The sequence below is a fragment of the Corvus hawaiiensis genome, chromosome 6 (assembly GCF_020740725.1).
Source record: "Corvus hawaiiensis isolate bCorHaw1 chromosome 6, bCorHaw1.pri.cur, whole genome shotgun sequence".
NCBI lineage: Eukaryota > Metazoa > Chordata > Aves > Passeriformes > Corvidae > Corvus > Corvus hawaiiensis.
Genome location: NC_063218.1, coordinates 23758497 through 23828951, shown reverse-complemented (window position 1 = coordinate 23828951; position 70455 = coordinate 23758497). Strand labels below are relative to the sequence as shown.

The following is a 70455-nucleotide window of genomic DNA, read 5'->3' as shown; positions in this document are numbered from 1 at the left end:
ACTTCAATGGGTTAAGATCATTAAGCAAAGCTTTGAGAAAGCCACTGGAAGTGACTATGAAGGCAAGCTAAAGCATGAGTAAGGTAGCACACCACTTAACAGCAGCATTGTTTAACCATCAATGGCCACATTCAGCACAGGAACTACAGACTCACCAAGGCCTGGTTGTTATCACTAAAGCGGGTAAACAGTTGATTGGTGGTATCAAATAATGCCTTACAAATGAGCTCAAACCACTCTCTGCGTGGACCTCCCCAGTCCAGAGCTACAAAATAAAACAAGCTTGGTCATCCATGGGTCATCAGTTCAAGAGTTTCATGCATGCTGCCCAGTATTACTCAATGCAAGAGTTCATCACAATGAACAGCTCTGTAGCAACGTGGCAGTAGACAGGGACTGCAGAACTATAGGTTTTTCTCCCAAACCTAGTCCTAGTTGGTTTTTTGATTTGTTTGGGATTTTTTTAGGGCTAGAGGGGCAGGGTTTACATAAGGCTTCAGGTCCCTATATGAAGTAGGTATAGAATAGCACCAGCAGGATAAATCACTAACATCTGTGAGAAAATCAGTGGGCTGGAAAGCCACAAAAGGATGGACGTACTACAAGAAACCAGAATTTCAGACTAAAACTACTCCACTATCCTTCCTTTTGCTTCCTCTGCATATATATTCACAGAATAACTCACCTTCTTCATCCTGAAAAATCACTTCAAAGTTTTTGCTCCAGTCAGAAACAGAAAAATTTCGTGTTGCTTTAAAAGACTGAAAAATAGAAAAAGAACACAGCAGCAACCATTACTGCTTGGCATCCGATAACCAATATGCAGTCCTGTACATGTGAACAGGCAAACGCAAAACCGCAATAGTCTAGCACTCTAAAGTATAAAAGTGAAAATTACAAATACCTATGGTCTAATTCTTATTTGTCCAAAGCCACAGAAGCCAATTCCTCATTTTCTGTTATGAGAAACATTATCCACACAAAATACACCTCCATCCTAAAACCAGTGTGAGGTCTTAGCACAGAAATATCACTCTCAAGGCTGCAGTACAGTATTGTTTAAAGTATTAAAATGCCTGTGGGAAGGAGCAATTTCTGTAAAGCACTTTCAGCCCACGAATTAGATTTAAAATAGGAATGTTTCAAAGAGCACTACAAAATAGCTTGAAGAGAATTACTAAGTTCATACTTACAGCAAGTCACGATGCAAAAAAGTAACAAAATACCCCAAGTGTCTAAAATTTCCTGTGCCCTGATTCTGGACTCCAATTAGAGAAATTTAAGAAGCTACATGGCAGTCTTCAGTCACACAGGTAGTTTTGGCTTAGTTTAACCTCAAGTCGGTTAGAGCATCACGCTACTCACACCTCTGGACTAAACACATTGGTCACATTCATTGTGCCTATCAACCTTGGTCACTAGAGCTTATATTTATTATTATTATGGCACTGGATTTGTCTTACTAGACTGTAACACCAATGCTCAAGACAGCACAGGAATTTCCAAAATAATAGGAAAAATTAGTAATGGAAATACTGTTTAGAAATGAAGTAATTTTTCCAAGCTATTAACTGAAACATAGTCTCATAAACACTGCAAGCTGGTACATGCAGAAAATATTCCAAAACACAGATTTATTGCATGTAAATTAAGGGAAATCCTAGCTACTCCTGTTTTCCTCAGAAACGTTCTTTCCATCTTTGTAACATTACTGTTGTGAGATACACATGGAAACAATAAGTCAGGATAACTGCCTCCCCAGCATACACAGCATTTAGAATGTAATTTAAGAACTGTATTATATGAATGACTAAGCTCTGTTTTGGAAACACAACCGTTCAGGTCAGAAATGATGAAGATTTTACCAAAGGACTCTACAGAATATTTTCTCATCACTCTGAACCACTACTAGTAGCCTGTTGATGCAAGAGTTTCATGCATGCAGCTCAGGAACATCTGACTTGACATCTTATCTTGCTAAATGGCTCTGTGCCAGAAAACCAGTAGATAAAGACTCGGGAGCTCTATGTTCTGCTCCCAAATCTAGTCCAGGTAGACAGTCTCTCTCCAGGTCTCAAGTTCCAATGTGAAGTAGGGACTGCATCAGAAGACCTCCTGCTTTTACAGGCTATGAATCCATTTACAGAATCACAGAATCATTCAAGCTGAAAAAGACCTCTAGGATCATCAATTCTAAACTTTGACTGATCCCTACCTTGTCAACTAGACCATGGCACTAAATGCTACATCCAGGCGTTTCTTGAACACTTCCAAGGATGGTGACTCCACAACCTCCCTGAGCAGTCCTTTCCAATGTTTAACTTCTTCCATGAAGAAATTGCTCACCATGTTCAATGTGAACCTTCTCTGATGCAGCTCGATTTAATTTACCCTAGACATCTCTCAGGACTTAACCTACTCTGTGATAAGCTCTTTAAAAAGTTGAAGTTGCCTTAACTATTTAAGAAATTGATCAGACCTTGCTGCTCTAGGGAAGGAATACATCATTCCACATAACAACACACCAGAACACAGAGGAGCTAGTTAGTTTGATTTTTTTTTCTTTTTCCCATCTCAAGCTGCCTGCTGGCATCTGCCTTGAAACAGAGGGACTAACCATTTTTAGCATGGCTGCCCTAGCACATTCCAGTTTGGATTTCTTTAGGCACTGAGCGGAATAAAAAGGATGGAGGAAGCACTGGGCTTAAGTAAAATGACTCAGACACTCACCGACTCCAGCAGACAGTGACGGCTGACCTTCAGTGTGACCTTTGAATGAGGTCTTTTCATATGCACCTGACGTAGCTCTCGCTGAAAGAAGTTCACTTTGTCTTGGAAGGTTTCAGAGCCTCCTGAGAAGAGTGACAATTTGGGTGAGGCCTGAGCTGTCAGCACCTCACACATATACAGAGCATTCCTAAGATTAACTGCACAGATCAGCTTTACAGCCCAAAAGTGCATTTACTACAGCAAGGTTTGGAGACAGAACTCTCAAGGTAGTTTTGCAATTAGTCTTGCTGGTATTCATACTCACAGGTGCACTTTCAAAGAGCCTGACAGAGAAGCCAAGCTGAAAAGGAACAGCTGCTGTGATGAAGTACATTCACTGGAAGCACCAACAGGAATAGAGCATGATACTCCAGGAACCAAAGTTCTCATCAGAAGTTATTCAGTGCTGGCAATCTTTATTCCCCAGGGAAACTAGCAGGCTCAAGCGCTAACTTCCTGACTACTGTACCCACCTCACTGTCCCTTTACCTATGTTTTTATGCAGAGAGCGAATGAAAGTGGCTGCCAAGATGTTCCTCTCCTTGCAGCTCAGCTCCACAGGGGGTTGGATCCCATCATCCACCACCAGTGTCAGTAATTTGTGCACAGGATCAGGACCAAGGTATGAAAACTAGCAGCAAAAAGATGCAAGAAAGGGTAAACCCATCATGCAGAAGGCACAGTATGTTCAGTAGACAGAGCAACACCATCTGTGCTCTTAAGACTTTCTCTGCTCACTCATGTGTATGTAGTTAACAGGAAAACTATTTCTAGCATCCAGACTCCAGTTAGGAGGCTGCTTTAAACTTCACACACAAATCTAAGGGCTTCAATGGACACAATTACAGCATTTTAGCAAGGTTATGAGGAAAATAATCAAGAAATATGCAAAGGAATCAAGATTTTTGCCTAGCAGTGGGACAAAAGGCAGGAAAGAGTGATAAGACTGGCTCTTAGTCACAATTAGCAAAACTTAGGCACTGAGAGGGAATTCCAGAGCAGAAATTCATGCCACACAATGTTGTCCTGTGTGCGGACACCCTTCTCTCCAAAAGGAAAAAATAGACTGTGATTCACAAGGATGACAAGCTATCAACATGGAGGTGCAGTGACAGGTACATGGAAAGAGGCTCACCTTTGTGCCAGGACACACTCTAAAGGTGAAAAGGCGCCATGGAATGATCTTCAGGTAAAATTCTTTCACTGAGAATTGCTGAGTAACCAAAAGGAAAAGAAAATGTTAAATGTCACAGATCTGTTAAGGGTTGTCCCATGTCCCTGAAACACATTAGGCAGAGGACACATCCATGAGGCTAGACCTCCCTTCAACCCCAGGAACAGGTTTCTGTAGCATTTGGCACAATACATGAGAACCTTTAACCTCCACAGAACTGTAAGCACTTGTCAGCAAGACTTCACTGAGTGCATTTATGACGCATGTGGGATGCCAGCATGACACAGATTTTATAGCAGTAAGCTATTGTGTTCAGTAGAACGTCACCAGTCTAACTGGAAAGTAATCTTAAGTACACTTGAGAAGCTGAATTCAGGACAAGATTGTAATGCACTAACAAAAAGGTTTCGGTAAAAGTCACACCAATGGACTACTGCTATTACTCCCTAATTTTCACAACCATTTCAAGCATCTTTTAAAAAGAACTTGCAATAGCTAAATCCATGAGATTTGCAGAAATTTATTCTCAGTGTATTTCTGCCAGAACAAACTACTTACTGTGCAACTCCTGCCTTCTGAAGAGCAAGTGAAGATGAAATTTTAGCATCTTTAGACAAAAGAAAACCATTTCCTGCACAAACCTGTCCTAGCTGCAATGACTGGAAAAACTGACAAGCAGTACTGGTCCAGAAACAAGCCAAATATGAACAGCAACTCCTTAAAAGAAATAGCAGCACAGTAACAGTTTTCTACTGTTTTTATTTCTATATAGAGAGACACCCAGGGATACAATTACGCAATCCTAAGAATCACATTAACAACTTTGGCACCTAAAGGGAGCTTCTAACAGTACCCACTTGTGGTGATCTGCTTTACCAGGTAATGCAATAGAAAAGAGTATAGAAGTCCAAAACAATGCATCAAAGATGAAAAGATGCTGAGCTCCCAAGGACACAGCACTCAAAGTCAGTTCTTAGAGCCATGTGCAGCACAGATTTAGAAATCTCCAGCAGCTCCCTCCATCCTATAACTGTTTCACAGTCCTCTTTCTCCCTTTGGCAGGAAAGAAATTCCTGGATTAGTCTTTCACTTGGATATTTATCACTGCATTTTTCAGAACACATTTTAATAGATAGATGAACAAAGTGAATTTAAATTCATTAGTAAATTTAGAGGAGTTTTCTTTCTAGTTTCTGAATGCTTTTAGGCAATAATAATGGAAAATAGTTACTGTTAACATACTCTTATAGTAAGAGAATCCTCAGTGTCTCCTGTTTCTTCTACTTACAAATTTACGCTTTGTTCTCTGACCATTTTTTCCCTTTTCTTTTGAGCAAAACATTCCAGAAACAGAACAGAGACATCAAATCTGAGAAGGTGAGATTCTCTTAAACTGAAATTTACAGGTATCAGAAACTGAGAATAGGAATTGCAGGTCTGACCTGACAAAAGCAAAGGAAAGGCAAACAGAATATCTACTGAACAATCAGCAAGAAAGTTTCCAGTAGGCTTTGGATCAGTCCTAGAAAGATCCTAAAAATCTAAAAACACAACCCTAAAAATTCAAGTTCTAAAACACCATCCTAAAACTTCCAAGGCTCATTTTAACATTATTCTCAGTCACAAGTTCCATGTTTGCCACAAGCAAACCATTTTTTAACCAAATCTGAGGCACCTGAATCTGGAGCTAAGATATAGAGCACAAGGAAGCTCTTCAGTTACAGCACACTTTAAACATGCACTCAAGTGTGGTAACTTTATATCTACCTTAGGTGACACATAGCAGTACACTTTTTTAGGCTTCTTCACTTTCTCGGGGGTCTGGCTGTCAGAAGGAGAATCTTCATCTTCATCCTCAATTGCAGTAGAAGGACGGCGCTGGGAGGAGCTCAGATGCACTGGTGGAAGTTGCCACTGAGTGTTCGTATAACTAGGAGCATCGTAAAGGTAAGCTTCAAAATAAATACTGACACCTGAGGTGGACACATTGCGTTCTACAATGTTCTTTTCATTCTCTGAGGGAAATAGATATAAAAGAGTGGTGTAAATCCTAATGGAGACAAGAGTGAAAAAGAATGCACAGGCCACCACCAAATCAGTGACTATGACTTTAAAGAAAAGGATCCAACGGAAAACCTGGTCAAGTGAAACTTTGATAAAGAGAACCCAGGAGTGGGATGAAAAGATTTCAAGACAGCAGTTTGTCTGTTAGTGACAAAGCATACAGAACCTCTCTCTCAGAGCACCAGCCTGAAGGCATAGCCACTTAACACTGAAGTCTGGCTCACTCCTGAAGAAACCAGGAATTATAGCATTGTTAAAAAAAAAACAAACCTCACATAGGTTACATGCAGTGCTCTTCATCCATACAACTTATAACACACAATACATGACTGGCTCAGATGCCAACTACTAGCAAGCAATAAAAATTGCCTAATTTCAGAGGTAAACCTCCTGAAATAGGGGAAAACCACTTGTTTTTGTCTGCTGATGGAGCAGAGAGTATCAGCCCTCAGAGATCTCCCCTGTTAGAAGCAAATTAATTTACCTTAGTATTTTTAAATGAATAGGCTTTCCTTCAGCATGGCCAGCCTGCAGGGAAGCCACAAATAGCTCTGCTACATGAGTGTGCAAAGCACATTGTAAGAGAACACCTGGAGAATGAATACTGAGTAGGTCTTGACTCACCACTTAGAACAATGATGTCAAAATCACCATTGCTTATGGGCTGGTTCTGGTAGGAGATGCAGGCATGGAAACAACCCCTAGAGTGCAAGGTGAGTCGGAAGAACACCTCACAAGTCTGCCGATTGGACACCACAGACTTCTCAAACACCACGTCAGAACTCTCTTCTTCTTGAGGACCCAGCTAAACAGAAAACAAATTAATAAAAGGAGCTCTCCAGCTCACCTGAAGTCAAGCAGCCAGGGGTGAGGTTGCACTCACCTCATGGATGGAGAGGCTGTAATTGTGCTCATCTATCAGGGACACGGAATTGCTAGTGGGATTGTCATACTCATCTCTGGGAGCTATCTGCAGAGTGTGCTGCTGCCCACAGGTCAGCACCAGAGTCGAGAAATGACAGACAATTTTGGTTTTGGAGGGAACCACCATTCCTGAAGCAGACAACAATAATTTAGAGTCAAACAAATTCCAAGGTGAAGCTTTAAAAAGCAAAAGAAAAGCAACTAGGGACACAATACCCTTGAAAATGGATCAAATCTAAACACATTCTATACCCCTATATTAAAAAAGCAAAGTATCTGAGGACTGAAGTATATGGTGTAGTGCACAGCATGTGCCTTGGATCAGAGGTTTAATACTAATAAAGCAAACCCAGTTACTAGTCCTCTAAAGAATGCTTTTCCACCATTCTAACTTTCTGCTCAGGAACTTGCTCCCACTGTTCATACAAAATATAAGCTAGCTGACACCTAAGAAAACCTGCAAATGCAGCTTACCAAACAAACTTTATTGGGGTTAAACCTGAGCTTCTTCTTTCTGAAGGGATATTTTAGCAAGCTTTGTATCTATTCACAAAACAATGAATAGAGGTCCTTTCGATGACAACATGTACATGAGACATAAAAGGTGCCAATTGGGGTCAAAAAAACAAAAGTAGAAAAAAACAAATTTTAGATGGATAAAAAGGAAACGTTTTTACAAAAGTGTGTAATCAAAGGTATCAACTGCTCCAGAAGCTTACAAGAATAGAGTATTCAGAAAAAGAAGAGGCAAATTATGACAGTATTTCCAATTCAGATACAAGTAACTCAATACCTTCACAAAAGGTGTTCTCTGACTACTAGATGGATTATGAAGAAATTACTACAAAATGGAGAACATGACAGAAGTGGATAGGGATTTTAAGTAGCACTAATGACTTACTCTGTAAAGCAGTTTCTGTTTTGTTACGCACTGGTAGTCACAAGTGTGTTTTACTCATGGGTCTGTTGCTGGAATCTACATGTGGCGGGAGGAAAATGGTGAAGGGTAACCCCTTCCCTGTCACCTACCTATTTTAGCTGGAAACACATTTACCTAAGGGCCTCCAATACTGCCATATCTACTTTGAATCCTTACAGGGCCACTTAGATCTTACCTGGCTGGAACACCTTGTAGTAGGGGCTGTAGGCCACATTCAAGCCACCAAGTTTTACAGTGATCTCGTATCTCCCAGCCCTGCGCACAGTGAAAGCCACTTTCACCACATTGGAATTGGGCTCTTGAAGAACTTCCTGGGTTACAGGAATATCAATTGCTAACTCCACATGGCAGATGTGAACTCGCAGCCCCACAGGCCTGTGAGCAGGGAAGGGTTGCCCATTTTTATAGAATAACTGCATGGGAAACACAGAAGTCCAGGTCAGCAAAAAACATACAGTGCACAGAGGAAGAGAAAACAAGTTGCCTTAGGGAAGGGCAAGTACCTCAGCTCAGCAAAGGAAAAATAACTAACAGACAGCTCTGTCACACAGACCGTGTTCTCCAAAACGAACAGGGACAAGTGGGCATTGAACAGCCCCATTCTCTTTTGTGCTGGGATTCAAATGCATGCCCTGAAAAGAACATGCCTCTAGGCATTTCCCATCTGCACTTGTAGTGCAAGTGGAAATCATGAAAACCCATTAGCAAAAGGAAAAAAGTAAAGCCATACCCTTTCAGAGAAACAAGCAGATCTTGTTCATTTGTACAGCTAAGCTCTGAAAAAACTCTTACAAATTTGTTACAGAAAACAGTGTGATGAAGATGCTGACCTAAGGAGCTGACCCAGCCTTTACTGCTAAGAAGCATCATAATGAAAACAACACGTTAGATAAAATCACAGGCAGCTCAATCACAGAAGTGATCTCCTGGACAATTTCAGAAGGTAACATACCTCAACCACTACTTCCTTACAAGGAAAGAATTACACCTTGAAACTCTATATGCATGGCTCTTCAAGAGCCAGCAGCCTGTTGGCCAGAGCCTGCCTGCCATCTGCAATCAGCCTGCAGTCAGAAGAAAGTTACTATTCTTCCCTGTTTCTAAGTAAGGGAGGGTGTGCGGCCTGAAGTCGTTTGCATCTTGACTGACATCAGGAGAAACTAGTGAATGCAAAGCTACTGTTGATGAATAAAGGGCTAAGCAAATGGGACACAAGCATGAAGTGGAAGGGCACATTGCTGGAGCTGCATGAGTGTCAGTAAGGTGAAGGAAATAAATTTAAATAGCAGGAACAGAACAAGTCCCTTTCCCCTCAGCTTTTTTCACTGCCTGCCCTGGAATTAGAACTCTTCACTCACCACCAAGCAGGGGTTTTCTTCACCTTCCCAAGAGGGATGGGTATGGCAAACTAGATGAACATTTCTTTTTATTTTGATACCCTCTTGGATGGGAAGGTGGGATAGAAAGATGGGCACATAAGCCCAGCAAAACCTGCTCAAACTTTCTCCACATAGTTCCAAACTCTCTGTGTTCACTCATCTTACTTCCCCTAGACTTGGCCTTTTGGGATTAGAGGGAAACAAGAATCTTTGGCAGGTTTTTCCAGGTCTGACAGAATAACAGTCCATTTTACAGTAATGGGGAGTGGTCATGAAGCTTTACAGCTCTTGGGTTGGTAAAATGCCCATTCCCACACCCTCAACTTCAGCTGCACAACCAAAAGATAGCACCAAAAAAGCAAAAGGTTTGTTGAAGGCAAGGCTCAGCCTACCCACTTCCCAGTAAAGGAAGAAGTAGTCAGGACAAGCCTGATCTCCTCTGGCTCTTCAGAGGATTCTGAAGACAGGAGATTAGATTTTAAGAAGTGCAAACCTCAAATATGCCCTTTCAGAGTTTTGCAACACATTAACAGAGCAGAAGGCATACACAGATAGCTTTCCTACTCCTCAGTTACATCTGGCTTAGCCCCAACAAAAAAATATTTGAAGAGCCCATCCCTAACTCAGACCTCTGTTCCTGCCCACAAAGCTGCACGGAAACAAAAATATTGCCTTACATGCACTCGGAAGGCCATGCTATGGCCCACCTCATAGGGGTCCTTCCAATCCCAGGAGATTTTGCAGGACCGGGGATCCAGATAGTTGCCTCGCACGTAGTCATAAATAGTTCGCTCCCCTCGGCGTTCCCGGTCCTCATGCTGAAGGAAGCTGACTATACGTGCGGCAAGCTCAAAGAGGAACTTAATGGTGAAGAAGAAAGCTACAACAGATACTGTGATCCCACCTGCAGCAAGGAGAGAACAAAGGGTGGTTGCAGCAGCCAAGGTGGCTGAGTCAGGCTCTAAAATCCCCTCTGTATCAGCCCAAGATGTCTTTTCATTAATGATATTCTACTCAAATGCAAATTAGGTATTTAAGGCAGATGCTATTGCGTGAACATTTATGGTTTGTGTTATGATACAAGTAAGGTTAGAAAATACCAAATCTCTTAAAACTCTGCAAATGACTTCAAACAAAGGAAATAGTTAAAGGTGGTAGAGAGTCTCAGGTAAGGCTTGCAGACATCCCAACAAAGACATGGAATTCCCTTCAAGTTGCAAGTTAGAACTACAGAGATTCCTGTAAGGGAAACAGTCAGATAACCACACAGCTCCTGCACATCACATTAAGGCTGGATTAAGAAGCATCACAGAGGCAACAACCCTCCACTAGCTCTTGAAAGAAAAAGTAAGGGGATGGATCAGGAATTTGGTCAATGAAAGGACTTTAGGAACAAGAAGAATGGTCGAGAGGCAAGTCTGCCAGGTGGAAGGCACAGTGTGGGGTGACAGTAACTTCATGTTTGTTAGGTAAACTCTAAACTAAAATTAAATCAAAGGCTTTCAAGAAACCCTTCTAAAGCCTATGGAGAGGTCAACAAATACAGTGGCAGCCTTTCCTTCACTTACCAATAATGTAAAACATCAGGTCCCTTCGGTGAGACAGACAGCCGAGGATCACAGCTGCATCTAGAACACAGAATAGGCCAAGTCCAGTCCAGTGACTCTTCCTCACACACACTGGCCTAAATTTAATCTATGATTCCTCAGAAAAAATGCCTATTGATCATTTGTCTTCTTCTCCAAGGACATTCCTAAAGCATTATTCCATAAGATTGAAATATGTGAACAGCACAACATGCTACAATTAACAGTTCTCCCTTCGTCACAGATTCCCATTCAGATTCAGGGATCGATAAGAAGGACAACATATCATCCCTCTGAAAACAGTGAGAGCAGGCTCTGGGTACTGCAGGAAGGAGATACTTTTTGCAGGATCACCAACTTCAACAACAGCGGCCAAAGCCACTCATCCAAACTGTCACACCTACTTGCAAGTCACAAAGTTAACTTCTACTCTGATACGAAAGCACATTACAGAGCCACCACCAAAATGGACAGAAGTTGACCCTTAACCAACAACCTTAGAAGAAAAAGCTATGGAATAAAAGTTGCAGACAAGACCATCCCCATTTGTTCAGAACAAACAAAACCCTTCTAGGGCAGATTCAATCTATTTTTGCCCTGTAAGTCTACTACAGAACATACAAATGCAACTGGAAAAGAGTCCATTTGCATTTTCCAACTCAATTCTGCGGAGTGGAGCATCTCTGCTGAAACTCTTACTGATCAACACAAAAGCTAAAACCTTCTGTCTGTACACCATTAAGTTTAGAGCAATTTTTAGAGACACCAGTCTAGACTCAAGTTTTCACTGAGGGGACTGCTAAACAAACATGTAGTAAAAATACCACACCCAGAAAAACAACATGCTGTTTGGTTGATAAGACATAGCTGACAGATGGAACAAGAGCAGCAGCAAGGAACACATGTGACAATTCGACAAAGGATTTGGCATACAGTAATGCATACAATATAGCTCACCATGTCACCATTCAGTTAGTGAGAAGCTACATTGTGCATCCAAGCTGCCTTTTTTTTTTTAAAACAAACACAAAAGGGGAGTTATTCATCAGTCATCTCGACAGCAGCAGTAATGGACATCAGCATGCAGAAAGCTTAAACAAGGTATTTCCCCCCAACAATAGCCATGACTTTCCAGCCCAGCAAATCCCCTTTGCTGGCCTCAGCACATAGTCCACCCCTCCAACCAAAGAGCAATCACATACCTTTACACAAGTGCCCATGTTCTAAAAGCCAAAAAGAAGGTACCCATTCTTCAGCATCCTTCCACTTTGTGCCCCAATCTGGGACAAACATCAGCAAGAAGAGGCCATATAGAAGATCATCACAGAAAGAGTAATTCTTGGAACTTGCATCACAGAATCACTGCTGAAAGACAAGGACTTGAGCACAGCAGTTTCTTCCTCTTTGTGGGAAAAGGGTTGTCCTGCAGTGCTGTTTCCTTTAGCCTGCAGTTAGCTAGCTTTCCTGGAAAAGTAAAAAAAAGGAGAGAAAAACGTTAGATCTCTCCATTATGGATAAATCTAGCAAGCAGAAACACATGAGAGATGCAAGATTCAAGAGCATCACTAGACATCAAGTCCATGAGAGGTGCTATAAAAGTATCACTGTTGATGAGGTGCAAGGCTTCATCATATCCTCAACCTCTATCTGTCACAATCTCATTTCGTTATACAACTCCCTGAAACTAGCACGTTCAAGATGGAACAAAACACATCCTTGCCTCCATAGGTTTCACAGAGCAGCTAAGAACCTGCATGCTGTTTGTAAAGGAGTATTAAGGATGGAAGCACGAACTGATAGCCTAGGAGGAATACAGAGAGATTGTCTCAGCAGCCAGGGATCAGGTTAGAAAAGCTAAAGCCCTGACAGAACTAAACCTTGCCAGGGATATCAAGGGTGCCATGAAAACTTTCTATAGGTACATTGGTGATAAAGAAAGACTAGGAAAAACATGCACCCTCTCCAGAAGGAAACAGGAGACCTGGTTACCCGGGACAAAGAGAAGGCTGAGGTACTCAACAACTTTTTCCCCCTCAGTCTTCACCAGTGAGTGCTCCAGCCACACCAACCAAGTCACAGAAGACAAAGGCAGGGACTGAGAGAATGAACACTATACTAGAAGATCAGGGGGATTTGTTACAAGGGCTTGTAGTAATAGGACAAAAAGAAGGACTTCAAACTGAAAGAGGGTAGGTTTAGATTAGATATAAGGAAGAAATAAGAGTAGTGAGGAACCAGATCAGGTTGCCCAGAGAAGTTGTAGCTGCCCCATCCTTGGAAGTGTTCACAACCAAGTTGCATGGGGCTTTGAACAACCTGTTCTAGTGGAAGGCATCCCTGCCCATGTCAGGGGAGTTGGAATTAGATGGCATTTAAGGTCCCTTCCAAGCCAAACCATTCTATGATCAGGTAGCTCTTCAAGTCCTCATACCCAACAAAATGCTATATTCTGTTCTCAAACCGATTTTGCCCAGATTTAAAGGGCTATTTATAGTCAAGCCTCAAAAAAAAAAAGAAAAAAGTTTTTCACAATTCTTGGACCACAAAGCAAACTAGATTTTGGGTTTGGTACTGTTGTTTTAGGTATTCAGGAAACTGAGATCTTCATAAGGGATTTCAGTTTCAGCAGCACTATCCACTAAATTACAGTTTACTGTCAGGATTGAGATAAAAAAAATTAAAATTTAACAGCAAGGATTGACACAGCCCACAAAAACCAGGACACATGCCAGAAGAAACACCACAGAGCCTACATAATCGGTATCTACTCATTCAGAGCACAGATTACATAAAAGGAGTGAGAATGAAAAGAACAGAGTCAGGCTCACCAAGGCAGCTGTCTGTTAAGATAGTCACCTCTTCTGGGGATGTGATGTGCTCCTCCCACCTGCCAAGCTGCCAGTTCAGCTGTCACTTGGTCCTTAGTCCTTCCTCCTCTGCCTTCCTCTTCAGATGGCTCTTAGTTCCCTCCATGACAATAATCATACAGATCTGGCTGCCTTTACACACTTCTATTAACCTTTCTAATGCACATGAAAATCAACTGGTAAGCCTGTGCGGAGCTTTTTGGCTGCGCTGCAGAAAACAGCCAGACTCACTGTCTTTTCCTCACCCACATCTCAAGGAAAGTCCCACCCACTCATCTATTTTCCTCCTTCCTCTACTTTTTCTCACTGCAACAGTGTTGCAGTCCCCAGGGCATAAGTTCTCATTCTCCTCCTAGGTAAAGCATCAGGTTTCTAAACTCACAAATCTCTGTGTGTTAAGGACCACAGACCTGGCAATTTCCTTGGTATTTTAGTTGTTTCACAGTACATATCCAAGATGTGTTACAAATGACTGGTTGAAACTCTGCTCCAGCTTGGCCTGGCTGTGGAAGGTGTGTGGTTACTCCCCACACAGCTGGGGAATTTCACAGGAACTTATCAATATTTAGGAATCCACAAGGTCTCCCTCCAGCATCTTCCAGAACCTCTTCATGTCACAAAAAACCCACAAAGATGTCTCTGTGGGTTCATCTACTCAAGCTATTTCTGCTTCACTCCACAACTCCTTCCCTTCTGTGAGGTACACCACAGGCCACACAGCCTCTCTCTCAAGCATAAAAAGAAAGATCCATCATTTAAACTACAGGGCTTTTAAAGTAAATTGGAACCTGAATCTCTTGATCTGATTTGCACAATTTCTGAACTCGATGGACAAAGGGAATCAGTTATCTCAGGTATATTAGTTAATCAGCACAGCAACTTGACATTTTATTATCCCTACATGATGTGGTAAACAAGACACCAACTCAGGTGGTCACCAGAGATGAAGTGGCTGTTACACAGTCAACTTCCTTCTAGCTTACTCACTGCCACCAGCTTTAAGGGTGCTCTTGCAGCTGGAATACATTGAAGTGAAGAACCTAGCTGCAAGTAGGTGGTATCAAAGATACATTGCCACTCGACAAAATGAAGGTGTGAATTAAAACCGTATCTGTGCTAAGAACTCCTGGGTAACAATCTGGGAAACAAATTCTGAAAAGCAGCAATATAAGGGGCCATCATAGCTAGGCTGGAAAAAAAAGTGCTGAATTATCTAACAGGCCTTAGTAATCTTGATCCAAGGACAGAGCAAGCGATGGTCTCCTGCCACCTGCAGGGAAAATGGGGATTTGGGAAGCTTCACCTTGGTTTGACTCAAGGAGACGTACTGGCATAATCAGGATAGACAGCATGGAATCATAAAATAAACTGCATTAGTGCCATTGCTTCTCTCAAGTCAGCAAGGAAAGCAAGTTGTGATGGGAATACATTTAGTTTGTCTTACTGCTGCTGTTGAAGCCAGAGGAACACAGTGCAGAGCTCCAGAAGGAAGCAAAGTGTAACCACACACATACAAAAGGAACTGTAACACAGTAACACACGTTCATGTGGCTACAGCTACAAACCCAGCTAGGGGCATGCCATACAGAACGGATGTACTGAGCTCCTAGGAAATCTGCTGTGCCTCTTAATTTTATTTGCACTGATAAATTGCCATTCTTCTCTTAACAACAAACCTTTAATTTTGTTTTAAAGCCTTTTTGCAGGTTAATACTACCTCATCCAATCAAAATAAGAGAACCATTTACATCTCTATGCAGAATCTCTCTCTATCCATGTGCACAAATGTCTACCACCAACGGCACGTCTGTCTCATGCCATGTACAGATGACTATTCTCTAGGGAAAGAGACAGTATTATCTCACACTAAGTAAAGCATGCACAAACCAACAAACAGGAATGCCCATGAGACCCTAACTTTAAAATACATTCACAGAAAACTGAAAAGTCAGCGCAAAAAGCACTAAGCAGGATCCAATATCGGCTGTCAAGGACAAAAGCTGCATCAATGGTCAGTGTCTACAGAAAACAGTCATTCTCTTACTAGGGATGGAATTTGTCATATGCATTTACATATAAAACAGTGGCAACAAGAAAACAAACAACAAAAAAAGAGACTTCTGTCAACTGCTTAAGTCTAAGGACTTTTCACTGCAGATGAACCACCACCAGCACTGTCAGCTCCTCCTGTCCTCAAACACAGCAAGCCAGCCAGATGGCAACTTTCAGGCCAGTCTCATCTTAACACCAGCTCTGCTTCCTGAGCCAGGACAAAATTCAGCACCATGCCCAGCTGCACATCAGTGGGGAAAGTAGATCACCCCTTTCTTCCTCAATTATTTCGCTTCCCAAACCACAGAGGGAAACTTAAGCAGCATCATGTGAGCTCCACCAACTGCATTTCCTCAACCAACAGTTAAGCTAGGTATGATCACTCAGGCGGAAAGCTCAGCTGTGGTTTTCCTAATAAACACAGTTTTTCTTTCAGTCTAATTCTCTTCCTCATTGACAGAGCATCAGTCACAGTTCTACAGAGGTCACCACTTCAGGAAAAACTCCTTAGTGGTTCTTCATTGGCTGCTTTTTCTGACCAGCACACCAGATAAAACCGGTTGTATTTGGAAGATAACAACAGCTACAAGATCTCACTAATCCCGGAAGCTTCCGCGAGAAGGGTCTTGCTCTCTCCCTTCCCTGCACAGGGCACGAGAAACCAAGTGCCCCGGACCAGTCCAAGAACTTGGAGAACACTTCCTTTCATGTGCAGAAAAGACATTTAGGGTCAGACGACACCATTATGGCTGCAAAAAGTACAGCTAAAAAATTATGCTCATTCGCTAAGATTTCTGGTCACAAATACAGGTAAGATTCAACGATAATGACAACCCACTGCTTTTCATTAGGAAGCTCATGAGCTAGAGCGTGGCAAAACCAGCACTACATTAACTCTTAAAGAAACCAAAACAGTCCAGCAAGCTCAAGTGAGTGGGCTGAAGACCTCCGTAACATCCCAGCTCGGCTAAACAGAGAAGAAGAGGGGGAAGGAGGGCGATTGGTGTGCTGCGGTTCCCCTTCCAGTCCGCACCAGCAGTGGGCTCGGCGGGGCCACCAATCCCCACGGCCTTTCCACAGGCGCCTGCTCGCTCCCACCTACCCTCCATGCCCCGACACCCCCGCAGCGCCGCGCAGACGGCGAGGCCAAGCCGAACTGAAAAGCCGGAGGCCGCCGCCGGGATGCAAGCCGGCCCTTCCCGCTCGCCGGGAGCCCCGGCCCCGCCCGGCCCCGCCGCGGCCTTCCCGGAGCGATCCCCGTCGCGGCTGTATCAGGCCCACCGCGGGTGCTCCGGGCCGGCAGCGGAGCCGTCATCCAGGGGGACGCCCGTCACGGCGGGGCGGCCGTGCTGCGGCTGCAGCTCCCTCGCCCTGGGAGCCCGTTCCCCACGCCGGAGCCCGAGGCGGCGGGGAGGGAAACGCCGGTACCGCCGTTACCGTGGTCTCCGACGGCGGCCGCAAGCCCGCAGCCGCTGCCCCGCGCTGCCCCTGCTCGGCGCTGGCAGCCGGAGGTGACGCGCACCCGGGGCGGGGCCAGTGACGCAGCAGGGACACCGGCAGTGGCGGCGGCGGCACCGACGGGATCAGCAGGATCAGCATGGTGAGCCGGGAGCGGGCCGGGGGGCGGCTGGCTGGCACCGGGTCTCTCCTGAGCTCATCGCGGCCGTGTGTCCGTGTCCTTGCAGGGGAAGCAGAAGAAGGCGCGGAAGTACGCGGTCATGAAGCGCATGATCAGCCTCCGGGATGAGCGCCTGTGAGTGTGGCGGCGGCTGGGCCCGGTCCCCCGCGGGGCCCTGGAGCGGCCTCGTGTCCCGCTCGGGAGAGGCGGGAGGAGGTCCCGGCCCAGGTCTCTCCGCCGCTGGCAGCCCTTCCTTGTCGCTGTACCCAAGTAGTGCCTGTCTTTCTTTGCAGTAAAGAGAAGGATCGCGCAAAAGCCCCCGTGAAGAAGAAGGAGGACCCGAGTGCCATCAAAGAGCGGGAGGTGTAAGTGCTGCCGACGCACTGGGGAGGGAGAGAAGAAAGGCGGGAGGGCCGGCCACGCTGCAGGCTGGAACTGGTGGTGTTTCTGACTCTCAGAGTAAGAAGTGGTGCCCCAAACCAAAGGATTGTGCTTGGGAAGCAGCAGGAGGCCTGATGGGTCTTTCTGCTCATTATCCCTCTTTTATTCTGTGCAAGTTGTAGGATTGGACGTGATGTTAAATGCAATTAACTGATTTGAATTCTTTGTCTTTCTGGCAGCCCCCAGCATCCCTCTTGCTTGTTCTTCCAGTATAATACACAGCTGGGCCCCCCTTACCACATCCTGGTTGACACTAACTTCATCAACTTCTCCATCAAGGCCAAACTGGACCTAGTGCAGTCAATGATGGACTGTCTCTATGCCAAGTGTGAGTGTCTGCCCCACTCACAGCTTCTTCTGACCACAGAGTGCCACAGTGTGCTCATAATGTGCTTTGTCAGCCTTGTGCCACTGGCTGAGAATAACAGAAATCTTGCAAAAAGAGTATGTGCTATAATCATGGAGCTATGGTAACCCTGACAATGTCTCTGGTTTCAGTCAAGTAATAGTTTTAAAATGCTGATCTCAGCAAAAGTAGAGTACTAGTAGCTTAAAAAATCTAAAATTACCATGGCATGGTTAAACTCAGTAGCTCTACATTTCATCACCTCGCAACATTATCAGTTGTCACTGTAAGTAATACCTTATAGTGTTCCATGATGTTTCCATGGCACGTGGCCAGTATGTAGGGGTCTGGGAATAAATACTGCTTTGTTTCAATACTGGCTTTTTTTGCATTTAGGTATTCCATGTATCACAGATTGCGTAATGGGCGAAATCGAGAAGTTAGGACAGAAGTACCGTGTGGCATTAAGGTAGGTGCAGAGTGTTCTTCTCTATTTCTAGAACTTAACGCTTTAATATAAATAAATGACAAACACTCCGGCTTTTCAGTTCGGCTTGGCCTCGCCGTCTGTGCGGTGCTGCGGGGGTGTCAGGGCATGGGGGGTAGGTGGGAGCAAGCAGGCACCTGTGGAAAGGCCGTGGGGATTGGTGGCCCCGCCGAGCCCACTGCTGGTGCGGACTGGAAGGGGAACCGCAGCACACCAATCGCCCTCCTTCCCCCTCTTCTTCTCTGTTTAGCCGAGCTGGGATGTTACGGAGGTCTTCAGCCCACTGTGACTGGTGCTCCTGCACCAGTAGTTAGGTTGTTGCAGGGTCCTGAACTTGGTTTCATTTCTCTGGCTCTATGAGATCAGTACAATGGCTCAAGTTTTAGAAATTAAATGCTAGGTATGAGTACACTATATTAATCTGTAAATCTTTTAACCTCTTACGACTTTTAAAGTAATGCTTTTTCCTCTTTCTAAAAAAAAAAAAAATTTAATTATAGAATTTCTGGAAATGAATAAAGAAGTGACCCAAGTCTTACAGAACCTTTCACTCATACTTCATGTTATTCCTGTATGAGTAGGTGCCAAGTACTGATAATCTAGAGACAGGTTGTTGTGTGATATGTACAAAACTAGTCCAGTGTAGTTTGTGCTCTCCACTCAGATGTATTGTTCTTTACTTTTTATTTTGGCCTGCTGTGTTGTAAAGTGTATGAGTGCATACCCTAAACAGCTTTGATGTTGCCCTTTAGGGAGGAGGTGAAGTGTCCCTTTATTCATGGTACAAATGATCAGATGCCAGAAGTTCTAGTTTTTCCCACAGATAACTTGTTTCAGATTATTTTGTTTGACAATGGCCTAACATTGTACAGATTTTGAATCCAACAAACCAGTACTAAGAAATACTTAAGCTATAATAACTAGACAAATGGCATTCTTTTTTTGTAGGTCATTTCAGTTGACCTTTGTCTACCATTTACTCCATCCCTTCAGCCCTTGTTTTGAGAACAATGTTCTGTGTATCACAGGAAGGGCTGTTCTTGTTCCTCCATACTGTGTTACTGTACTCTCTGGTCTGATTGCTGTGATGCTGCTGTTTATGTCCCCACAGAATTGCCAAGGACCCTCGGTTTGAACGCTTGCCATGTATGCACAAAGGAACCTACGCCGATGACTGCTTGGTGCAGAGGGTCACTCAGGTATTTTGCTTTCTGACATTTTCTATACTGTGCTAACATACTAAAAACTCCTGAACGCTCCTAATTGCTGACTGACTTAAATTTCCCACAAAGTAACTATAAAATCTCACCAAGGGGCACTTTCAGTCCTTAGCATGACATTATTTGGTGCAAGGTATTATCTTGCCTGAGCATTCCTGTTGTATAGGACAGCATCAAGAAGCACTTAGGATGGGCAAGCTGTCAGCTTGAAAGGCTGGACAGACTTTCAGAGATTTCTTGGGTCCATTTTGATGGGCAGAAGGATGTTATTAGTCTGCTGTAGAATTCTGTACAAGTCCTGGTAATGCCTTGCTAAGGACTCTTAGCCTTCTTGTGCTCAGTGAGCTCACTGAATAGGAACGTTTGGTCAGCCATGACTCCTTTCTGTGGGTTCTGTGGGTGTTGAATCTGACTTGCCTTCTTCTTTTGCAGCACAAATGTTACATTGTGGCCACAGTGGATAAAGAGCTCAAGCGGAGAATACGAAAAATCCCTGGAGTGCCTATAATGTATATTTCCAGGCACAGGTAAGGGCCCCCTGACAAGAAGGAACCCTGCCCAGTGCAATCCTTGTCTGACAGAGACTCTGTCACCATGTACTTCTCTCCCTCATTGTCTGTAGTGCAGGCTGCAGTAAAGGGCCTGGTGTGTACACAGAAGTTGAAGTACATCTACTGCTGGGAAGAGACTGGTCACAGACCCTCTTTTATTGCAGTCCACATGTTCACTTGTCTTTACCTGGAGAAGTAGTTTCCTTAAGGCCAGTGTTTCCATAGATCAGTTTTACTTAGCAGCAACAGCAGGACTACCAGGCAAATGCATTCTACAGGTTCTTGAGGAAAAACCATTCTTGTTCCATATTCTATTTGGTAGCTTTGTGTACCCTCAGCTAAGAGATTGAATTTACTTCTTAGCTAAAAACCAAACCAGCTCAGAAGGATACTAGTGTTGGAAATGAGGAGCTTGACTGCTATAAATACATAAAGTTTTAACTGATCTATACTTAGAATGTGGCTCAAAAGATTTTTCTTTCAAAACACCTTTTCCCCTTATTCACTGTGGCCATGAATTTCTGGAATAGGCTACCAAGGGTGGTGATGGAGTCACCACCCCTGGGGGTGTTCAGGAAATTACTGTACATGGCACTTAGTGCCATGGTCTAATTCACAAGGTGGTATTCAGTCAAAGGCTGGACTCACTGATCTCCAATCTAAATGATTCTGTGAATTATATGTTGAATGTCTAAAGTTTCACTCTCTGAGGTGACCTGCTCTTAAATTCTAAGTCAGATCTTACAAAACTACAGGTTTTTTTCCTTCTCTGGAGGTGGTGAGTTTTTGAGATGCCTGATTGCTGAGCTTAAGGTGAGGAATAACAGCAACCTTATGAAGACTTTTTACTATCAGAAGTAATATTTTTCTTCCTGGGCATCTGAGCTGCAGATAGAAATGCAACAAAGCTTCTTGCTATTCAGTCTGCCTGTAAACCTGTTGCTGCATGGGTGTCACGAGTGCTTTAGTCCACTTGAAGAATCACCTTGCAGAAAGGTACACTAGCAAAAGCAGCTTTTAATATAAGTTTGTAGCAGTGCAACTTAACAGAATTCAATGGCAAGGTTCATTCTGTTACTACATGGATGAAATATACAAAGGAAAATCAACTTAGAATCACTTTAGAATGATTTGCACGGAGACCAGGAGTGCAAAGGGTTCTCCTATTGAGTCACCAGGTTCAGTGAGGATCTCCTTGCCTTCCAAACTCCTGGTGGAGTCCAGGTGCAGCTGCATGCAATCTTAGTCTCAGACTTGGTCAACAGTCTCTGTCTTAATTAGATTTTAGAAGCACTTAATCATTGACTGATTTAACATTTATAAAGTGATTCAGTAGGGTTTTCTACAATTACAACAGTGGCTTAATTATAGCTTCAAGAAGCAATATTCATACTATACTCAGTAAAAAGTATTTCAGTCAATTCACATGCATGCACACTGACACAAAGACATATATATGAAAATGTATGAAGGTACCAGTTAAAAATTCCTCTCAGGTTCAGTGAAATAACACTGAATTTCTCAACGGGCAAGGCTTGAGCAACGGTCCTTGAAGTATCTCAGCCTTGAGACCGAGAGGCATTCTGCTCAGAGAGAGGTACTTGTGCAGCGCATGGCAGTCCAGGAGAGCTCTAAGAGCCTCACTTAAGACCACTACTTATAGGGTCACAAGATGACTGCTTTTAGTCATGCATAAATTTTACATCTTGGCCATAATCCGGCCTGGTAACTACTAGAGTTTCCAAGGCTCTGGTAACAATGGTACCATTCCACTCAGGCCATGACTTACATAGGATTGTCAGGGGATGACTGACAATCTCATTCTTCATCATAGCCAGGCAACAGGAGTTCTCAGTACAGTCAGTGCTGTTCTCACCTTAGTCATGCAAGATTTCCTGGTATGGTCAAGGGATGCTTCACCACCCAACTCCTTACACAAAGGCCAAGGCCTAGCAGGAATCCCTGAGATGGTAGCGTGGCCCTGAGGAGGAGAAGGGGGTAAATGCACCACTGCAGTGGGGAGGGGAGCAATGTGGAGTATGTTGTCTTCATAAGTTTTCCTTCTTTCTCAGATACAATATTGAGAGGATGCCAGATGATTACGGAGCTCCTCGATTCTAATCTGTCCAGTCAAGCCATCAATGCCAGGACTACGAGCCAGGATAAGGATCCTTCTGATTCCAACCCTCCTGCTTTCTTCTTTTGTTGGAACTCTGCTCATGGGACTGTGGATAATGCTAAACTGACTTCTTAAACTTGATTTTCTAAGAAAAAGCTATTTTGAATAGTCTGTTTTTATTCATCCTTCCTCTGCCTTGGTCTGATTACCTACAGCTGGGAGAACCATATGGGAAACAGAGGATGGCAGTACCAAGAATGTGCCTAGCTCTGCATCAGGACCATTGGAAAAAGTGATTTCAGCATTCTGAATTAAATCCTGATGATGCAACTCTGGCTGAGAATGAAACCACAAGAGATTTTAAAAGTTTCTTACTGCTGCACCTGGAGTGGGACAGGTATTCCTCTGGAAAGTTCCCTCACACCCGTTTAGTCAAATCAGAATCTGCATACAGGAGAAAAGACATCAGATCTGCACAAGTTGGTGGCTTTCTCTGGAACAGCAGTCTAGATTTTAATTCAGAATTGCTGGGCTCTTATTCCACTGCAGAGTGAATGAAGTTCGGTTAAGTGTCCTGCTCAGACTGCCCTTTCTGTACTTGGTTAGCTGGCAGCCCGGTCCTTTTGCTTACATTTAGAGTGGTGGAGGGCAGGGCAGGGTTGGATCAGGACAGGTCTCTCCCTCCTTTGGGTTTGTTTGGGTCCGATGCACCTCAAAGCCTTATCACTTTTGTTACGTATCAGGGACAAGAAGGAAAGTGTCTGACAGGCAAAAGTATTAATGTGGGCTGGGAGTCATTGTGGAGGAAGAAGAACAATGGTTACAGATAGAGAGTCTTCCAGAGACCTGCAGAATTTGCTGCAGGGAAGGAAGTGGTCAGAGGAGGGAGGGAAAAGAAATGGTTAAGCCACACGGAGAAATGCAGGAGGGAAAGTATTTCAAAGCCATAGCTGCATTCTCATAGCTCCTCCATTACTCCTTCATTTTTAGCAATATAATTTGCTCTTACGATCTCTGCCATGTGGTGAGGAGAGGGTCCCCAGGAGCCAACATGCTAAAGCACACTTCCTGGCCAAAATGCTGGAGGTATAGTACAGGAGAAGACTGAAAATTTATATTCTTGGTATAATTAAGAAAATTTCCAAACCTTAATAGAGCTTTATCCTGTAGTCCCTTACACTGGTTTGGCTGCAGAGGTGGCCACAAAGGCCACCAGCATCCTTGCCTGTATCAGAAATAGTGTGGCCAGCAGGACTGGGGAAGTGATCCTCCCTCTGTACTTGGCACTGGTGAGGTAGCACCTTGAGTCCTGTGTTTAGTTCTGGGTCCCTCATTACAAGACAAGACATTGAGGTGCTGGAGCATGTCCAGAAAAGGGCAATGGAGCTGTAGAAGGGTCTGGAGCACAAGTCTGATGAGCAGCTGAGGGAACTGGGGTTGTTTAGTCTGGAGAAAAGAAGGCTCAGAAGAGACCTTATCACTCCCTACAGCTACCGGAAAGGAGGACGTAGCCAGGTGGGTGTCAGTCTCTTCTCCCAGATAACAGGTGACAGGATGAGAGGAAAGGGCCTCAAGTTGTGCCATGGGAAGATTGGATATTGGGAAAAATTTCTTCACTGAAAGGGTGGTCAAGCATTGGAGCAGGGTGCCTAGGGAAGTGGTGGAATCAATGTACCTAGAAGTGTTAAAAAAAGTGTGGATGTGGGTGCTTAGAGACATGGTTTGGTGGTGGATTTGGCAGTGCTGTGTTACTGGTTGGATGCAATGACCTTAGAGGTCTCTTCCAACCTTAACAATTCTATAATAGTTGAACTTGGCTGGCTGTATGCTGAACAGCATGCAGTGAAGATAATTTCCTGTCCTTGGGAAATGCTCTGACATCCTAGTAACTTCCTTGCTAGCACCCTACCTCTACAGGTACTGCAGGAAACTTTGAGAACACATCAGACCTACCTCTCATGCTAGCTCTTCGCTTGTTGCAGGCTCACCTATTAAACATCCCTGAAATAACAGCATACTGACACTTTGAAAACTTAGTCCTTTCCAGGCAATCACAATTGAAGTTAATTTTCTCCACCTCCAGCCAGGAAGAAAGTAGCCAACACTGGAGAGATTTTACAGTTAGTGTATAATACGTACATTTCACAAATAATATCCATAGTTTTGTTCTCTCAATCCAATCCACATTTCTTTAAGCTAATGATCAAGTATTGTCATGAACACTTGAAGCCCATGTTTAGTCAAGTGAGGACTGAGAAACAGTTGTAGGATTAGATCTCTGCAACTTGCTTTTCAGAATAATTCTAGTTTTGAAAGACTTCTTTGAGTCAATAGTTAACTAGAATGGTTCCAGTGCAAAAAACTTCCCTTGAATTAATCCAAATGGAAGGAGAGTGGAGAAGAAAGAACAAAGGAATGGGCACTTATGGTAACATTTGATAAAAGTCTTTCTGGCACAGAATGAGTCAAAGGCACAGCAGCCTGATGAATTTGCGCAACATACATCTGCCAGCAGAATGCCTTTTGCAAGGACTTAATGAAAATATATGTATTTAGCATGAACTATGGGTAGGAATCAAAGTAAATGTGCTCATTAACTGAAATATTTTACTCCTTTTACTCTGCCTTGTTTTAGTAAAAGGAGGAAGAATCTGGAATAGGTATAAGGCAATTGCTAAAGATGTGTTAGGAGGGTTGGAGGATGAGCGGAAGAAAGTATTGGCAGTGAGCAAACACTTCAGGAAATTTTTCATAATGGAGTATAATTGGTAAGACAAAAAACTTGGCTATTAACTCAAAGAGCCTGATAAATAGAAGATAAATAGGACAGGAGAGGACTACCTGAATGATCAACTGCTTCTCCTACAGTGCCAGGGAACCTGTGTACCAAACACTTGCTTCAGAGGAAAATACTTACTCCATGCACACAATGGCATCCCAGTGTCTGATCCAATTTACGGTGTGTCAGAGGAGGAAAGATCATTGTCACAGGAAAGAGTTTGGTAAGCTAGAATATTTTGATGTTCCCACAAGTGCAGAACTGTCAGTCCAAACCAGAAGAGAGATTCCTTCCTGACTTAACTCTGGCAGTTGGTTTAAACCTGCACAGGAGTTAGAGATCAGATGCTTGCAGTGTTTCTTCGTAACTAGAGAATTCAGCCTCCCCACTAAGGTCCTGTCTCTTGCTGTAGCCAGTTTCCATAGCTTCAGAAGACAGAGAACATTCAGGAGCATCACATAAAGAAAATCTGAATATATGCAAAGAATTGTAGGAAATAATTTCTACTCCTTTCTGGAGCCACCAGAAGGTTTAAGGTTAGTGCAGCATTACCAGATGAAGAAATTAAAGCTGCTGATCCAAGATGTGACACTGGTTAATTGAGGGATAACTGAAATGTGGTATAATAGTGTTTAGAAGCAGGAAGAACATGAGCCATTAAAAAAAAATAACCCAAACCAACATGATGGCACCCTTTAATGTTACAGACTGAATAGAATAAAAGAATAAAAATAAATTTTTCTGAATAGAATAATAAGAGGATATAATGTGAACTTAACAGGGTTGCTTTAGGACAAGGTAACATTGGGTAAAGCCAGTGTATCTTGTCTGGTGGGAGTCAACTGTACTGCAACCCAAACCAGATTTGAATATTGAAAAAGCATCTGTCAAGTTATTTGGAAGTTACATTTTGGCTTCCATAATGTGGGCTGGAAAACAAATGCCACTGAAAGTGTTCAAGTACATGTGTTCTCTCGTAAGGAAAGTAACAAGTCTCTTGGCAATATTGAGTAACCACAACAAACAGCAAGAATCGTGGGAGAGACCTGCCTGCAGGAAATAACTGAGTAAACTGATCACAAGAGAACTCACATACAGTGAACAGATCAGGAGGATAAATTAAAGGATGTTTGCAACAGGAATTCCCTATTTGAGAAGAACTGACTTTCCAAAACTTAGTGAGTAAACTGGCCCGTAGAACTCAGGTATATAAATGCTAAGTATCAGTACAATGAACAGTAGATGGAGGCTAAAAATCTGAAAGTCATATTCACTGCAAGAGAAATCTAAACAGACCATCCTAGATAGAAAAGGATCAGTAATTGCCTCTAAGTGAAAAGAAAGAATACCAAAGAAGAGAAAAGGCAGTTCTGTAAGTAGTAAATTAAGATCGTTTTCTTGAAGATTTGCATCTCAGTTGAATTCACAGTCAAATATTTTCTTGAAGATTCATGGTGCATCTTCTCTGTGGATTTCCTGAAATTTAACAACAAATGAACATAAAGTCCAGCTTTTCCACCAGAGAGGACAAAGCTTTTTCACTACCTAACAATGTGGTTTTCTTGATATTTCTCCTGACTGAAAAGTCTTAGGACCTTTTCTTCACACCTGCCTTTCTCCACTGGCCAGAGATCCTTGATTCAACAGGCATGAACTAGGGATTGAACACGACAAAAATTGCTCAGGTTTTCTGTGTTTGTAAAGGAGACCAAGCACTGATACATCACCCTGCTGGTGTCCTGCTGACCCGTAGCCACCAGGCTTCACTGCCGAGCTACTAGAATTCACACACACACACACACACACGCGCGCGCGCGCTTCTTCCCTACGATGGGAGTACAGCACTTGGCATAAATCATTGATAACTGACTACAGAATGTATGTTTAACTCATATTTCAGTGTGGGAAGAGAGGAACAAGAAAAAAAAAATTCCTTCCCCTCAATGCAGTGGCTTTTCTAATGGATGAAGCAATTTCAAATGTCCACTGCTTCATTTTAATTTTTGTATCTCAGGTTAATCACTAGCATATTCCCTGGAAACACGATCGTTCATGGCATTCTGGGGATGGATCAGCGGGACTGGATCATCTCGCAGGACTCGCCTCCCCACGCAGGGGCTGCAGAATCGCTTTGCCTTTGTGCGCCTTTCCCGGGGCCAGGCTCACCGGGACCTGTGGCAGCACTTATGTCACCTTTCAATCGCTACAACTCATCAGCTCTGCCATCGCTCCTCCGGTCGCCGGCACCGGGTTTGCTGTGGCTGCGCGGGGCTGCGGAAGCACGGCGACACCGCCTGTGGGTCACAGCCGCTGCCGGGTGCGGCGGGCAGGCACGGGAACACGGCTGCCAAGGGACACGGCGGCCCGCGGAGCGCCAGGCCCGCCATACACAGCCTGGCTTGCGGAGGGGCTGGCGGCACCTCTACGCACAACGGAGGCCCCCGCGCCGGGCCCGCAGTGGCTCCCCTCTGTCGCCTGCCCCCGTCCCGTCCCGTCCCGTCCCGTCCCGTCCCGTCCCGTCCCGTCCCGTCCCGTCCCGTCCCGTCCCGTCCCGTCCCGTCTCTGGTTCCCGGCGGGGTGGCCGGGATCTGCCGCTCCGGGCTCGCCTCCGCCCTCGGCCCCGCGCTGGAGGCAGCTGTCCGCTAGGCGGCGCTGCAACCCGCCCAGCGGGGCGCTCTGGCGCGGCGCTCACGCTCCACTGCCCGGCGGGGTGGGGCCTCCCCGCGCAGGCGCCGTGCGCCGCCCGCCGCCGCCGCCGCGGCCTGTGTCCGCTCCGCGTTCCGCCATGTACCCGGCCTGGGGCTTGTACGGGGCGGCTGGGCACTACCCGCCGCCCCCCACCTCCATCCCGCCCCCGCCGCTACCCATCCCGCCCCCCAGCGTGCCGCCTCCCGCCGTTCCGCCGATGCCGCTTCCCAGCTACCCGCCGCCAGGGCCCGCGCCCCCCGCCGCCGCCCCGCCGCCCGCCGGTTCCTCGGGTTTCCTGAGCCTGCAGGAGCAACACCTGGCCCAGCTGCAACAGCTCCAGCAGATGCATCAGAAGCAGCTGCAGTCTGTACTCCTGGGGCCACCGCCGCCGCCGGGGCCGCCCCCGCCGGGGCTGCCGCCGCCGCCGCTGCCCAGCTCCTTCACCGACTGGCAGCAGCAGCCGCCCGTGCCGCCGGTGCCGCCGCCGGTCCGCAGCTACCAGAAGCAGTACGCCCACCGCGAGCCGCCGCACCGCAAGCCGCCCCCCGCGGCCCGGGACCGCGACGGGCAGGAGCCGCCGGGCGGGCACGGCGACTGGGGCGAGCCGGTGCCCGCCGAGGCGGTGCCCATGGACATGGAGCTGTCCTCGCCGCCGCAGTCCCCGCAGCCCGCCACCCAGCCCTACCTGCCCCCTGCCCAGCCCTACCTGCCGCCCCCCCAGGGCGAGCCTTACCTGCCCCCCGCCCAGCCACCCCCAGCCCAGTCCCCGCCGCTCCAGCCCTACCTGCCCCGGGCGCAGCCCTCCCAGCCGCCCCCCTCCTTTTCCGAGCCCCCACCCTCCTACCTGGAGCCCCCGCCGGTCACCGCCTCCCAGCCCTACCTGCCGCCTCCTGCCCAGGGCTACATGGCACACCCCCAGCCCTACCTGCTCTCTTCCCAGGCCTCTCCTTCGCAGCCCGCCCTGGCCCCCTCCATCCCACCCCCGGTCAAGCCATCGCAGGCTCATTTCCCCCCACCCCAGCCGTCTTTGCCCCCACCCGCCGCTGCCCAGCCGGAGGCCGCGCAAGGTGCCGCCAAGGAGGGCGGTGGCACGGAGCAGCCGGACCCCTCCACCATGACTCCCCAGGTAAGGCGGCCCGGCTGGCAGCGGGCAGTCGCCAGGGCAGGGGTGGCGATGAGCCGCTGGCGGGTACGGGGTGTTGCAAAGGTCCCCGAGCAAGGGCAGTTAATAAACACACCGTATTTGCAGAATATTGAAAGGATTTGGATGCAACCCGTGGAAGTCTGGTAATGGCACAGCTCAGGGGAAGCTTCATAAATGCTGATTTATCCAGTGGTGTTGGTAGGGATGTAACAAATTGTCATTTCTAGAGAAAAATTGTTTAGGGAAAAGTGTAAATCCTGGCTGACTTTAATTTTCTGGAGCGTGTGTTGGTCTCTGGAGAATGTATTCCAAAGTACAGCATGTGAGCAACCTGGCACCTAACCCCCGTTGGCTTTGTCTGGCCTGTTGGGAGATGCTGCAGTCTGTTTGCTTGTTGCACATTGCAGGATGAGTGTCACTTGTCTTCAGTCATTTCTTTATTTAGTTTTCTTAAGGGATTGAGTTGCAGTTGTCTGCCTGATCAGTGTAGAGTTGTGACTCTTTTAATCTTATCACACACAGTTAAAGCTGCAAAAATGTTTTTGTTGTAGTACATACTTGCTCTCTACTTAGACTTATATCTACATTTTGTGCTACATGTGCTTGATCTTCCAGTATAAAATTGCATAGGGCATTGGAGGGAAATGTTCTGAAATGCCTTGAGGTGAAAAATTGTTATTGTTGTGGGTTTTTTTATGTGTACACTAAGGCCAAAATACCTGCAAAATGTTTGCACGCTTCACCTAAATGAGACCAGTTCCAGTGAACTGGTGGAACCATTCATCTGCATTGTCAGGGACAATCTAGACTTAGGGTTAAGCATGCACAGCAAGGCACATGTGTTGAGGCCCGCAGCTGTGTACATGGGTCAGGCAGATTCACTGAGGCTTTTGCATGGGTTTAGAGCTATTTTATTGAGATTCACCTGCAAGAAGAAAATTGAAGTGCATGCTTTAAGATTTCTTTATTTAAATCTATTTTTACAGCAAATTGATCTTAGGATTCTGATTTGAAGCTAGGTTTGCAGAAATCCTGTTGTGTCATACAGAAGTCACTGACACTTTAAATTTGCTAATTGCTGGGACACCTTTTAATTGTATCTATGTAAATTTCACTTTTACATTTCTACCATATTACTAATTACTGCCTGGCAAAGTAGTGCTTTCAGTTCATTTCACTTAATTTTATGAAGGTTTTGGACAGTACTAATTAATCTTTTACAGTGATAACAACAAGACTTAATTTTTTAATGACAAAACCAAAACCTCAAAAAGTCACACATAGAAAGTGGTATTAATTTGGTATTGAGGCAGCTTACTGACTTCTTAAATTATTGAGCTCAGTAATAAAACAGTAAACACTCTCCAGAAGAGTTGCAAGCAATGCATTATTGTGGTGTGCACGTGGAAGCAGCAGAATACTGTTGAAGTTTACATTGTCTGGTTTATGAGTGTATATATAAACAGCTGCTGTCTTGAGTAGTTTGTTTGCTCTCATTCACATTTCAGTGTTAATTCAAAAGGAATATGATACTTTTCTGGTCATAAATTTGTAATGATAGATTGATATGATTTTGGCTATCTTAGGCTGTAAAATGAGACACAATTTGGAGTAACAATAGGAATAGGAAAAGCTAAGCGTCGTGATGCTTTCATGTTAGTAATCTGAAAAGACGAGTAAAGAAACAGTAATTTGTCATTTGTAGTATCCTATTAAGCCATTGTTTAAACTGGCAATTGAAAGCAGTTCTTTCTATTCTCATCCCACAGTAACAGTGGCTGCAGACAAATACATCAGTGTTTTTCTCTTAATTCAGAAAATATTACGCAATTTGCCCTGAGTTGGTGTTTTACTATTTTCCTTTGCTGTCTAAGATACTGTTCTTCGTCTTGACAGTATCGAGAGTTTAACACAGTTTCTTCCATAGGTGTATGGTTGGATTAAGTTGCTGGATTCTTGTCAAGTCCAGTTAAAATAACTATGGTATTCCCTTAATGTTCCATCTGATACTTGGGTAATGTATGCTGCTATTTTTTTCCAGTGTCACAGAATGGGCAAGGTTGGAAGGGACCACAGGGGGTCATCTGGTTCAACCTCCCTGCTCAAGCAGGGTCATCCTAGAGCACATGGCACAGGATTGTGTATTCCAAACAGTTCTTGAATATCTTCAGTGAGGGAGACTCCCCAGTCTCTCTGGGCAGTCTGTTACAGTGCTCAGTCCCCTGCATGGTAAAAAAGTTCTTTCTCATATTCAGGTGAAACTTCCTGTGCATCAGTTTCTGCCCATTGCCCCTTGCTCTGTTCTTTGGCACCACCAAGAAAAGCCTGGATCCTCCCTTCAGATACTTGTATGCATTGACAAGGTCCCCACTCAGTTGTCTCTTCTCAAGGCTGAACAGGCCCAGCTCCCTCAGCCTTTCCTTATTAGAGAGAGGTGTTCCACTCCCTTGGCATCTTCATGTCCTGTTCCAGGAGTTCCAAGTCTCTCTTGTACTGAGGAGCCCAGAACTGGACACAGCACTCCAGATGTGACCTTACCAACGCTGAGTAGAAGGGCAGGATCACCTCCCTCAACCTGCTGGCAATGCCCTTCCTACTCCAAGTATGTGTGGGTACATCTGTACCCATAAATATGCATTTATCTACATCTGTTAAAGCTGCCTTAGCTTTACCACCTCACCATTTAGCAGACTGCTTCACTCTTTAAAACAGCCCTTTTGTTTTATAGAGGGTGCTAAACCATTCTTGTGTAATCTTCACCTGGGAAGGACCTAGTGTCCCCCAAAATAGGTATTATGGTATGGTCTAGAGTCGCCTATATTAACTTTGGAGTAGTCTTTTGGTGTGGACTTTGCATTAACATTGGTGGTATGTCCTGTGGTCAGGAGCTGGTAGTGCTGGTTTCAGTGTTCCTGTAAAATGCAACAGGATCTCTTGGTCAGCCAAAGATGGAAAAAGGCCTGTGTTGATGCTGGTGTTTTCCTTGGGCTTAAGGATTATAATTGAACTTGAAGAATGACAAGTCCAGTTGAATGACAAGTCATTGTGAGGAAATAAGCACTCAAATAACTAAACTCTTCATCATGAAAAATTTTCTACACTAGCACTTCTGTTTTGCTCCGACTAAGCTGTAAAAATCTACCCTTCTGCTTTTCTCATGCTTTTCAGATAGCACAGGAATAGGTATCACTGACTCATCTGCTGAAAATAATAATATTATCGTAGCTCTGGGAAGCCCATATCATATTATGAGTTTTAGCCCTTTGTCCAGCTGGTGGAATGAGGAGGAAACAAAATGGATCTGTGGAGACAACAATTTTGTGGCAGTAGAACATGTGGTCACCCATCATAGCACCTAGTACCACAATGGCAAATCACCTTATAGTGCCTTTTGAGATGGATAATTGAATCAGGTTTTGTACAGCTGGAAACGTATGCTCCTCCCTTGAGTTGCACTTATTTCAACATGTCGTTGAAGGTTTCTGACAGAGTCCACACTGCAATGTAAATGCACATCTTCCACCCAAAGGTATGGCAGCTCTTCTGAGACATATTCTTGTTAAAAAGATTTATGGCAGGAATAATTGCACGATCAGTTTAAGGTCTGTGAAGCATAGTCTCTCGTTTCATTTACCTCATTTCCAAGTTACAGAAGTATTTTTTTAAAAATACAACTCCATGTTTGTGTTTCCTACCAAGAGAAAACATCATTCCTGATCTGAGCACGAGGTAGGTTTCTAGCAGAAAGTTACACTTCTTTTAAACTTGTTTAAGATGGGCAGACTCACTTTTGAGAAATCTCATCAGACAGCACTTTCTGCTTTGATATTGTCACACTTTTGTTTTGAAATGCCTGCATCTTTTGGATTCTTTTCTGTTTCTGACTGGGCTTTATATAGGTGTTTTTTCTTAACTGTGCATGGTTGGATGGAAAGGAAGACCAAAAGGTATAAAAGATGGAGATCAGTCACAGATTCTCAGAGGTGATGGAGTTGAGAGCACAAGAATGGTTGCACTAGGTTCGACCAAAAAGTACAGTATTTTATCATTCTATCTTTGACAGTGACTAAAAGCAGATGCTAAGAGAACAACTTAAAAATCAAGGGTATAGCAATACTTTCCTAAGATACAGAAGCTGTCTTAGCTGTAAATGGTGCATTTATTTTTAAAATATGTAGATTTTTCTGAGCTGTGTCTTGAATCCACAAACTTTTAGCCGTTGGAGAGGTCTCTAGCAGGGACTTCGGTGGCACAAGACCATGTCAGGTGAAGAGCAGCCTCCCACATCTGTCTTTCCATTCATTTGATGCCTGATATTTCTCATATTGGAAGATATACAGAACTGTTGGTTTCTTACTCAGGTCTCTTTAAGACACTGCTACTTAAGTGTAGAGATACTTATCTTTAGTCTTTTGTTTTTTATGTTAGTGGCAGCTTACTTTTTGAAGCTTCTGTCATCTGCCTTGAGTTCTCTTAGTTCTACCCTGAAATATTTAAAATGGAAAGCTTATTATTTCTTAAATGGGTAATTTTTTTGGGTGCAACGATATCCACTTTCCTCTTCAGCTATTGAATGAATCAGGATTAATAAGAATTCAGATGATACGTAATCCTCACTATATACTGGTTCTGATTGTTCTTTTTATTTTCCATAGCTTTATTCAAACATTTTCACCGCAATTTTTCAGCCATCATTTTCAGTCTACTTGATGTCTGTGTTCTCTATTCATCCTCTTCATCTCTTCTATACATTTCCTCGTTTTTCTCTTTACTGCTCTCTTACTCCTGTCTGCCATCTTCCCTTCATTTTATCTACCTTAGTCTCATAAAAGTACCTGTAGTTCTTAGATATAAAAAGCTCTAAAAACAATGAATATGGTAGTTATAGCATGTGTAGTAATTTTGCTTATTATTGCCTGTGCACCAGATTTTTGTTAGTACTGTTTGCTGTAGTTAGAGAATAGTAAGCTTGTTGGGGTAAAAAATAAATTCTGCTGTGGGTTGTGTGCATCACATAGTGGTTTCTGAATTTTGGTCTGATCTTCTGACATCCGTTGCAGTACTGTTGCTGAAGAAGTGAGTTTTTCCTCAAAACAGTTTTAAAAACTTTTCTACAGTATGATTCTAGTGAGTATCATTAATTATTTTCTATTGGTTTTTTTGTGAAAACTGTCTTAGAAAATATATGTCTGTTACAGGAACAGCAGCAATACTGGTACCAGCAGCACCTGCTTAGCCTGCAGCAAAGGGCAAAAGCCCATGCTCAGGGACAGCAGCAGATGAAAAGTCCAGTAGTGACAGATGAGCAGAGAGCAAAGCCTGAAGAAGGGAAAATGAGTGCTTCAACTCAGCAGTCTGAACCTCCTCCTCTTAATGAATCCCTGCCTCCAACATCCAAAGAAGACGAGTCTTCTCTTACATCCACTGAAACTAAGGTAGGCTTTGGAAAGTGATGCTGCTCCATTTGTATCCTAGACGATCCACAACCGCAGGAAAATTATTGCCATCAAATTCTCGTGTATACTTTGTAACAATAACTTAATGTTGTGAAGTGGTCTTAAAAAAAAATTTGCTAAAGCTGCACCAATTAGAAAATACCCTTCTTGTATATAGAATTACATATTCACCCACACATGCACCAGGCGAGTCTGAGCTGACTCCCCCCCACCTTCCACAACATTGTCATCTTTGTCTGTGAGAACACCTCATGATGTTGAAATGCAAAATCAGGTACTCAGTAGATGAGGAATGTTATGTTTAAGAAACTATTTCTTAATTTCTCTCTGGCAGTTTGTGAGTTCTGGCTCCCCTTCTCTCTGTGTGTTTTAACTTGGTCTGAAAGCCAAGAATTTTGCACTGAATATTTTTTGTCAGCATGCTCAGTAATAGTTACTGTATAATAGATGGAGGTCATGATTGATATTTGAACAGATTACTGTAGGGTAGTGCATTACCCTGCAGGTAGGGTGCTCCACTTTAACTTGCAGCATGCAGATTCCTACAAAGTGGCAAAAATAATGCACTTGGAGTCACTTTACCTCATCATGAAAAACCATTGTTCCTCATTACATTTCCTGCTAGCAACAGGTAACAGATTTTCATTAATCTCTTTCCTGTAGGTAGTTTCTATATGTATGAATAACCTAATTGTCATCAGCCTAACCTTTAGATTAGGCTGTTCACATTAAGAAAAGATGACATAAAAATCAGCTTTCCAGAAGCTGTGGGTGGCTGGAACACTGAAATGGGGTGATAAAGTAAGGAACAGTGAAAAAGTTCCTGTAAAATGTGTAGTCACCAAGTGTAGTTTTTTTCTGACTGAAGCAACTTTCCTTTATTTATAGTATTTGCCTTTTTCTGTAGCTCAATATTGAACCTCCTGGTGACCCTGAGGAGGATTTGAGGTTGCAGCAATTGCAAGCGGCAGCAGCTCAATGGCAGCAGCACCCCCATCACCGGGTTGGATTTCAATATCAGAGAATAATGCAGAAGCATGCTCAGTTGCAGCAGATAGTACAGCAGTATCAACAGATCATGCAACAGCCTCCACACTTAGAGGTGAGACACTAAGGAGGTGGTGTTTGATATGCATCCTGGGTGACCCAGCACTCATGGTCTGCTGAAAAATACGTAGCTGAATAATTTGTGATAGTTGGCTCATTTGTCTAGCTACTTTTTCTGCTTGGGTAGAAGTTTATATCCACTTTCCCTACTGTCACTCAACTTCAGAATGAAAGCAGCCTTGACAGATGGCGATGAAGCTTCAGTAGGATGAGAAATACAAGACTTTACACTTCTTGTAAGATTTTTCAGACGTTCCTGGGTGATACAGGAGCAAAGCTGAAGACAATATTGAATTTACTCAGCTTTGAATGTTTTACTACTGGAGAAACAATTCAGAAAGGTCAGGTAAACAGATGATTGCACAGAGTAATTTGGAAGCTGCTCTTTTTTACAAGAATAAATATGTACAATGATAAATATAAATGCCAAAAATAGGCAGTAAATGTAATTAAGAAAATCACTATCTCACATTATTTTTAACTCAAATAATTAGTTGCAACCAATGTTGTAATCTTTAACCTTTTAAGTAGAAGTTGGTTACTGCATTAGAGAGTTGAGTGAGCTTTTACTGGGTTGGTAGAGTTGGTACATTAAACATTTCTTTGTAATTTGGGCTGTCTTCTTTTTTTAAAAAAAAACCTCTTCAGGTAAACCGTAAAAATCTCAGGCAGATCAAGCCATGAATATTACGATATCTACGTGTAATGAAAGACAGAACTCCTTGAAAGAAGCTTCATTGGGCAAAAAAGAAGATCTGACAAAGGCTTAGAGAAAAGTAATTGCAGGCAGCTGAGGCAATTCTGAGCAGGTTAATAGCAAAAACTGAAACCTTGAGAAGTCACATAGTGTATACATGTGAAGATTGATTTCAGATTTAGCCATTGTTAGGATCCAATAATAATACAGTTTATACAGATTATAGGTTTCTTCATCTGTCCTGTTGAAGTCTCCTATACATATATATAGTATCTACTCATAAAATGTGAAAATTTTCACAATGTCTTGAGATGTCACTGTTGGTGTTTGCTTTTGTTTCGGTGTAGTTCTTCCTCAAGCTTGCGGCCAAATCATCGGAAATTGTGATATTACAAGTGATCCTGAAATACGTTGCTTTGAGAGTAACTGACTATCTAAGGTACTTTGAACCTGTTCTTGTCATCTCATTGCAGACAATGTCTGTGGACATGCAGCTGCGACATTATGAGGCACAGCAAAAACAGTTCCAGCAGCTTCATAAAGATTGGGAGCGATCAATGAACCAACAGTGGCAGCATCAGCTTCAAACCTATCCTCACAAAGACCAGCTTCAAGAGTATGAGAAACAGTGGAAAGCATGGGATGAGCAGATGAAGGTCACTCAGTCCCATCTGCAGGAAAAAGTGACCTCACTCCAAAATCTGAAGAATCAATACCCTGCAAATGTTTCACTGCCACCTCCATTTATTCCATATTCCCAAACTGGTCAAGGTGGCATTCCTATTATGCCTCCAGCTTTACCTTCAACTACACCTCCAGTGGTCCCTCCGCCTCTCCCTTCTGTTTCTCAGTTATCCAATTCCTCTGTCCCTTCAGGATCCAGTTCTCAAAGCAGTCAAGCTACTGAAACACCAAGGCCAGCTCTCCTTCCCACCCCTGGTACCTATGCATCAAAAATAGCTAGTTCAACTAGCTATTCACCTTATCATTCTCAAGTAGGTTCGTCCTTTGGCTCATCAGATCATGGAAAGTCTCAAGTTCATCTTAGTAAACAAACTGTGTCTATTTCATCTGAACAACAGTGTGGGGAACTGAAAGGCACTTCTGTGGTATCTTCGACACACACACCTATTGTGCAGGATAAACCAGTGAGGTCGGGTGGATTGCTTCCAGATCCTCCCAGATCAGCGCGTTTTGAAGGCCCTAGAGGCCCTAGGTAAGAATGTTTTTGTTGATTGATAGGTGTTCCAGGCTACAAGACTTCCAGTGATTTATTAAGAAATTAAACATATATCTTATTCTCAGATGTTTTTGAGGTTGTGTTAAGTGTGTACTTGTTCAGTGGAGGTTTTGTTTTTTAATATATGTACACCATGCTCTCTGTATTTATATTTTTAAAGCAAGGATATCTAGATGTCTTTGACCTGAGCATAATCTAGGGTAGATTGCATTTTTTTTTTTGGTAGAGTGCTTGGGGATGCTGCCCCCTTTTCATTCGCAGAGACACAATCCTTCTTCTTTGAAAATAGGAAAACTGTTGTAAATATTTGATATGTCTTTGCTGATTTTATACCTGCTATATGATTTAATCCAAGATCTTGTTTTTTGAATGTTTTTCTTTAATACATGGTATCAGGTTGCAAAAGCGACATCTGTTCTGTCTGGTCATTAGTTCGAGATGAGTTGGTGTGGTGTCTGCTGAATCAAAGGATAATGGTGTTCCGTTCAATTGTTTCTATCCTTGCATACTCTGCTAGACTTTACAATAATATCTTCATGGTTATTTCCCTTCTCTTTTCCTCCAAAGTGGTCAATAATGAATAATAATTTATGAATTGCTGGCAAAGTACATGAGCTTTATATAAATGAATCATTTTCTACTTCCTGATAGTTTTAAAAAAGTGTTGTTTCTGTTCCTGGGGATTTGTTGGATGTACAGTTCTGAACAGATTGTTTCCATGACTTGCTAGTGCATGTCTTTTATGTGTGTTAGTTTAGAGTTCAGTGATATGCGATGATAGGCACAGGGTGCAGTTGTCTTTCTGGGCTGTGAGCAGACATTTTTGTTCATGTCCAGCTTTTCATCCACCAGCACCCCCAAGTCCTTCTTGGCAGGGCTGCTCTTGATCCCATCATTGCCCAGCCTGTGGTGAAACCAGGGGCTGCCCTGACCCAGGTGCAGGACCTTGTACTTGGCCACATGAGGTTCCCATGGGCCTACTTCTCAGACTTTTCCAGGTCCATTTAGATGGCGTCCTGTCCATCAGGCATGTCTCCCACACCACTCAGCTTGGTGTCATCTGCAAACTTGCTGAAGGTGCACTCAATGCCACTGTCTATATCATTGATGAAGATATGAAACAGTGCTCATCCCAGTCTGAGGGACACCACTTGTCACTGATCTCCATCTGAACATTGAGCCGTTGTCCACTACCCTCTAGATATGACCATCCAGCCAATTCCTCAGCCACCAAATACTCCCATCCATCAAATCCGTATCTCTCCAGTTTAGAGAGAAGGATGTTGTGGGGGTCCGTGTCAAAGGCCGTAAAGAAGTCCAGCTAGATGACAACCACAGCTCTTCCTTTATCCACTAGTCACTCCATCATTGAAGGCCACTGGGTTGGTCAGGCAGGATTTGCCCTTGAGGAAGCCATGCCGGTTGTCTCCAATGACCTCCCTGTCCTCCATGTGCCTTAGCATAGCTCCTGGGATGATCTTGCCAGGCACAGAGATGAGACTCACAGGTCAGTAGTTTCCAGGGTCCTTCTTTCTACCCTTTTTTAAAAGGGGTGCAGTGTTTTCCTTTTCCCAGTCCCCAGGTACTTCACATGACTGTCACCATTTTCCAGATATCACAGAGAGTGGCTTGGCAAGTACGGTAGCAAATTCCCTGAGTATTCTGGGATGTATCTTATCAGGTCCCAGAGACTTACATATATTCAGGTTCTTCAGGTCATCATGAGCCTTATTTTCTCTTACCGTGGGAGTGACTTTGCACCCCTAGTCCCTGTCTTGCACTCCATCCACTCAAGGGGCAAAGGGTTGTCAGTGAAGACTGAGGCAGAAAAGTTGTTGAGTATCTGAGTCTTTTCCTCATGCATCGTTACCAGTTTGCCGGTCGTGTTTGTACAAGGGGTACACTTTCTTTGACCTATCTGTAGAAGCCCTTCCTGGAACTCTTTGCATCCTTTGCAAAGTTCAGCTTCAGCCATGCTTTGGCCTTCCTGACTCATCCAGTGATGTACAACTGTGAATCCCAAATACCCAAGCAACTTGATTTTAGACATGGGTTCTCTATTTTGTGTAAAATTAATCTATAGGATTTTAATATGACATGTTCATTTGAATAAAATTTCAGTTGTGTCATCTGTAGATTTGATGGACCTCGAGGAAGAGGATATGACAAATTCGAAGGCTCAAGACAGAGAGGACCTCGTTTTGACTCCCAGCGCTCAGAAGGATACAGGTCACGTTTTGACCGACAGAATACAGATGGACAGTCTTCAAGTAGATGGGGCTCTATCCCACGAGGACCAGCAGGACAATTTTATACAACAAATGCATCACAGGGACACGGTTCCCGACCTAGTGGTCCACGGTGGATGGGGCCCAGGCCTCATTTGGGACAGCAGCAGCAGCAGGCACAGACAGACTCGCAGTCAGAAAGCAAAGAGCCTTTCACAGACACAGCTGGCGATCAGCAGTCTGTAAGCAGAACAGAGTCTGCTCCCGACGCACAGAGTGCAGGTCCCACTGAGCCAAGTGAGGACCTGACAGACATTCAACAGGAAGCATCCAAACCTGAAGTCAAAGAACCTAGTTCAGACCCTCCTAAAAAGTGGACATGGAGTTCACGTGATCCCAACCAGCAAGTAGACGAGTCTAAGGCACCCACCCCCCCTATTCAGAACCAGAATACAGTAACCCCTGTAACAGGAAATCAGGATTTGGATTCACCAGATGGCCAGTTGAGTGCTTCAGATAGCACCCAGGGCCTACCTGGACCGGAAAGCAGAGGAAAAGGGCCATTTATGCATGAAGATAGAGGAAAGGGACCCGGAAGCAGAGGAAGGGGCCGTGGCAGAGGGCAGGGGGATGGCCGCGGCTGGGGAATGGGCCGTGGCAGGGGGATGGGAAGGATGGATGGTGGCCGGGGAATGGGAAGGATGGATGGTGGTTGGGGAATGGGCAGGATGGATGATGGCCATGGCCGGGGAATGGGCAGGATGGACGATGGCCGTGGTAGAGGATATGTATACAGAGGCAGAGGGCAGGCTAGGCAGGCATCCATCCGTGGCAGGGGAATGTTCAGGAGAGCAGGCAGCAGGGAGAGGATGGCAGATAGACGGTCAGGCAGCAGGGAGAGGGTGCCAGATGGACAGTCAGGCAACCGAGAGAGGGGACTGGGTGGACGGTCAGATAGCCATGAGAGAGTATTCTCTAACCGAGACAGAGAGCTACCTGGACGGACAGGCAGCTGGGACAGGGGACGGGCTGGAAGCCGGGAGAGAGGCCCTGTCAGACGGGCCTGTAGCCGGGAAAGAGAGCCCATGCGAGGGGCAGGTAGCCGAGAGAGGGAGCCCATGCGGCGGGCAGGTAGCCGAGAGAGGGTCCCTGTCAGGCGGGCAGGTAGCCGGGAGAGGGTCCCCATGAGGCGGGCAGGTAGCCGGGAGAGGGTCCCCATGAGGCGGGCAGGTAGCCGGGAGAGGTGTCCCATCAGGAGGGGAGATAGCCATGAGAGGGAAGCAGGAAGATCTGAAACAGGCAATATGGGTAAACCCATTCACCTAGGAGATGACCCTGACAAACTGCCTCCGTACCATCGAGATGAAACATTCAGGAGTTCTTGGGGTCATGAAGATGATACGATGCAGGAGGAATTTCCTTTAGATAGTCAAGATGACCCATCTTTGGAGCATGAGCAGGTGGATGACTGGGAAAGAGAACAATACTGGAGAGATCACAACTCTGATTATCATGATGATTCTGTAGATGCATATGACAGAGATGACAGGTTGCAATCCCACCATTCAATGCCTCCATTATCTCCCCTACCACCACTACCTCCTTTATCATCTGATCACAACAGACGAGATTCATGGTGGGATGATTGGAAAAGGCCAAGAGAAAGGGAACTAGAGAGGGATCTTGATAGAACTGGAAGATCCTCAGATATTTATGATCAAGATTTAGACAGAGAATGGGATAGAGACTGGGACATGAGACCTATGGATGATGGAGAAATGGGGAATCGTGACCTGGATATCCCCCCTTTACCACCATTACCACCCCTTCCACCTCTGGACAGGTATCGTGAAGATAGGTGGAGGGATGATAGGAACAGAGATCATTATGACAGAGATCTCCGAGACAGGGGGGAGCTTAGGATTCGAGAGTATCCAGAGAGATACGACACATGGCGGGAGAAGCAAGACTACCTTCCTGAAAGGACTGACTGGGAGAGGGAACGGTTGTCGGATAGGTGGTATCCAGATGATGGAGAGAGACTGCGGTCTTTGGACGATCGCTCAGATTCATCCCTTCCTCCACCTTCACATTCCTCTGATATGCTGGGAGCAGATTCAAACCTGGACTCCGATCAGTCCTTGGGAGGAGTGATGGTCCTAAGCCAAAGACAGCATGAGATAATTCTGAAGGCTGCCCAGGAGCTCAAAATGCTTCGGTGAGTTGCCTGGTTCTGTGATTTTGAATAGGAATCCCATTCTGTGGGATCCATTTGAATCAACACAGTAATGGCTTCATTTCTTTCACCCACAGCATGGTAGTAGGAGCTCATGTGGAAGAAGTTACTTGGAGTACCTTTATCACAGCTTTCGTAGATGGATATTTTTTTTTTCTTAAATAGATGATTGTCCCTTTTGCCATGAACATGGCATTCCCTGTATGTTACTCGCCAGGATGAGATTTGTCCCATCACCTGACCAATCTTTTTGTTATCCTCAAATTAACTTGTAGATAATTGCTTTTCAGTCCTTTTGGTGGTGTCAGATGAGCTTAATGATAATTGCTTCTTAGTACTTACCCCTCAAGACCTACATTAATATGGTTCTTAAGACCTATAAGATTTTTTGGATATTGCTCACTTTTTAGTTAAAATCTAAGTGGGTTTTTGTTTGGGTTTTTTTTACAGTGCTTTCTTATTTGAAACCCAGTATTGTCAGTGAACCATTGTGTCAAATTTGGTTGATATTAAGTTCTGGGAATCAGCATAAAAGGAATGATATAACAATTAGGAGGATATGAATGCAGGAGTTCATCAAGACCATATTTTTATAAAGCAGCTACTAGACTTCCTAAGGCTTCAATAAGCAAACAAATAATGTTTGTTACAAAGTTTGTAATAGAAGAGGCTGGGCTGTATGAGGCTTTGAACAACCTAATCTAGTGAAAGGGGGGTGGAACTAGATGATTTTTGACATCCCTTCCAACCCAAACCATTTCATGGTAGAGATGTTTTGCACTTTTCTTCAGGCTGTTTTGTTTTCAGACTCATAAGATTGCTGAGCATCTGTCCCATATGGAAGGTCTTAGTTGCATGCCAAAATGCAAGAAAAATGTTTTTTTTGAAAAGGGAGAACTTTTATTCTGAATAATTTAATCATTCACTGCAATTAGATTAATTCAACAGAGTTAGTAACTGTGAAATCTGTGTTATAAAGTAGCATTTGCTAAAAGTTTGGAGTAATAGATTATTTTCAGCTTCCTGACTTTCCCATTGCTTCAGTTGCCAGGCATATGTTTTGCTGTTTATTTTGGCTAGCTGCAAGCCAGTGGACTTAGGCTTAGGATTGTAGCTTGGGAATCACTACAAGAGTAGATTATTTAATAGGGCTGAAATATTTTAAACATAGGCACTAAAACATTTTATGTAAAAAGTAGTTACATCTTTCTAAGCCAGTAGTAAGGGGAAATATAAACATGATACTGATTTTTAATAGAATATGAGAGTAATCTTAAGATTAGTTAACACTGGTACTTCTCATTAGGTTCTTACAGGCAGGTGATCTAAGTCTGAACAGTAGGAACAACTTTATGGAGATTACTTATTAATTTTTATGGGGATTTTTTGAGCCAAGAGTTATACCAGTAGTGTTGTACATAACTGCTTTCATCTCCAAAAGTAAAGCCTTCTTCTGGCTTTGCTTTTATTGTATGTGAAACAGCATACTCTCAGCTGCAGACTGTTCTATATTTGTGATCTAGTGTAGTGCTCAGTTTACTCTTTGTACTCACAAAGCACTGAGGATTCTTTTCTTTGAGCCAAGTTCCCCTTCTGCTGAACACTGAACAGATGCATTAGTAGTTAGGGTGGTTTCTATTATGTCTTGTTACAGAGGGATCCCATGCTTAGTTGTTATTTAGAAACTACTTCAATACACAGAGTAATTAGCAGTTGAAAAACCTAGATTAAAAAATCTAACAAATACTGAAGGGAAAGGAAAACATATTCACTAGAAGAACTTTGTCATCCAGTGATTGTAGTACTCACAGCTGAACCTGGTCTCTGCTCTGTAGACTATGCATTGGTTGTATATTGAATAGCATTTTGATATATAAACCAAAGAAGCAGAAGTTAGACTCACTGGTTTTTATATACTGGAATTTCTTGTGCTTTGTTGGCCTCAATCCTGTTACCACATGAATCAGAGCAAGTAAATGAGAGCACTTACATATGCATTTCCAAGGGGTTTCTTGCTTGCAGAAGGTGTTGACGGAAGCTAAAAATCCAGCTTTGCTCTTTACTGTTTGTACTAGTTTGAAAACAAACCAGTGGGAGGCACCAAGTCAGAATAACAATTTAATGGAAATTAAAGAAAAGGGGGAAAAAAAAGGTAAAAGAAAACACTGTCAAACTGACAGAGTCAAGGTACAACCTGACACCCTGTTAGGCAGGGTGGTGGTAGCAGTCTGGTAGAATGGTGGCTGCAGTCCTCTGAAGCAGTGACCCTGTAGTAAAACAGTCTGCTCTTCCTCAGGAAGTCCAATGGTGGCTGTGTAGCTCCTGTCCTCTGGAAATCCAGTGTCTCTGGTGTTCAGCCTCAGATTATATCCACGATGGGATGCTTGGTTCCTCCCTCTGGGTGGAGCATCTCACAATGGGGTAACGAGTCATGAGGCAAAGTGTTGATTAGGCTCATTAACAGAAGATAGTCTGGAGGGAGTTATCTCTGAGTCAGGCGGCAGGACAATGATGGGCAATTAACAGAAAGATAGTCTGGGGGGAGGAGGCAAGGAAACACTGCCCCACCTGATTGCAACAGCTCATGAGGATGGTAATAGAATACACTGCAACCCAGGACACTGTTCAAAGGGAGAGATTCTGGCAAAGCACAAAAGCATAACTGCGTAACTCAGGAAACCTGTGATCAAAAACCATGCAGCTAATACACTAAATGCCTCCATGGTTAGGTGGATGTGAAACAGGGATTTCTGAATTGCAGCAGAAAGCCTGCTGTGTCCTTTTCTTCTTTTGACTGGGCCTCTGATGCTAGTTAATATGTTTTCACCATGAGCATTGATTTCTTTAATTTTTCATTTAAGCTATAGACTGATAACACTTTCTTATGATGCATGTGCAGAGAGCAGAAAGAACAGCTACAGAAGTTGAAGGAGTTCAAACCCGACATTGCCACACAGGACTCTCCAAGATCACAGAACACAAGCACAAGACCAGGTGCCTTTCAGGTAAACTCATCTTACATTAATAACATGTTGGTAGTAATTACTATTTGTGTGTATGTTGAACCAGTTCTACACACTGATGGTCAAATTTCAGTGTGGAATGCCTCCCCAGCAATCCTTACAACCTGAGCTATCTTCTGTTGAGGCAAAACAACTTCTTAGTTTCTTCAAATTTTCCAAAGCCTTTTCTGCTCAGTCAGTCCACCTGTCTTCTGAGTATGACCCATCAGGGATGGTGGCACATGAAGTTCAACAATCTAGACTGCAGCAGGATAATGTACAAAAAGAGGTGAGCTCTTCCAGACCAGGAATGTAAGGGTCACAAGAAGACTCTGCTTTTCCTTGCTTAAGTTCTTTCAATTTGCACTGCTTTTCCTACTTCAAGAGCTATCTCCTCTTTGAAGTTGGAAAAATTTGGGGATACGTCAATCAGAAATTGAGATATTTCAATGTAGCATGGGCATTAGCCTTCTGTTTGCTGTTTTTATTGGGAATTCTTACTACCTTCTAGAATATCATGAAGTGCATGAAAACTCATGTTTGTGTACCTTCATCCTGTTGTGATGCAACTACTCCTCTACTGCTTAATTTCCTATGTAGTTCTGGGAACTCTTCTCAGGTGCTTATATTTGGGTTTTTTGATAATTCAGAAATCAACCAATCTTCTGCAGTCATGCTAACTCGGTTTATAAGTCCTTCCTAGAATGAGCAAACAGTTTTGTTAAATGTGTATTGGAGGAGATATCTGAGTTGATGCAAAGTCTTTATTCTTCATCATGTCTTAACCCCAAAGTTACTCGTACCAATGAACTTAGCCATAAGGTCTTCTGCGTCTGACATTTAGCCAGACCAAGCTTTTTTTGTCCCTCTGTCCAGAGAAGGGTTATGCAGTGAATGAGGCACTGCAAGGTTTTTTTTTTTTTGCCTGGGTGACCTCTTCCTTGTTTACAGTTTCTGTAAAGTAAAATAATGGAACTGATTTGCTACCAAGAACTGCAGGTATGTTGATACCTTTAGGAAGTTACTTTACTCAGTTTGAGTATTTTGTGTCTCAGACTACTTCACTCATCTGCCTAGAGGTTTTCAAACAACTTTTGTCTTTCTTGGAATTCCTGCCTCCAGATATTTCTGCTGTGACTTTGAGCTGTTATTATAGAGCTTGGCTTTGTATCTACAACCATTCTGCAATTTTTGTTGCATGTTGCTAATAAGGCTGCCTCTAACTTGGCACCTGCTGTGATGCTGAAAAGTCTTGTAACTCATGGGGTTTCTTGTGGATGTTTGGTTCACGAAGGATTTGGTTTGATTTATTTTTCCACTAGGCAAGACCTTCCATTTTCTTACGTTCTTCTGATACTGATTTTGTTAAGGGTTTTCCAGGTATTTCTGCTCTCTGTGAATTTTTCCAGTGGTTTCGGCAAAGAAACTGACCTTATCAATCCTTTTGCATCTCACCAAGCTGCCCTACTTTCAGACTTTCTGCCTTCACACAGACAGCAGGAATTTTTGCAGACAGCAGGAGTCTTTGGGAATAAAACAGTAGACACTTTTGAACTGAGATAGGCCTACTGGAGCTAAAATTGGTAAGGTTATTTTGAAGAAGAAAATAAGTAGTGTTTGAGCCTTCACATAGTGAGCAAACAAGAAATTAAATCAGTCCACCAGTTTTTAAAAATAGTCCTCCTACCTGTAGCACCTTGATGGAGGCACTAGAAAATGTGTATGATTTGACTACTGATTGCCATTGCACTTACTGAGGATGAGAGAAGGTTAGTTTACAGATCTACATTAAAAGTGCTTTCTGCATCTAGGTCTCTTCTCAGCTATCTTCAGAGGCACCAGTAGAAGCCCAAGCTATTAAACCTTCTCCTGCTGTTATTATAAAGCCTCCCGTGTTGTTCAGACAGCCCACCCCTGTGACAAGACCAAGTGCCCCACTGGCAAGGCCTACTACACCTATGACAAGGCCACATGCTCCAGTTTCTACTCCAACTACAACCCCAAGTCATGGTCAATCTTTAAAACCATCACCTTCTGCTGTGGAACAGGAACGCTGGGATGAGGACTCTTTCCACGGACTGTGGGACACAAATGAGGATAAAGGTGCAAATATGGAGTACGAGTTGTGTAAACAGGAGTCAGTGATGCCTCTGCCTGTCTCCTCGCCTGTGAAAGTACCTGCTGTCCACACTTCCATTCCATCAGCTGTACCAGTGTCCCTTTCTCCAGTTATTCCACCAGTTCCTAAAGCACCCATCATTCAGCAAACGGTGGATTATGGCCACGGGCGAGGTGGGTATTACAGTGTATTTGATCTGTATCAAAGAGCCAATTAGTTCTCCTGACTTCTTTTTTAAAGGAGTGTGCCATGCAAAGTATGCATGTTCTGCAGTTGATGTGTAGACTTGTGTGCATTAATGATGTAATGCTGAGCAGTGCAGTTTTAAAGAGTCTCTAACCTCTAACCAGTTATGACCCTGAGCTTAGTGTTTTTCTTAATGCTTCTCAAAAGAGCTATTTCATGTTGGTGAATGGTGTATATTCCATGGCTGCTATTCCATGAATGGTGTATAGCCATGTCTGCTTCTAATAAACACAAAATGATGTGTTGTATTTAGATTGATACTGATACTTTCCCTTAATCCCTTTGTAGGTGAGTATGGAAGTAACTGGGCTAGAAGGTACTTCGGATGGTTACAGTTCTTAGGTGTGACTTAGTGATTTAAAGCAGAAGGTGGCTGGTGTTTGCATTATTTATATACTTCATAATGGGTGTTAGGTACCCTCTAGCCAGAGAGGGAGACAGAGTCTAGTTCTGAAGGGCATGCACCCTGTACAGTTTTTTAACATGTAAGTAATAGAGGGCTCTGCTGTTTAGTATTGAGCTTATCAAAGCTAAAATTCAATGCTAGTTTTTAAATATAATTAATCTCCCTCAATCTAAGTTTTAACAGGAGTGAAATCATGGCATAAAGAAGTTCTTAAATTGTGCATTGTCATTTAAAGAGTGTTTTTTCTCTCTCTAAAGTACCAAAACAAGAGTGGAAGCCATATCTGTTCCATTAAGTAGATGTTTTACTAAAAGCTGTTAGAAAAAATGTCATTGTTGTGAGACTTTCAGTTACTGTTCTTGACATTACAGTAGTTCTGTGAGTTATTGAAACTTTCAGAGCATTTTAATGCTTATAATTTTCTGACACTGCGTGCTACCTGAACTCACCTGAAAAGGCAGAAGTCCCATCATTAAGATGGAGCTGTTTACCTACACACACTCAAACCCACTTCAGCCTTTAAAAACCATGGTGCTGTTTATTTATGTAAAGCTCTTTTTGCATTATCCATTAAAAGAAATTATGGTAGCTTGTTCCAGTCACTTTTAATGCCACTGACTGATGACTTTTCATGAAGAGGAAAGAAAATGGAAGATACGTGTTTTAAAGCCTTAATTATTGTTTTGTTTATTTTCAACCAGATATAACCACCAGTAAAGTGGAACAGATTCCATATGGGGAGAGGGTAACCCTTCGTCCAGAACCTCTACCAGACAGGCAAACATTTCAAAAAGGTAAGAGGTGTTTGGCTAGCTCTCAAACAGTTAGTTAGCTCTTAAGAAAAGTTGTAAAACACTAAAAGCTTGTTCAAACTAGGTAATTCTTGTTTAAGCAAGAACCACCTCTTCAGAGGTCCATAAGAATAACAGTTTATATTGTCAAGAGGAGTACTGCAGTCAATAACTTAGCCACTTTAAACACTCAGTTTTATAGCTCTAAGTAGGATTGCACAGTGTGGTTGTCTGTTACAGTTTGGAAAAGAGATAAGGTCTGATTAAGTCCATCCTAGCTCACATATCATGTATTTCTGTATACTTTTCTTGCACTCTTGCTTTTGCCTTTTTTTCCAAAATAGTAGTTTGGATTTCCATGGGTTTCTCCCTTCAGAGCATCCAGGTCGCTACAACAGAGAAAGAGATCGTGAGCCTTATTTTGAGCGTCAAGGTAATTCCAACACAGATCATCGGGACTTCAAGAGAGAGCGGGAATTGCACAGAGACCGTGGTTCTGTGGACTACGAACGAGAGAGATTTGAAAAAGAGCGGCATCCCCGAGATGATAGGTAGGTGATTTTGGAACACCGTTAAAATCAATACAGTTGAGGCTGTATTGTGTATCAGGCTGTCCATTTTGCCTGTGAGGTACATGTTCCTTTCGCTCTGGATTCCGTAGTGGAAATTCTAGAAATACACAAAATACTCTTTTGGCAGGGTTCTTCCTACTACACCTTCAAGAACTCAGTCTTACCGTGACAAGAAAGACCATCCGTCCTCCAGGCGAGGTGGTTTTGAAAGGCCATCATATGAAAGAAAGACAGATCGTCCAGCATATGATCATGGGCCTTCCATGTTTGGAGGTACAGTTTCTCAATCTTGAAGTCATGCTGGAATATTATGAAAAGTAATGGACTTGCAGAGGTGAAGATCAGTTGGTAGAAGATTAATTGATTTGCAGTATTGGTTTGTTCAGAATGTATAATTCAGGAAAATTTCTTTAGGTGGTGGCATTTAGTTTTGTTTCTCAGTGGTGATGAGATCATGAATGAAACAGTTATATACTCTGCTAAAAACTGTCTGTGATTGCATTAGGCTTAAGATTAGAAATTTTAATTATTTTGAGGACATAGCTGTGAATTTAACTTAAAATAATGAAGGTCTGTTTAAATCAGCTCAGCTGGGTATGAACATCTTAATTTTTTTATTTTACTGAACTAAGAAAATTCTTCTGTCCAAACACTGGAATTTGAAGGTGATCGTAGAAATTACCCTGAGGAAAGGATTCCTATTTCTGCTCCGTCAATGCCTCGTCAGCCACCACCTGCTCCACGAGTAGAAAGGAAGCCAGAATCTAAAAATGTAGATGATATTTTAAAGCCGCCAGGACGGGATAGCAGGCCAGAGAGGGTGAGTATACATTCTGAAAGCTACAGTCGGTTTCTACAAGGTGTGTATTCAGATGAAATGCTGGTGGATGTAATATGTTGTGAACAAGTGTACGTTTGAGGAAGCTCTGGAAATTAGCTTGGTTCCTTTGCAAATGCCTAAGAGTGTTGTAGCATAGCTATTAGGAGTCCACAGGAGAGGTAAACTTCCTGGGAATGCTCAAAGCAAATTAGTGTGTAATATTACAGTATTTTGGTCTCTTCTGAGGTCTTCACTTGGGTTTTTGATGTATCAGGGGAAATGTACTATATTATATAAGAAAGAACACAATTTAGGCTATAGAATATTTAGATAAGTTTCATTCAGTTGAATGCATGAAGTAAGTGAAACTGAACCAGATCTATAACATGCGTCCTAAACTGCTGAGATGATTAACATCAAAAATTCTGAATTCTGTGGAACTACTACCATTTTCCTGGTTTCTAAAACAGGCAGTGAGTGCTTGATGATGTGCAAAAGTGGGAGCTCACAGCACATAATTCTCTAGAAGAAAATCTTTGCAAAAGAGATTCTGTTAAATGTAGTACAGTATCGTATGTTCTTACATGATCTTTGTTTCAGATTGTGATCATCATGAGAGGGTTACCTGGCAGCGGAAAGACACATGTAGCAAAACTCATCAGGGTATGTAAACAGGCACTCGCTCTGTAGTGCTGCTTGCCTTTTACATGTGCTTCCTCTGCTGTTTGCTTTCTGTTTGCCTGGAATTCAAGTCTGTTGTTACTTCATGTTCCATGTCTTCATGTGGTGTGTGAATCTCCACCACTATTAGCAAGCAGGAGGGATACTACTCTCTTCTTGTTCTGAGTATTGAGCAGGGAACTGATGTTGGCCAAAAGTATTTTGAAGATCCTGTGTAGCAGAATGGAATTTTTACAGCAAAGATACATGCTTTCTTTTTGCTTTCTTCCCAGGATAAGGAAGTAGAATGTGGAGGACCTGCACCAAGAGTGCTCAGCCTGGATGACTACTTTATCACTGAAGTGGAGAAAGAGGAGAGAGACCCAGATACAGGGAAAAAAGTTAAAAAGAAGGTAGTCTTAATTCTGTTGCTTTTCTTGACAAAGAAACAAGACACTGGAAAAACAAGGGCAATCAGAATTCCAGTCTGTGGGTTGGGAAGGGTGCAGAGGTCTCTGGGCTGTTTTTCAAAACAAGCCAATATAACTTAGGGTGGTATGAGCAAATTCTTAAAAACCGACCTGAAAGGTGTTTTTCTCACACGAGTGTACTTTGTGGTCGTGACATTCAGATGTTGAATATTAGCCATTTTACAGATGTCCTCTTTCTTAATGCTTTTGTCCTTCGTAAAGGTGATGGAGTACGAATATGAGGCTGATATGGAAGAGACCTATCGTACCAGCATGTTCAAAACTTTCAAAAAGACCTTGGATGACGGCTTCTTTCCCTTCATTATCCTTGATGCTATCAATGATAGAGTGCGACACTTTGAACAGTTTTGGAGTGCTGCAAAAACAAAGGGGTTTGAGGTAATGGAGCCTAAATAGCATTTGAACTTGCTAACAGCCATATGCTGATGTTTCTAAACTTTTGAGTAGAAGGTGTCTCCCACATTCAGGAAAAATGCTGTGGTGTACAGTTACAAGTTTACCTTTTGTAAAGTAAACAACTTAAAACTGCAGAGTATCACAAGGTAGAAAAAGAGCTCTAAAAATTAATTTATAGTATTTAATATTGTCTTTTTTCTTTCTAGGTCTACTTAGCTGAAATGAGTGCAGATAACCAGACGTGTTCCAAGAGGAATATTCATGGACGCAAGCTGAAGGATATCAGCAGGGTAACTATATAAATCTGGAGTCATACTGTGCTTTTGGTCCTGCTGTTGTTTAAAAACTATAGACTACATAATGCTTATGCTTTTCCTGTAAGAAGTACTGGTAGTTATTTCATGGAATTCATTAAAATTACCGAAGTACAGATACATCTTGTTAGCAATCAGAAACCAAATATTCCCCAATGGATCTGTTAGACTTTTAGAGGTGCTTCATTTTTGTGTGTGTTTTGTTAGATGTCTGATCACTGGGAGGCAGCACCACGCCACATGATGCGCTTGGACATTCGTTCTCTGTTGCAGGATGCTGCTATCGAAGAGGTGAGAATCTCTGTGCTTGTTAAAACTACAAATTAGGTCAATATGATGATACTGAAAATACGAAGCAAACAAAGATATCATCACATCAAGGCAGTTATAGCTGGCACTGTAGAAAGCTAGAATCACTGTGTCAGGAAAGTGTATTCCATTATTCTTATGAATTACCACAAACATGAAGGTACATTGTTACCTTTTATCACCGTTTTGAAGCTCAGACTTAGGCATCTTTGAGCAAGAGTTGAAGTCATTTTGCTCTTAGCAACTGTTGAATACCAATTAAAGAGATTAAAGAGAATCTTTGCACTCTTGGAAGAAGTGCTGAGTTTCATCTAGGTTACTGGATTATTTAGATCATATTTTGAAAAAGTAGTTGAAGAAAGATAAGGAAATAAATTGGAACTCAGTCCTTGTTTTGAGAAATACAGACATGTAGCCGAGAATGAAGTAATAAGTAACATGTAGCAGAAGGTTACAATTGCCTTTTTACTTCATTTGCAGTTTGCCGTGACATGCATCTTTGGTGTGTCAGCTTACTTACTGTTGCATTCTTCTTTGGCAGTTGTGTCAGGAGCTCTGGGAATAAATTAGTGTGTTAACTGTATGGTCTTTGTGAATGAGACATAGCTGCTTGTTGCTGTCAGAACAGCTCTTGAGATGGCCATAGAAACTGGTGGACTGCTTAAGTAGACAGAGGGTCTTTGTGGTTTGTCATGATGTTAGTAGGCTATTATTAAATCTCCAGATTTTTTGTACTGGAAAATAGTAGTCTTCAAGAGGACAGCAAAAGGCTCCACTCTAAAGTAGGCTCAGAGAATAGCAGGTTGGAGTTTACAAGGTTTTGCAAATTATGTAAAAAAATGTACATACTTGGGGAGTTTTATGTATTCCACAGTATATGCATGAGTCCCCATTAGGGCTGTGGAGCCCAGAAAGTATGGCATTAGATGATATATGGCTTCAAGCGTTCATGTATTTTATTATGCTGATCTCTGTGGTTACTATTATTCTTTACTGTGATTCTAAAATATATAAAAGATAAAGGCTCAGTAGAGATGTTCTATGCAGAGAGAGACATTCTAGTTATATGTAAATGGCAAGTTTAAGAACTTTTTCTGAGATTGCAAGTTTGTGGGTAGCAGGAGTAGTATCTTGCTGTTACAGATACTGGTAACACAAGGAATGCATGTGAAGGAAGGGAATGAAAAATTTTTGCTTTTCCCCAGAAAATCTTTGCGAAGATTATTCTTTGTCACTCTGTTTCTAGAAGGGAACCTGCTTCTGAGGAAAGCCAGAATGGACACAGTATTCATATATATTGCATCATCATGCTTTCAGAGATGAATCCTTTCTTTTCTCTTCTATTTGAATTTGGACATCTCTACTTACTTTGTTAAAAAGAAAATAATAAAAGCCAGGCAATGCCTTCTAAGTCTGTGCATGTGCTTTGGAACAGGTGGAGATGGAGGATTTTGATGCAAATATTGAAGACCAGAAAGAAGAAGTCAAGAAGGACACAGCAGAGGAGGAAGAAAGTGAACTGGTAGGAGACACATCAGCCATCTCTAACAAATTGTTCATTAATGTGTCTGAGGGAGAATCTCAGTCTTACAAGTGCCAACCCACTGCTGTTCTTAGCAGTGCGATCTTAATACACATGTTTCTAGTAGTTTCTTACTTAAACATTTCTAGGAGAACTTTAATGATAAATCATATTATTTCTTCCTAATTTATTTCTAAGAATATGTGAGTATGTGCCACAAACAATATTGTCAGTGGAGCATGGTAACATGCCTCTTAGAGACATTTTAAATTGCAGTACGTAATAGGTGCTGTCTTCCAGATAATCTAAGAATTACACTAAGTGGAGAGATGGGAACAATGGGCAAAGATTAATTTAGCTTATTTCCTTTCACGTGTCTAAAGAACTCTCCTCAACTGTCACAGTGTATGACAACAGTTATGAAGACTGCTTTTTCTGCCACGGTTGACTGACTTTGTTTGTCAGGTGGTATTTCCAAGGTGAGGCATTAGGTCTCTTGGATAAATGAAGGTTATAGAATTGCCCTGAGGGCTGGCTTTTTTAGGTATGTATTTTAAAGGCTACAAAAGGCTTCCTGCTGTAACTTCTTGGTATGTGTTGGAGCTGCAACTGGTCCGTGCTTGATGAGTTGAATGTCTCTAATCTTGGTTCCCACAACCAAGCAGTTAAAGTTCAATAAACAGGAAGTAACCAAAAATGTCTGAGTTGAGCAAAGTGCTTTTCCTTGATGGAAATTTACTCTTCCTCAGGGGTGACAGGTCAGGAAGCAGTTGAAATACAGAATCTAAAAAAAGCTTAGGAAAAGTGGATTCTAATAAACGTCTGGTTTTTTCAACATGACTCATTTATTCTTTTTACTAAATTATTCTTTGGTGCAGAGTATGAGACTGCATAAAGTGTGGTTAGAACATTTCAAAGACATCCATGGTTACAAGAATATGGCTGCTAGTCCCATTTCCGTGAGCTATAGCTAAAAGAGAAAGTTGTCTTTAGCTTTTGAGACATCTGTGCATAAATTTGTGTGTATGTATGTGTTTATGGGTTCGGGGGAGTGTCCTAATGTACAGCACATATAACAATAGGCCTTTTCTTTGAGACAAAGAGAAAGCTTGGTGGTGAAAACTATGCAAATTATTAAATAACTAAAAGTAATCTGCATATAAGAATGTGTTCTGTTCAGATTCACAAGATATGAAAAAGAGCAAAGCATTATCTGCTGTATGTAATCTCTGGAATTCAGTCAGATGGCTAATCTCAGAGAATTATGTCAGACAGAAAGTGAAACAGGACACTGTCTTTGGTATGTCTTGCCTTTTTGAGAGCATTTGGTAAGGGTTCTGCAATTCATTTTGCTGCATTTAATCCTGTGGGAAAAGGGAGGTCTGAAGCTCCTGCCATCTGGCAGATACCCTTGAAAAATCCAACTGTCTTGTACCAAAGGATAAAGTCTGAATCTTTGCTTATCCTATTTGAGGACCGGGGTATTGTATAGATTCGGCACACAATAGGCCATTTCACACCATCAAAGTCACTGTTCTTGCTATTATCAACTCCCATAGGATTGTTTGTAGCATTCAGACAATTCCTGCTTTTCTGTGCTTGATGGTATGAATTATTGATACATTTAACTTAGTGTTCTCACCAGTGTATCACACATCACTTTGTTTAATGCAGGCTTTTAGCTGTGGTGTAAACTTTCTGAGCAAACTTTAAGGAGCAACTTGGTTTAAAAGTATAAATATATGTATATACATGACATTTATTTATTTGTTACAAGGCAATATTTCAGCACAAACTGTCTTGGTTTGCATTAATTACAGATTTGATTAAAAACAAGAAAATCCAGAGATCTGATAATCTCAAGTCACTGATATATGCTTGATAGCAAAAAGGTCATTCAAGGACTTTGTAAGAGCAGTGCTGAACATAACCAAATGCAGTGTGGCTCTCTGGAATTTACTGGAATACACTAATTTCGTAACACGTAGTATTAACAAATACATGTATATTTTTACCACAGTGGAAGCGACCTATAAATAAATCAGGAAAGAAGTTAGTGTAATAAAACTGGTTCGTGGATTGTTTATTTTCTTCTTGAAATCTTCTAGAGTAGTTCTTTTCCCTCTCTATTAAAAACATTCTAAAAATAATGGCATTCTCACAGGGCTTCTATTCACTACCTTGAGCTTTTTTATGTGTTTGCAGAGGAACATAAGTACTTTTATACCAAATCTGAACAGCTGAAATGAGAGTTGCTTAGTAACAATTTACTTGTCAAAGAATATAAAAAGAAAAGATAACAAGAAGCTAACTAGAATAAATAACCTTTTTGCCAAATTTATTATCATTATGCTCATTTACAAAGAATAAACTGGCTAAAGATCATTACACATGGTGACATTATTTGTAGGGAAAAATTGTTTTAAAAGAATCGTTGAGCTAAGAGTACTAGTTTAAAATGAAAAATAATACTTAAATCCTAGTGACTTAGGAGATACTCTCATTTAAACAAAAAAAATTGTTTAATTGTGGATTAACCACTCACACATGAATTTAGCATGTCCCTTCGAAAGGAGTAAGTGAAGCCTGTGTGTAGTGAATCTGGGAATGTGTTCATAAAAGCTTACCGTAACTTTTTCATTTGTGTTTGTAAAGCTTTGGGTATTCTTTATGCCTGAACGTTGTGTTGCAGTAACTTTGCCACCTAGGATAATGCAATACAGTAACTGTGCACACAGTGCCTTTGCTATCTGTTAGACTCATTCTGGAGTTCTGTGTTTGCAGGGGGCAGCACTCTTGTAATGATTTGCAAGGGCTGCTAAAATCACTGAATGGGAAGTGGATGCAGAAGTTCTGAAATACCGAGTAATTGGTCTCCTTCACCTGATAATGAGAATTGTGCCTTACAAAAAGAAATACCTTAAACTCCCATTGTAATGCTGTTTCCAGTTCAAAAGTGATATGCATGTGTGTCTCTCTCTAATCCTCCGAGCTTCTTTCTGTGTATGATTTAGGGTTACATTCCGAAAAGCAAATGGGAGATGGACACTTCTGAGGCAAAGCTAGGTGGGTATTTATTTTTTCCTGTTTCTTATAGTTGGTATCTAATGATGTTTGCAAGACCTGAATTTTTGTTTTAACTGTGCCTCCTTACAAAGACAAATAAATGTGTTGATTTCATACATGTCTGAAACTGCAAAAGTGTCTGTACAGAAAAGGAATTTATCTTCTGCCAGAGGCAAGAGACTTTACTACTTCCTAATCATCACTGTTTTATATACTCATTAATTGTTGTTCCATCTGTTCAAGGAAAGTACTTTGCCCTAAAATTTTAAAAAAGCAGTATTTATATTCTTCATCTTTCCCATGTTTATTGTTTTTATATAAGCAAAGAGTCAACTTACATTGCGCTGTACTCTTTTTCATATTGCATACCTTTTTTCCTAAGTGTCATCAGTAACTTCTTACATTCTTGGAGACATGTCTCATAGCTGAACTGTATTGAAGATGTTCCTCACTTTCCAAAATTGACATTTGTGAGGACAAAGTACTGGCATGCTTTGAAGTTGGTTCTGAATGATTAGGTGTCAGTGGATCTTTTCAACATCTTAGGCATTGAGAAGTTAAAAGTTCATTATCCTTCGCAGTTCCAGGAGAGCAATAGAATTCTTCTTAGTAGTATGCAAACTGGACTTTCCAGGGGCACAAGGGCATGGTTTTTACTGCACTTTTTTGTTCTGATTAGTGCTGACATTAGGATTCTGTCAAAGTCGAAAGCAACTTTCAGGCAGAAATGCATGCACTTTGCCTATGATGAAAGGATTATTTATGGAAAGGGGTTTCTGGTCATTATGATCAGTTTTGTTATGGTTTTTTTTACTGAACAGTAAAGGTTCTAAATGAAGATTTTTTCTAGACAGTCTGCTCAGAACTGCTATTTTTGTATCATGTCCGTGAGAAGCCACAAATACCCGAAAGGGACACAGCATGTCTTAATATTTTGAGGTTTGCTTCTGCATGTGTGGTACAGCCCTATGCATCATTACTTTCCAATAACCAAAATCACAACTGCACCATAGAAATAGCATTAGAAGGTCTGGGTTACATAAAGCAGCCTTTCATCTTGTGATGTTAAGGGCTTAGCTACACCATCTCTTCTGCTGCTGTGCTCTCTTTTAAGTCATATAAATAGTTGTGGATTATACTGATGATGAGGCACCTGCAGTACAAGCAGAGGCACCTTGTACTCAATGATTTTGGCATACCAAACAGCTAGGCAGTTAGACAATTCAGTCAGGATTGCTCTGCATTTTTGTTACAAGCAATGATTTCTTTAATAATGTAAGATTTTTTCTTAAGTTTATATTAAGAACTGTATTGCATTTCCTTCCGTAATGAAAACTCCATAATGTAAACCACGGGATTTTTATATGGTCTCCACTTAAATGTAAAATGGGGAGCAAGCAGCAGTCACTTTTATGCTGAAGTTACTTGCAATAATCCTTTAACAGTCAACTTCATTAACAAACCAGATGTTAGCTTGCTGTGAGACACAGATACAAGTGCTGAGAAGGGCTTCCTATTAAATCTGTATTCACAATTCTACTTTTATAACTACCCTCTAGATTCAGTTTTATATATATGTAGGACTATAGATTAAAAGTAAATTCTGACAGAACTTAGCTTTTAAAAAAGCCAGGCATTCCTATGTAATGAATGCAGTTTCTTTGGAAAATTGCTTGGCCAGGGCAGACGACTTTTAGCTCAAGGTATACATTAGAAGCACTTGCAGTCTGTGAGTAAGAATTACTATATTTAGTTCACAATAAGACTTCATTGTAGATGACCAATTATAATTATTTCTGGAAAGGCATGTAAACGGTGGGATGCATTTGTTACTCCAAAATTGAGTTATTTCCTGGGAGTTGGCCTGCCCATTAGGTTTATTGTGTTAGTCCCAGAGGGCACACATTTGCAGAATGACGTAAGTGCAGACTCCAAAAATGATGTTCTGAGTCCTGTTTTGCTTTTTTGTTTTCTCTCCGAGTAGATGATGTTACAGGAAAGCACAGTAAGATCTTGCTGATTGTAATAAACCTCAGAAAATGTCTTGAAAGTTTAAGTTCTTTAGCTGCAAACACTGACTTGTGACAATTGCCAAACATATGCCCCAGAGCTCTCGCTTTAGCACAGATTTACTTTACTCTTACATTCTTCTTGAGTATGTGTGTGGTCTATCATTTCCTTACATGCTGTGCACAGCCACAATTTTATTCTGCGAGTCTACCCATGGGTCTTCTCAGTGCTTAGTGCACATGGGTTCTTATACTGAAATTTAAAGTAATGGACTCTCACTTTTAAAATTTGACTATAGTGTTTAGTGCAATGCTCTGTTTCAAGGTGCGGCTTAGTGGCAAGTTCTACAAACTTTCAGGAATGGAGAAATGAGGTTTGGTGTAGCTGGAACTTTGATACCATTGTAAAATTTGCTCTAGAATACAAACGGCATTCTACATAAAACTTTGTGGCTTTTTTATAAAAAGGGCAAAACTGAACTGATTTATTTAGGTTTTGAAGGAGCTAATTAAATTAGTTACTTTCAGATGTTACTTTTAAAATTCTAAAGGTGAGTTCTTAAGTTTTGTGGATTTTCAAAAATGATGCTGCTTTGTTGTTTTTAAAACTTGAAATGATAAAATGATGTTCAATAGTTTAACACTAAATAATCAGCCATAAATAATCACAAGCACCAGTGTTATAAAATGACACCTTGTCTCATTTTCAGAAAAGAATATTCTGAAATAATCCTTCGTGGCAGGTTTTTGACATTTGTGTAGTGTCTACTGCATGACACATGTACCTTGAACCACAATAGTATGGATGGAAGCAGACCCCTCTGGAAAAACAAACTTCAAACATGGAAGGAGATAACATTTTAAAATAAATTCTGTGTAGCAGTAACAAAAGGGACAGAGGGGAACTGCATATTCAGAACAGCTTCTGAGCTCCTCTGCTGCTGTTTGAGCATTACAGATTTCTTGGCGATGTTTTCAGTTGTTTGGTGTGCAGCAGGGAGCGGGAGACTGAACTTACTTTCACATTGGTAATGAGGTGAACTTGCATCATAGCATGTTGTCTTCCAACAGGAATATGTCTGTCTACAGGTATTTGCCAACAGAGAGCTCCTCAATTTTCACTTCTTCATGTTCGTAAATGCTCCTCAATGAGTTTGTTGATCTCCTTTTCAATGTTATTTTTTTCTGGAAACACTTAACACTACAAATTATCTACATTGACTGAACATAATACTGAGAAACAATGCAAGTACGTTATGTGCTGGAGTAACAGAGGAATATTGTATAAATCAATTTTGTCTTCTAGAGGGAGTGGCGCCTTTCTGTGGAGATTGAGCATCAAATTTGGCTGATTTAACTTAGAGCAAAAGAAGAACCTTAACTAAATCATGTAATAGATACAAATATTCTGAACACTTTTCTTAAATGTTGGCTATTTTAAGAAGCAGGGAGATTATAATGTTTTATTAGAAGAAGTTCTGTATCTGTTCCAGGGAAATGGGGCAAAGGTGGAGCCTTTAAAAGGTTTTCAGCTGTATGAGGGACAAATAATTTTATTAGTTTATGGCATTTAAATTATACTAGCATGTCTACAGTACCATTGCCTCACATTATCTCCATTGTTACTCTTCTCTCTCCCATATTAAGTAAAAAAACTCATCTCTGAACTGAGCTTCTTTAAGTACATACCTTTGAACATCATCTTCTGCTATCCAGAAAATAATGCTGCCTTGTATGTGGTCTATTTCTGAGGCCTTTTGTGGATGAATTTAATTACAACAGTGACCTCTGAAACAATATTTCTTACATCACCGGTAATGGTTTAATGAATGTAATTGCCAAGCTTAGTGTTCTTTCTACACATACTTGAATTGTTGGCTTATAAATTGGTAGCTTACGTTGACAGAAGTAACAGAATTTCCCTTGACTTGTAAAGCTGGTTTCCTTTTCATGCTTTGTTGTTCATAATCTTACAATGAGTGTTTCATCTCCTTTCCAAAGACAGTTTGCCACATAATTTCAAGAAGGTGTTGTTTTCTTTACTGAGAATAAGTGTCTAAAGAGGAACAAAATTTTAGAACCTAGGAACGGAATTGTTTCTCCTCATGTTGTATCGGTTCAATAAGAAAAAGAAGAAAATGAGGACTGTTGGACAAATGTACTGCTCAAATATTTATGACTGACCTCTTACACCATGAAAGAAAAGATTCTGAGATGTTTTCCTCCCAGTCCTGGAAGACTTTTTAAGTGGTTTGCCTTATGGGGAGAGAAAAAGAAAGGGGAGGATCAGGCTTTCCAAGGAGCTTTTTGTTTAGCAGAAACAGTATCTCGAAACTTGTCTTTGATGCATTAAATTATATAATTGCCACTTGTTCCCTGATACTGCATGTATGCCATGTTTGACACAGTATTGATCCCCAAATTTGGGAAGAATGCTACAGCTTTAGTGTTGTGTTCAAATATAGAAAGATGGATCTGTGGTTCCTAGCTGTTGTTGGCTATATTGTACTTGTAAGGACAGACTCCATATAGATACAGAGGAGCAAACTTTTTTCTCCCTCGTATAGATAACAACACTGTTATTGCCACACAGTTGACGTGAAAGATCAATAAAACTTGAAAACTGTGTTGAGTCTTCTCTAGTTTATTTCAACTCTCATCATTCCACCTGTCAAGACAAGCTGGATGTACAAATTCTGCTGCTCGTTCTTTTGAAAAGTTTTCCACTCTCGTCTTGTTTGTGTGAATAATAGAAAAAATAATCTCCCTTAACGCTGAGGCTCTGTGTTTGTTCTCAGACAAGCTGGATGGTTTGCGGACTGGCACTAAAAGAAAACGTGACTGGGAAGCAATTGCCAGCAGAATGGAAGATTATCTGCAGCTTCCAGATGACTATGATACACGTGCTTCTGAACCTGGAAAGAAAAGGGTAATAAATTTTCAAATGACTTACTGTCTGTATATAGCCCTTTAATGGTCTCTGTGAAAGAGAGTTTATATCAAGTCATTCAATGTCTATGAATATGGGAATTCCAGTGACTCGCTTTTCATTTTGCTGTTCCATTAGATTCTGTAAGAGAGTATTCTTGCAAGTAGGGTCTTCCAGAGGTAAACACATTAATTATAACGAAGCTAGGAATTGTAGATTATACAGATTAACTAGGCATGACATGGTCTGAATACAAAATGCTACATGTTTAAATTCTATTGTGAAAAAAGGGGAAAATCATAGAGGGAGATGAAAGAGAGGTAATAGAGGTAATACTTTTTTTTCTCCAAAATAAAAAGAGCAGCTTTTGCCACTAGAAGTAATTTGAATTAACTTTTGGTGTTCAGGTATTGTTTTGCTCTGTAATGTCAAATAGAAAACTAGTAGTACTGGACAGTGTCCCTGAGAGAAATGGAGATACTTAAGACGTTGGCAAAGGAGATGATGGTGGAAGAAAGCTTACATTTCTTATCAGTAGGAATGTCAGGAGTAGTCCAGGTAGACTGTGGATAGGGAGGTGCTGGCAGAAAATTGATAAGGCTACGTTCCCCAGTAACACACTGGCCTGAATGAGACTAATCAGTATGTAAAGAAGAGCTCCTTCACTTACTCTTTTTTCTTGTCCAGCAATGGTGTGTTTCAGCTGAGTTTCTGGACTGCAGCCTTTCCTCGTTGCCTCTCTCACTCCTTCCTCCCTGTTGCTCTCCCTCCCATCGGTGTCTCATTTTGTGGGTGTCACTGTGTATGTTTGAACAGGATAAATGCAAGGGATCTGCATTACCATGAAGAGGTGCAGTGTAGATATGGAGATGTAAAGATGGGTAAATAACATATGTATGAAAAAGTTTAGTGTAAAGAAATAGTGGAAAGATTTAAATAGAAATGTACTGCACAAGATAGAGAAGAAAGCTGTCCTTCATTCATTTATTCCTTGCTGACTTGCTCTTTAACACTGTCTTTCTGTAGTTTCATAGTCATCTTCTATATGTTTCCGTTGTGCAATTGAAAGACAGATTTCACAGAAAATTAAGACAGTAAATGAGTCTTGGATAATTCTTCCTGCAGAAAGCATTGCTTTGAACAGAGAAATAATTGTAGTAGTTATACTTCAATTCTCAAAACTATAGCACTGAAATGGAAAAAGGTTATCATCTATACCTTTCTTCTACTCCATAGAACACCTTGTATATTCAATTAGAAATAATTACTCTTCTTTACCTATCAGAAAAACAAAAAAACCCCAAAAAAACAAAAAAAAACCCCAAAAAACTTACTTGTTCTAAGGAAAATGAGTAGAAATTAGTATTCTTGTACTCTTACTTATAGTGGAAAGCCTAGACTTGTATCAGGATTTCTTGAAAGATTATTGTACTGATAGGATGTTCTCTGTAGGTGCGATGGGCAGATCTAGAAGAAAAGAAAGATGCAGACAGGAAAAGGGCCATTGGTTTTGTTGTTGGACAAACAGACTGGGAGAAGATAACAGATGAAAGTGGTCATCTTGCTGAGAGAGCCCTCAACCGCACCAAGTATATATGAAAAAGTGGTTAAGTGGATTTTTGTGCCTTTAAGGTAAATATTCAGTCTTCTTGTGTGTTGATAGCCTTGATGTTTTTCGAGAGTTCAGGCTGCAGTTCACACCATTGTTAGAGTTCTCCCAGACAGGGCTGGGATTGATTTGGAATTGATTTGGGATTGATTTGGAACTTTGTATAATACGTGTCAGCTGTGCCTATGTCAACATGCACCCTTCTGTACAGCATCTGACAATAAAGGGAGAAGGATTATCAGCTATCAAATCTCCCAACCTTATTTCAAGGAAGCCTGTGGTTTCATTAAGAGTAGTTTAGCTGTGTGCCTACTAGTCCTGTTGAGTTCAGATTTTTGCTTGCTATATCTTAATTCTAACCACGTTAACTGCTGGTTTACATGACGTAACAAACTTTTCCTTTTTTTACAGGCCATTTGCTCTGAGGAGAAGTGAACCAAGGTGTCATGAGCATCTTGCATGGGTCATGTCACTCCCACCTTCACAGTTTTTCTTTGTTACTTTAGTTTCAGCAATTTTCTTGGGATACTGTCAGATAACCGGTGCCCTCAAAAAACTCGTTGAATCCCACTGCTCCTAAGTGAGAGAGACAGTTTACGTTTTAATATTTTTGAAGGGGAGGGAGGGGGAGGGTCAGTAGTTTTAGCTGCTCTTTGTGGGATAAAGTGGAAGGATTAGACAGATGTTACCTCCACTGTACCATCACAGAATGTTTATCACCTTTGCTCTGTGGATGTTCTCGTTTTATACTGTATGTACCTTGTAGCTTATTGTATTAGGAAGCAGAACAATAAATTTCACTATAAACTCAGTGTTCTCGGTGGACCATATAGTATGGTTTATGTTTGACATTTTAAATGTGGTCTGTGTTCATATGTTAGTGCTCAGAACCATCCTTACCTGGAAGATGTCGTGTGCTCATGTTCTGGAATGTGTCCTGTCTTCTAGATTTTTCACCTGCTCTTCTTCTCATAGACAGATCCATTAAGACCCCAGGTCTTCCTGCCCTTTAGGAGTTCATGTTCCTGGAAAGCAGGAATATCATTATTTTTTGGATCCTAGTTTCTCAATTATGTCAAATTTTCGTTACTACGTGAGTATGAATTCTGTTGGGTGGCTCTATAATGTTCAAGGTAGCAGTGTATGAAAAACTTGTCTTTAATGCTCAACATGAAAACAGGTACTACAGGCTTCTCTGAAGGACAGCCTACAAAATTTGTTTTGGTCTTATTATGTCTTTTAGTCAACAGTGATCCCTATCAGGGTATTTTGTTCCATTCATTAGACTACTGTCTCATAGAGATACATCATTAAAAGAAGTAACAAAGACCAGAAGTTATGCCCTTCTATTCCTTTGATGAATGTGTTAAGCTTGCTAAAAAAAAGATAAATGAATAACAGTCCACACTATTAAAAGTGATACAGATTCTTCATAGATGCTGGGATATCACTTCTGCAGAGCATCAGTTTTGCTGATGAAAACTTTCTTTTGTCCTCCCAGGTTTCAAAGCAAATGCTTTGCATTAACAGTGTTGTAACCAGGCAAGAGGTTTAAATCTGAAAATAATTGCTGTTTTAATGGTGAATTGAATTTTTTCTCCTGATCTTTCTGAGGAAAGAAAATGAAATCCTGAATTTTCCTTCTCTGTTGAGTGATTACATTGTGCTTTGCATCTAGGTTGGTAAATCAACTTGTTCTGGTGTGGTGGTAGTTCAGGTTGTTAAAGGAGAGCATGGTTGTAATAGATGGGTTAGAAAACATTCTAATGTTTTGGTTTGTTGCCTGCTTCTCAGCCTTGTCTGTGATGCATGATTAAAAGTTCTTTAGTAAACAAGGGGAATAGCTGAATGTGCGTTATGCCCTGAGTATGTTTAATACAAGAAAATTAGGCTCCCTGATTGCAGCATTTTTAAAATAGAAGGTATTAAATGTACATTTTCTGTGTACGTGTACTTTACATAGCATATATATTCCTGAAAATGTTGATAAGTAAGTACTCTTTGAGTTGTGACGGAGAATTGTTGTGACAAAGGGAAACTAATAGTTAACAAGAAATCAGTATTGTGTATTGCTGTGGAACTCAGGTGACCTTCACTTTGGAGAAGTTACTCTCAGGTATGTGTAAAATGAGTTTCAGTCTATACTCAATTTTCCATAACAAAACTGGAATTCTTGTGGCGCACGAGTTGATGCTGTTTCTTGACTCTTAGGAACTGATAGTGATTTTGTCTGTATCTTTGGTAATACAACTGTACCAGATCCTTTTCTAACATTTTTCTTTCCAGACTAAAGAGTATTTCTGGAGCATTCAAATGGATAATGTGTGACAGAAGTTGTTTATTGGTTTTACCAATTTTGAAATTATTTTAGCAGATAATACCAACTGGTTATGTCATGCTGTTTATTCTGTGGTGCATGTAGAACTAAAGAAAAATGTGCAGAGAATATACATAAAATTTTTCTTTACTCTGATGAGAACAGACAGAAAATATATCAGTCTTGAAGTTTAAGGCAAAATTCAGTTACGAAAACTTACCGTTGTAGACTGTTTGACCAGAAAAGGCTGAAGGGCTTGGGTTTTGTTGTTTTCCTGAAGTTCAGAAGTTTTCCCCTTCTTTAGTACAGAAATATCAATATATCCATAAGCTTTGCCATTTGTTTCAGTTGAATGCTTAGCAGATCAGTCTTCAATTTCTTGATGGCAAGTGGCTCTGAAAGAAAATAACTTATGCCTGAACTACAACCTATAGCAGATTCTACATACTGTAGACCTTCAGTGACTGAAGAAATCAAGCAAAAAGGAAAAATTCATCATTGCTGCTGGCAGAACTGAGAATAGCTAGCTAGTCCCTTGCTTGGCTCATAACCAGAGGTTGGTGATTAGGGATTTTACTTTTGTCTGGAAAGTCCTTCAGTACAGAATACATTGTCTTGATTCTGATTTAGTTCTTACTCATTTGCTTGCTGATATTCAGTGTAACCTTTCACAGCACAGAGCAGAAAGAATACCAACTTTCATTGATGACTAAGTAGAAAGATATGCATTTAGCACTCTCATGTAGTGATCCATCTTTGACCATGCATGCAATTGTGCTAACTCTAAGTTGAGTTGTTTCTGTGCAGTGCATCACGTGGAAAAATTCAGCTCTGAAAAAAAATCAGCTGCTGCAGAATGGTGTTGCTACCTTCTCAGCAAAGTTGGCTGTTGAAACAGTATTTTCTGTGAATTACAGTTTCTTATGACACTTCAGTTTCTTTCAAGTCCATTTGCTTTTTTAATATTGAAGCTACCTGTCTCATGATAGAAGTACATGTGGTTTTTGCAAGGGATGTGCAACATGCTGTGCTACGTGAATAGAGCACAGTTGTCATCTTCAGTCATCTTGTGTTTTACTGTAGGATTGCTCATTAAGTGATATTCTGACTATGGTGAGAAAGAGTGAAATAATAGCTGAGAGTATTAGATCAGTTCTAGAAATTTGGTTTTCTGTTTCCTTGAATGTTTACATCAACATAGATAAATAACTTACCTTGCATTATTAGTTCCCAGTCTTTAGAAGGGAAGAATTGGTATTGGTACAAGCTTTATTTTTCAGACATTAAGGTGGGTTTGGCATTTTTTGAACTTTGCTTCAGTCATCTTTATTAACCCTGTGCATTAGTTTTTCCTTGCCTATCTGTTGATACATAAAATACATAACTGCTCTTGTCTCATTGTAAGGCATTGTTTTAACTCTTTTCTGAAGCCTTTTTATCTCTGAGCAATCATTTAGGTAACCATGGAGATACTAAGCAGGATTTCAGTAGAGTCTTTTCTGAAAGGATTGAATTGGAAAAGCAGAGTTGTGACATTACACTGAAACAGATGTATTAACCTATCCCTAAAAAGCCCACATCTAATCCAGTTGAATAGTTAAAAATTATCATGGAATTGTAAGTTGCAAGTCACATTAGAAAGTATGATTCCTGCAGAAGAATAGTGTGTTGGTAGTGTGCTTTTAAGTGAGAGAGAAGAATATGACCTCACTAGCCAAAATCAGTTTTTCCCAATTCGAGATTTCAACATCACTGGAACACTTGGAGAATCCTTTTCAAAGGAATAAAGTAATTCTGCCTGTGGGACGCCTTGTTGTCACCTAAACAAATGTATTGTTACCAGAAGAAAAAATACTTTGTTCATTTATTTAATGCGGCTGTCGTGGTGAATCATTTCATGCCCTTAGGACACAATTTCCCTTAGCAGGTTGTGCCATCTTATTATTCATGTTGCTGCCACAAAATTTTGGAAACCTATGCAATACTGGACAGACCTTAGGATTTGAAGAAACATGGTTGAGCTGGGTTTGGAAGCAAGCTGTGCTTTTTTGCTATGAAGTTCCTACTGTCTCTGGCAGCATGCAGCTAGCTAACTCTGAGCTGACTGAACTGAAGCCCTGGAACTCCCAGGACTATTGTAATTCAGCATACGTGGACTGGAAAGGAGACGCAGTACTGAGTTTTCTTTGCTTGTGGAATGTTCACATGGCATGCATCCTCAGGAAGGTAAATAATGACTCATACATGGTTCCTTTCTGTTACGTCTCTCTTCACTATTTAATGTTTCACAGATTACTTCTGGAAAATGAGTTCTAAATTCTGAACTTGTGGTCCACTGATAATTTGGGATCAAACTGCAGCAGGGCAACTTGCATACTATGAGAAAATATTTGAGGAGCAGAGGTGGCCATCTCAGTTGAGATCTGTACACTTGCAGCATCAGCAGTTCTTAAACTGTGGTTATACTTAGTTTTCTTATCATAGTAGAAATGAGAAAGAACAGAAGTTTCATAGAATTTAAAATATGAATGGCACATTTCTGGTTTGAGTCTCTAGGGCAATCATCTTTATTCTCTCATAAAATTTGAATCAAAATTGTTTTCTCTTCTACTCGTCTATTTCTACATGCATGAATCAGAATCCTTCAGCCAACTAAAGGACTGTTTACTCCAAGGAACTCTTCTAGGTTCTGCTCAAGATTAATCACTTAGTTCTGCATGGTGAAACTTTTGTTTTATTTTTACCTGTGTAGTGTTCCAGCAATTGTAATGTCTTTTCCAAATTCGCATGGTATCAGATCTGCAGCCTGGAGCCTTAAGTCTTCCTCATGCATGTAGATTGGAAAATTACTAATGACAATATTCCATTCAGGTGAATTATCACCTTCTAGCTGATTAATACTGTTTGGAAGCAGAATGTGCTTTTATTCATGATTTTGCTTAAATCAGGTAAGCTCAAAGTACTGTTAACAAACAAAGGCACAGCAAGTTACTGCAAATGGAGAGGCAAAAGTGTTTTGAAGTTGCTTATATTTTCTATTCTGTGTTAGGTTTCTAGTCAGGAGGCTCTAGTCTCTTTGAATTTTAGGATTTAGTATTTCAATATGCAAAACCAAAGCTGTCTCAGTGGAAATGGCACGGTTTCATTTTTTCCTAAGGTTTTTCTGCCTTGTGGAACTCTGATTGAATCTTTTTGGGAGGGGAGGCCTCTCCCTATGACTTGTGCTCTGGAATGTCAGCCAGTCAATTGTTTCTCCATACTGTTTGCCTTGTATGTGTGTATAGGGACAACTTTTGTTTCCATAACTGGTGAAGATACACATGTATGAATGGATGTTCAGCTTTACACAAGAAATTCCTAATGCTTTTCATTAGGATGACATCTGAACTGTCTGCTGTGACCAGTATATTCCTGTATGAAGTTACTGTGTTTGAACAGTTAGTACACTAAGGAATACATGAAGACTGCAAGGTTGTCATCATTTCACCAATTCCTGTGATGTTGCTGTCTTTGGAGAGAAATTAAAACTGCAGTGGTCCTTGGGGAGGGGAAAAAAAAAAAAAAACAACAACAAAAACAAACCCAAATAAAGCAAAAGAAACAAAAAAAAAAACGGAAGTTCAGTTAGTTTTACTCTAATTATCGGAGCTGGAATCTGTCTTGTGTGGGTAGAATGTGCTAGCAGCTCCACTGTCTGAGATGTCTGCTTTAGCTACTACTAGCTGCATATACATTTATGGAGGAAAATCTTAAATTAATCCCTGCCATTTTTTGCCTGAAGGTCAAGAGTATAGTTGAGCAAGCTGATTGAGAAAGCAGCTTGTCTTGAAGAAGCCTTTTAAGGGTCACATGTGAACTGAAACATTGCCAAAAAAAAAAGTCTTTCAAATCTAACATTTTTTCTGTTTAAATCTTGTAGGACGTTAAATGTCTGGGATTAGCACAGAAAGGGAGCAGAGCTGCAAGTCTTCCTGGAGTCAGGGTGTAAAAAGCCTTTAACTGCAGCAAACCTAAATATTTGTATTGAAAATTACTTTAGTGGTGACATACACCGTATGTGGATGACAAGATATCTTAAGCAGCAGTTAATTTTTTTTTTTTTTTATTATTCTGTTTTGGTAAGTCTGATGCAAATAATAATAAAAGTTTTGTTTGACTGCTGTTGCTGACCCAGGTACAAGCCTTTGCATAGATGTGGTTTCTGTTATTTTGAGAAGACTGTATTACTCTTTGAAGGACAGAAAACATAACCTTGCTGACAAACATCTGCATTGTTACAATGTATTCATCTGTGGATGCTCAAAACTCTTGTGCAAGCGATGAGTCTTTACCGCTATGCTTTGATGTGTTTGTTTTTCCATTTCCATTGAACTGCAGTTGCCAAATTCTTTTCTTTAAAGGCATGGACAGATCAACTAGTCTGGTAGCAGATCTCATTGTACTCTACAATTAGTCACACAGAAATCAAGATTTTTCAGGTAATGACAACCAGATGGCACTAAAGCATTGAATTCATGTTAGGACTACATTGGGGAAAAAAAGCATGATATTGATTCCACAATAATTTGATTTTTGTGGTTTCATATTGGCTGATACACTTACAAACCAGTAACTTCTACTTCATGAAGGAAAGTGACCACTTTTCTATGAAAAAAAAATCAGTGGATTATCATTGTTCTGTTGTATGGAGTATCACTTGCAGCCCACAGTCAAGATTTTGTGCTCCGTTGAACCTACAGCCTGTGTAAACATGGAACAAGCTCTT

At 41.7% G+C, this 70455-nt stretch overlaps 3 protein-coding genes across 14 annotated transcripts in view; 2 read left to right on the top strand and 1 right to left on the bottom strand.

Annotated features, from left to right (window-relative positions):
- The window catches only part of AREL1 (apoptosis resistant E3 ubiquitin protein ligase 1), a 23312-nt gene extending 6027 nt beyond the window's left edge, over positions 1 to 17285 (bottom strand). Inside the window, exons 1-13 of one of the 5 annotated variants that reach the window (XM_048305961.1) lie at positions 17193 to 17285; positions 12039 to 12300; positions 10819 to 10878; positions 9928 to 10154; positions 8047 to 8284; positions 6891 to 7060; positions 6632 to 6812; positions 5711 to 5958; positions 3905 to 3982; positions 3259 to 3400; positions 2731 to 2852; positions 686 to 761; positions 156 to 265 (exon numbers count right to left, since the gene is read on the bottom strand). In XM_048305961.1, the coding sequence (XP_048161918.1) occupies positions 156 to 265; positions 686 to 761; positions 2731 to 2852; positions 3259 to 3400; positions 3905 to 3982; positions 5711 to 5958; positions 6632 to 6812; positions 6891 to 7060; positions 8047 to 8284; positions 9928 to 10154; positions 10819 to 10878; positions 12039 to 12129 (1743 nt within the window). In that variant the 5' untranslated portion in view covers positions 12130 to 12300; positions 17193 to 17285. Of the gene's footprint in view, positions 1 to 155; positions 266 to 685; positions 762 to 2730; positions 2853 to 3258; positions 3401 to 3904; positions 3983 to 5710; positions 5959 to 6631; positions 6813 to 6890; positions 7061 to 8046; positions 8285 to 9927; positions 10155 to 10818; positions 10879 to 11793; positions 11842 to 12038; positions 12301 to 13664; positions 16849 to 17192 lie in introns of those variants that run through there. The other 4 variants (XM_048305964.1, XM_048305963.1, XM_048305966.1 and 1 more) reach the window with 4 other exon arrangements.
- On the top strand, positions 17277 to 22872 carry FCF1 (FCF1 rRNA-processing protein). Its single transcript, XM_048305967.1, has 8 exons — positions 17277 to 17355; positions 17441 to 17508; positions 17667 to 17738; positions 17994 to 18142; positions 18557 to 18629; positions 19759 to 19846; positions 20300 to 20394; positions 22491 to 22872. The coding sequence occupies exons 1-8, from the start codon at positions 17353 to 17355 to the stop codon at positions 22537 to 22539; spliced, it is 597 nt and encodes a 198-aa protein (XP_048161924.1). The 5' UTR covers positions 17277 to 17352; the 3' UTR covers positions 22540 to 22872.
- Positions 22873 to 28065: 5193 nt separating this feature from the next.
- YLPM1 (YLP motif containing 1) lies at positions 28066 to 64184 on the top strand. 8 transcript variants are annotated; one of them, XM_048305484.1, is made up of 22 exons: positions 28068 to 29130; positions 34347 to 34583; positions 35512 to 35706; positions 36882 to 37624; positions 39785 to 41040; positions 41074 to 42094; positions 45012 to 45117; positions 46926 to 47406; positions 48587 to 48679; positions 49053 to 49227; positions 49376 to 49521; positions 49881 to 50068; positions 50669 to 50731; positions 51022 to 51141; positions 51421 to 51597; positions 51822 to 51905; positions 52137 to 52220; positions 53674 to 53760; positions 56775 to 56826; positions 61634 to 61764; positions 63217 to 63396; positions 63785 to 64184. In XM_048305484.1, exons 1-21 carry the CDS (start codon positions 28102 to 28104, stop codon positions 63361 to 63363), a joined length of 6615 nt encoding a protein of 2204 aa, XP_048161441.1. In that variant the 5' UTR covers positions 28068 to 28101; the 3' UTR covers positions 63364 to 63396; positions 63785 to 64184. The 8 variants fall into 8 exon arrangements, with proteins under 8 accessions (XP_048161442.1, XP_048161443.1, XP_048161445.1 ...); XM_048305487.1 differs by having other exon boundaries at positions 39785 to 42094; positions 47163 to 47406; XM_048305483.1 differs by having other exon boundaries at positions 39785 to 42094; positions 49914 to 50068.
- The last annotated feature ends 6271 nt before the right edge of the window (positions 64185 to 70455 follow it).

Excerpts from the sequence above, each read along its gene's own strand:
- YLPM1 (XM_048305482.1), top strand. The coding sequence starts at position 28,102 with ATGTACCCGGCCTGGGGCTTGTACGGGGCGGCTGGGCACTACCCGCCG. Across the intron at positions 42,095-45,011 it reads CAGGAGCTCAAAATGCTTCG|AGAGCAGAAAGAACAGCTAC; the intron begins GTGAGTTGCCTG and ends ATGCATGTGCAG. Across the intron at positions 51,142-51,420 it reads GGAAAAAAGTTAAAAAGAAG|GTGATGGAGTACGAATATGA; the intron begins GTAGTCTTAATT and ends TCCTTCGTAAAG.
- FCF1 (XM_048305967.1), top strand. Across the intron at positions 17,739-17,993 it reads GCCATCAAAGAGCGGGAGGT|CCCCCAGCATCCCTCTTGCT; the intron begins GTAAGTGCTGCC and ends TCTTTCTGGCAG. Across the intron at positions 18,630-19,758 it reads AAGTACCGTGTGGCATTAAG|AATTGCCAAGGACCCTCGGT; the intron begins GTAGGTGCAGAG and ends ATGTCCCCACAG.